General features: G+C 38.7%; 4 protein-coding genes across 11 annotated transcripts; 2 read left to right on the forward strand and 2 right to left on the reverse strand.

Moving 5' to 3' along the window:
• Positions 1 to 295: 295 nt before the first annotated feature.
• On the reverse strand, positions 296 to 12,687 carry hnrnph3.S (heterogeneous nuclear ribonucleoprotein H3 S homeolog). 4 transcript variants are annotated; one of them, XR_001932432.2, is made up of 13 exons: positions 12,531 to 12,687; positions 8,612 to 8,701; positions 7,101 to 7,256; positions 6,250 to 6,393; positions 5,677 to 5,815; positions 5,204 to 5,385; positions 4,478 to 4,564; positions 4,182 to 4,294; positions 3,910 to 4,045; positions 3,092 to 3,172; positions 2,179 to 2,268; positions 967 to 1,179; positions 296 to 572 (listed from the first exon to the last, which is right to left on the reverse strand). XR_001932432.2 is itself a non-coding variant. In XM_018227478.2 (12 exons), the coding sequence occupies exons 2-12, from the start codon at positions 8,688 to 8,690 to the stop codon at positions 1,100 to 1,102; spliced, it is 1,287 nt and encodes a 428-aa protein (XP_018082967.1). In that variant the 5' UTR covers positions 8,691 to 8,701; positions 12,531 to 12,687; the 3' UTR covers positions 296 to 1,099. The 4 variants fall into 4 exon arrangements, 3 of the variants coding, with proteins under 3 accessions (XP_018082967.1, XP_018082969.1, XP_041426931.1); XM_018227478.2 differs by having other exon boundaries at positions 296 to 1,179; XM_018227480.2 differs by lacking the exon at positions 8,612 to 8,701 and having other exon boundaries at positions 296 to 1,179; positions 12,531 to 12,675.
• A 4,785-nt stretch (positions 12,688 to 17,472) lies between these two features.
• On the reverse strand, positions 17,473 to 27,400 carry bloc1s2.S (biogenesis of lysosomal organelles complex-1, subunit 2 S homeolog). Of its 2 annotated transcripts, none has more exons than XM_018227486.2 (6): positions 27,261 to 27,400; positions 24,467 to 24,599; positions 22,971 to 23,087; positions 21,627 to 21,746; positions 19,831 to 19,935; positions 17,473 to 17,627 (listed from the first exon to the last, which is right to left on the reverse strand). In XM_018227486.2, exons 1-6 carry the CDS (start codon positions 27,306 to 27,308, stop codon positions 17,596 to 17,598), a joined length of 555 nt encoding a protein of 184 aa, XP_018082975.1. In that variant the 5' UTR covers positions 27,309 to 27,400; the 3' UTR covers positions 17,473 to 17,595. The 2 variants fall into 2 exon arrangements, with proteins under 2 accessions (XP_018082975.1, XP_018082977.1); XM_018227488.2 differs by lacking the exon at positions 27,261 to 27,400 and adding an exon at positions 27,021 to 27,172.
• On the forward strand, positions 27,364 to 47,042 carry slc25a16.S (solute carrier family 25 member 16 S homeolog). 4 transcript variants are annotated; one of them, XM_018227482.2, is made up of 10 exons: positions 27,364 to 27,502; positions 31,281 to 31,435; positions 33,258 to 33,350; positions 34,999 to 35,132; positions 38,043 to 38,106; positions 40,617 to 40,738; positions 41,212 to 41,278; positions 42,486 to 42,648; positions 44,018 to 44,086; positions 46,824 to 47,042. In XM_018227482.2, exons 2-10 carry the CDS (start codon positions 31,342 to 31,344, stop codon positions 46,978 to 46,980), a joined length of 963 nt encoding a protein of 320 aa, XP_018082971.1. In that variant the 5' UTR covers positions 27,364 to 27,502; positions 31,281 to 31,341; the 3' UTR covers positions 46,981 to 47,042. The 4 variants fall into 4 exon arrangements, with proteins under 4 accessions (XP_018082971.1, XP_018082972.1, XP_018082973.1 ...); XM_018227483.2 differs by having other exon boundaries at positions 31,286 to 31,435; XM_018227484.2 differs by having other exon boundaries at positions 27,423 to 27,561.
• An 8,758-nt stretch (positions 47,043 to 55,800) lies between these two features.
• On the forward strand, positions 55,801 to 64,763 carry dnajc12.S (DnaJ heat shock protein family (Hsp40) member C12 S homeolog). The gene is made up of 5 exons (XM_018227489.2): positions 55,801 to 55,930; positions 59,837 to 59,915; positions 60,782 to 60,921; positions 63,182 to 63,356; positions 63,898 to 64,763. The coding sequence occupies exons 1-5, from the start codon at positions 55,853 to 55,855 to the stop codon at positions 63,990 to 63,992; spliced, it is 567 nt and encodes a 188-aa protein (XP_018082978.1). The 5' UTR covers positions 55,801 to 55,852; the 3' UTR covers positions 63,993 to 64,763.
• Positions 64,764 to 71,175: the final 6,412 nt, after the last annotated feature.

Genomic DNA, 71,175 nt, shown 5'->3' on the forward strand with positions numbered 1-71,175 from the left:
AACTTTCTATGCAGGTCAATACTAACCTTTTCTACTGTTTTTCAGAACGCAAGTTTCCTTAGACTATATGTTATTATATTAGCATAACAAGTAAGAGGGAGGCAAATGGTCAATGGGGTGTATCATTTTTGGGACCAGGAACAGCAGAATCGGTCATTAAAAAAAAATAAAAATATAGAATACCTCAGGATTTTAATAAAAAAAATAATAAATCCCCTGTATTCTTTACCAATTGACCCAATCAATAACTGTAGAAAGTCTGCACGGCTAAGTACAAATAATTGTGTTCTCAACCAAAAGGAGATTTGGTTTTTATTGATTTACAAACTGTTAATTTGGCGTATTCATTTACAAACTGTAGGATTAAAATGGACACTTTTGGTAACAGCATTAAAGCATATTATTGCCAAATATGCTCTTTTTAACCCTTTGAGTGTCACCCCCGTGCCTTTGATCTTGCTGCCCATTGTTCTGCCAGCAAACACGTGACTCGGTATAGATCCAAGTGGAATTTCCAAAGTTGGCATTATGGTCCTTTTATGCCGGCAACGTGGATTCCACTGCATCTGGCACTAAAAGGGTTAAAAAGCTGTGTATTAAAAACTGGCTAAAAGGGAAATGTAGGAAATCAAACAAGCACAAGTATAAATAAATATTGTATCCACCATCCTGGTCTTTAGAAAGGCAGAGAATTTCTTGAATGAAAATTCAGGGGCCTATTTATAAAAGGGTAAAAGAAAGAAATCTCCACCAAAAGAACAGGGATAAACTATTTTCTAGTCTATTGTTTCTGGATAGATCTAAGAACTGCCTCTTCAGCCTTGGATAAATGTCACTAAGTGGTGTTTGAAAACACCCTGCAAAATGAAATCCATTAAAGGTCGGCCTATTCATAAGCAGTGACATTTTTGATCATAAAAAAAAAAAATTTATTCAAAGTCAACATTCAGTCAAACAAATTCCTACCGGCAACATCAACTGAACTTTTGCTCACTAAAATTTTAAGAACGTGTTCCTTCAGTCCGTACAAAGAACTAAACACAAAGAAAAACTAAAAATCTCCTTCTTCCGGGATTTCCTTTAGACAAGGCCATCCCTGCTAGTACATTCCGCGCCATCCAGCTCCCATGTTATCCTGTTGCCCATAGTAGCCCCCGCTGTTTCCAGTATTGCCCCTTCCTGCAAAGAAAAGTACATTTCATAATTGTTCAATAAAGAGATGAAAGCTACTAAAACTGAAGCAATTTTTTCACAGGCAGTTGCATACAACTTCTAGATGCTTCGGAATGGGACACACCAGACAAAGACAATCAGCATTACCCCTGCAAGTAACCTTGAACCCTCAGCAAATTGAAAGGGAATGAGAAAGGATAGCTGCATCAGTTTGATTTGTAAAGGAGATTTGTGTGCCCCATTAAACTGCATTTTGCCATGAGAATGCTACATTGGTGGATGGTTTCAAGTACGTGAAGATGCAACTTGCTCTGTTTGACTATTTTCAGAGAAAAAAAAAAAATCGAGTTTTTTTTTTTTTCACATGAATTCGAAATTCAACCTTTGATAAATGGGCCTGCTAATCTTGTATGACACGTTACAATTACTTTTTGGGGGGCCCAGACTGCACATTTTAATATCTAAATATACATTTTAAACTGTATTATGCAGCCATGACAGTAATATCTTAAAAGGGGTGGTTCTCCTTGAAGGTAACTTTTATTATGTTATAGAACAGTCAATTCTAATCAACTTTTCAATTGGTTTTCATTATTTGTTTTTTAGTTTTATAGTTATTTGTCTTTCTTCGGACTCTTTGCAGCTTTCAAAAGGGCGTCACGGACTCCCTTCTAAAAAACAAATGCTCTGTAAGGCTACACATGTATTGTTATTTTTTATTGCTGATCCTTCTATTCATATTCCAGTCTCTTATTCAAATCAATACATGGCTGCTAGGGTAATTTGGACCCTAGTTACCAGATTGCTTAAGATGCAAAAGAGCTACTGAATAAAAAACTAAACTCAAAAACCTTCAATAATAAAAAATGAAAACCAATTGCAAATTGTCTCAGAATATTACTCCCTACATCATACTAAAAGTTGTCTCAAAGGTGAACAACCCCTTTAAGTCATTTACAACTGACTGTCAAATGAACTACTGATTATCGGTCAAACAGCACTTACCATATCCTCCTAATCCATCAGGGTTTCCGTAACACCCACTGTAGTTTCCAGTCATGCCCATTCTGCTCACTGCTCCATAACCAGTGCTATCTAAAACAAGATGGATTTAAGAAATGTATTTCACATAGGAATAGTTTATATTATGTTGCTAATGTAGGTAGCTTTAATATGGCAAAGAATCAGAGCAGTGATTGGCAGAAAAATCTACCGTTATACTGTCAATATGTAGCAAAAAGCTTTAGAGGAACAGTAACATCAAAAAATGAAAGTGCTTTAAAGTGATAAAAATAATTCAATGCTGCCCTGTACTGGCAAAACTGCTGTCTTTGCGTCTGAAATACTACTTTTATTTATATAAATAAGCTGTGTAGCCATTGGAGCAGCTATTTAAAAGAGAAAAGGCTCAGGTTACACAGCAGATATAATAAATAGAGCATAATGGTGTTATCGGTTAACCAGTATTTATCCTATGCCATATTGCCTTTTTTCAATTTCTATTTTGCCATTGCTACTCAGCAGCTTGTTTATATGAACTATAGTAGTGTTTCTGAAGCAAACAGACCAGTTTTACCAGTGCAGGGCAACACTACATGATATTTTCATTACTTTAAATCAGTTATTTTTTGTTGTTACGGTTCCTTTAATTTATTGCTGGCTCTCATTAGGGACCATGGAAATTCACCATCTCTCCTTACCAACTATGCACTGTAATACTAAAATTTACAGGTGTTGTAGCCCTGGCCAAATGTTTTGGGCAAACAGACATCTATACTGCACAACAGTTGCTATGCGTAATTTCAATTAAAAAAAACCCATGCAACGATGATGGATACAAAGAGTGGACATAGCTTCATTAAAAAAAAAAAAAACTAGAATAGACAACAAATGACATTTTATTAAAGAACACTCATACCTAAACCATCTCTGCTATAACATCCCATTCCAGCACCACCGCCAGCAGTTGAATTCAAGAATAACTCAATGTACCGGTGTTCTAAGGTGGGAAAAAAATGTTTTTAAAATGTGTCAAAATATCAAACTGTTCAGTAGACAGAAGTAACAAAAGTTCTGAATTTCATTGCATAAACGATAGTTTATCACCTATATTCCATTTCAGCATTCAAAAAATGTATTGTGGTGAAATGTAAAAGGGCGCTACCTTTATTTTTCACATTTTCTTACAAATTTGCCTATTAGGCCTATAGCATACTGGGAATTTTGACCTCTGTGGTGTTTGAGGCAGGTCTAAGCAGCTGATCACAACGTCTTTATAACCTGCTACAGGTCTCCTTTTGTGTTATAATTTAACTAGAAGTAGCCAGGAGTCATCAAATCAAAAAGGTTTGATCGGCCAAACAGATCCGTAAAGGTAAACTAAACCCTAAAAATGAATTTTGATAAAAGTGTCAATTTATATACTGAACTTATTGCATCAGCCTTAAGTTTCAGCTTGTCAATAGCAGCAACTATCCAGGACTTCAAACTTGTCACGGGGGTCACCATCTTGGAAAGTGTCCAACACTCACATACTCAGTGGGCTCTGAGCAGCTAATGAGATACCACAGATCTGTGCAACCTGTACACCCCCTGTATCTATAAGTCTGCCTTAATTTAGAAGATAAAGTGGCTCTCAAAAGTAGGCAAGGCAGCATTCAGAAACATGAATTTCAAATCTCGAAATATTGGAACTACCTTTTTACACTATTCTGAGTGAACATGAAGGCTACTCACGCATATTATTTTTATCTTTAGACATGGCTGCTACTGCATCTTCGTGTGTTGCAAATTCCACATCAGCTTCTCCGGTTGCTCTGCCATCTGCTCCAGCATCAATGTGAACTCTGATAGGAGTCAGTGGTGAAAAGAACTGTAAAGGGAGAAGGGTTTTTTTTTTATTCAGGCAATATACAGTGTATAATGCTCATATCTACTTATTCAAAATAGAAACAGGGATTTTCCTTCTTTGTAACAATAGAACAGAGGAGACTCACAAAGACACTTACATTGGCTATATCACTTTCTGTAGCACGAAAAGGCAATCCTCTCATGTGTACAAAGTGTCCACTATGAAACCCTGCGCTTCCATCACCACCTCCACCATATGCTTGAGCCATACCTGGTTATCAGAAACACCCACTCAATACAGTTACAGCATAAATCAATTAAATCTATGACAATTCTCAACACTAAAACTAATCCTGAAATTGTATTAAGAATTTCCAGATGTCAACCGTAAATTTGCAACAGTAAACTTTATCAAGTAAATCAGAGCAAGGCAAAAACAGAAGAAAATAGCTACCTCTGCCTTCCCGTAACCGATCATCAAATCCATCTGTTCCAAATCCATAGTTGTTAAAACCACCATATTCCTCAAAACCACTGTATCCTGGGTATACAATAAAAGGGTACATTCAAGCTTAAAGGAGAAGGAACGCTACAGAAGCAGTTTATTGCCAATAGATTAGAGACAATAGTGCAAGCGATAAGACTTTCTGCAGAATGCTTTACCATACCCGAGTAAACAGCTCTAGAAGCTCTCTCTATTTTAGTATATCAGCTGCCATATTAGTTGGTGTGACATGACTTCCTGCCTGAGTCTCTACCTGCTCATTCATAGCTGTGGGCTCAGATTACAGCAGGGAGGGGGAGGAGGGTAAAGGGAGGAGGAGAGGAGCAAACTGAGCATGCTCATTCTGTATAGTTATAATTGATACCTCTGCCTCACCTCTCCTTTTCTTTCTATTTCTTTTTCTCATTTTATTATTGTCTAAAATGGCAAAAATAAAAACTTTAAAAAAAACGAGCATGCTCATTCCGTGCCCTGGAGGTTTATACTGAAAACAAGAAGTATAATACAGAAGTCCACGTGTACACAATAGAAGGAAAGAAATTCAGAGGACTCCGAGCAGCATTACTTTGAGAGTTTACTGGTGTATTTATCTAGACCTTTCTGATAAAGCTTACATTAAAGCTAGAATACAGAACTACAATTTCAACCTAAGATAACCATAGAAATTATACATACCACCACCATAACCGGCACCACCACGCATGCGATCATAAATATTTCCACGTCCCGCTCCATAGTAAGCTCCACGGCCTCCCATAGGTCTGTCATATGGCCCTGGGCGCTGTCCCATCATTCTTCGAGGGGGATCATAATTCGACCTTATTTCGCTTCGGCTACTTTTAAATATCTCAATGTATCTATACACGAGTTTGAAAAGGATAATTCAGTAATGGAGAACACACAAGAGAAATATTTTCAGTGAAGAAATAAATAATGCTTATTTTAAACCCATGAAAACTCCAAAACAATGTGTACAACTAAAAATTAAGCAAAAAGAAATGTTACCATAAATTAGCATTTAAATATTAAAAACCACATCATCTGTATTGACAGGAAAGTTTAAGAAGTAAAAATTTAAACCCCCTCCCACCAACACGGAGCCCAAAAACAGAAAAGAGGAATAACCTTCCCAGTCTGTCCATCCCCACCTGTGCCCTATTCTTTCCTTGTGTTTCCCCAGAGCATTTTCTGCTATCTCCTTTGAAGCAAACTGCACGAAGGCCTCCCCTGTGCTTCTCCCCTGGTAGTCCACCGTCAATGTTATCCCATTTGGCACGATTCTCAACCCTTTAACCCAAGGACAAATAACCCCATCAGGGGAACAGTGTTAAAGGCTGCAACAATCCCATCTCAACAATACTAACAGCTTTAAAATCTGTTACCCACTAGAAGACTAAATGTTCAATACCTTTTGATCCCACCACCCCGCAATAAGAGACATGAATACATTTTTTGTTTATATTAAGTTTAGCTTTATACCAAACCCCTAAAATATCTGGGCTAACAAACGGACAATATCTTTTTAAGTTTTGAGAGTTTCAACCTTGTCTCTGCCGCTCTAAGAAAAATATGATGCTAGGATTTAGCAAAGAAAGATCAAGGGAGTATTTAGTAAATTAGGTATTAATCTTGGCATACCACAACTTAAGTAACTGAACAAAATTGTTCATTTTTGCAAACTACGCACAAATAGTTTTTATACAAAAATTGCCTTGAAATACCTGAGAAAAACTGTACAATTTCTTCTTTACTGCAGCCAAAAGGAAGACCACGAAGCCGAACTGTTCCATCAGAGGCTGTGTCAACATCACCAGTACTGTTGTGTTTTAAAACCCATTCCATTTCTGTGTTGTTTGACTTGAATACTGAAAGACAGCATTTGATATTGCATTCAGATATGGTAGCTTCTTGCAAGCAGGTTGCTTTAACTTTTATTGAATGTCCCCATCAACCAAAACATTTTTTTACTGAAATATAATTCAACGCAACTTTCCAACACACATTTAAAATTCCCAATGGCTTCAGTTATGAGTTAATCTAATTGCAGTTGAAAGTAGTGCTTGTTTATGCTTAATCTCTAGGTCTGACTCTTTAAACAATTTGGGAGAAATTCGCAAATAAAAATGCGAATGTCGCAGTGTAATTATTCATTAGGCTTGCATTGCGAACCTTTAACACGTGCTTAGAGGTGGCGTAAACTTTTGGAGCAAACAAAGTTTTTCATTAAGAAGTTTTTTTTACATACATGCGCACTATAGCAAACTATAAAACTCGCACTCACTATCATACAGTTGCATGAGGGGCAAAGTGTTCACAAAGTCAAAATAGTTCACTTTTTTAATGACTTGCATTTGCGACCATTTATCAGTACTCTTTTTTTAAGTTCCAAGAACAGGGAAGCAAAAAATTTAAAAAAAACATCAAATTAAGTAGCGATAACATATTAAAATATTTTTAAAACCTGTAAATGTAATGAATATATATTGGAACTTTGCTCAGAAAATGTGTTTTTGGGTTGATGACCCCTTTCATTTCAACTCAGGTTAAGGACAAAAATTAGACCAAGAAATACCTTCTATGTATCTGTGTCCCATATATTTTCGGTCTTTCTCCAAAGCCTTCTTAAGTTCTTCCTCAGTGTCCAATATAATAAAAGCCTCACCACTGGGACGTCCTTCTTTGGAGGTAGTAAAATGAATCCCACTTACACCATCAATGATATTACACTCTGTTGTATTGTTAAAACAAAAAACATTAATATGTTTAATTGCAAAAGTCACCAATTAACACAAGTTATAAAGATATATAGCCTAAAATAAAAAATCTGCAGCAGATTTCATTATGCTTAAAGGGCCAGGAACACAAAAATGAACAGATTATAAAAGAATTTTCAAAAATGTAAGTTATTCTGCATAAAGTTTGTATATGTAAAACACAGTAAAAATGAAAAGGTTTTATATGCATTTACATGTGCTTTTAACCCAAACCCTACACACACAGCCCAGCCACTCTCCATAAGAGGAATACAGCAAGTAAGACGAGATGCAAAAAAAATAGAATCTGTGTGGGATTTAATCAACCTCGACCCTATTAGCAAAACTTGTACCTGGCCACATTTGGCACAAGGTGCAGATTGCCTGCATTTGAAAGGATTTTGTATTGTGCTAAATGTGAAGTATCAGGATGACTGGTAATATATTTTTGGCCCAAAAGCACCAGCAGGGAAGCAACAGGTGATAATTTAAGGGGTCTACTGAATGAGTAAAAACACTACAGGTCAAGTGTCCATCTCGCCACAGTTCTTAAAGAGGTTGTTCACCTTCAAACAACTAGTTGGTTTCAGATAGGTCACCATAAATAACGGCTTTTTCCAATTACTTTCTATTTTATGTGTGTCACCGTTTTTGTAATATTGAATTTTAAAGTGTAATTTTTCACCTTCTAAAGCAGCTCTGGGAGGGGTGGTCGCCGACCCTGTAAACTGTTCTAAATGGATACATTTAGTTGATACATTTTCTTATCTTTGACCCTGCTGAGCAGAATCTCTGGGTTTCATTACAGGCAGCTGTTAGAATTGATACAATAGTTGCCAATACTCCAGAGATGCTGCTGAGAAATATATCCGCTAAAAGTTGCAAAATTGTTACAGTTCAGAATCAGCACCTGAATTACTGAGTTACCAGACTGAAACAACAGACATTCAACTTAAAACTTAGATTTTGGAAATATAAAATAAATAATGGAAAGTAATTGAAAAAAAAAAACGTCTATTTCTGGGGAACAATCAGAAAACAACTGAACTGAAAAAAGTTTTTGGAAGGTGAACAACCCCTTTAATAAATATATAAGTCAGACATTGAATCTAATGTATCCTTTGTCCGCAACAATATCCATATTAAAGCATCCTTATGCAACTGAGCACTATTCTAGTGGCCAGACAGCAAGCTGCTAGTTGATGAAAAGAACTTATTTTGAGTTTAAACTGGCAGCCTCCAATTCATAGAGGCAAAGAGATTACTTACTGCATTCATTCAACACAGAATAGCTCATGTTCTAAAATGCTAAAAGATATAGGGTGCCCACCTGAAAAAAACTCAAGTACTTCCTCCTTTGTACATGACCAAGGTAAGCCTCGAACCCTTACAATGTATTCGTCTGACATGTCTTACAGCCCTATTAAAAATAATTCATAAATAAGACAAGTTTAGAACAACCTTGCAGGAAAAAAAAACCAAACAAAAAAACTTTAGTTATTTGGAAATTTGCAACAAATATACGGAGGAATTAATCATGCAAATTCATGTTTTTAAATCATGCAAAATTTAGAATAGAAATTAAAAAACAAACAACGGTTAAGGCCAGTGAGGAATTAGGTAGAAATATTTAATAAAGGGGTGGTTCACCTTCAGGTTATCTTTTAATATGTTATAGAATGACCAATTCTAAGCAACTTTTAAATGTCTTAATTATATATTTCTTTTATAGTTTTTGAATTATTTGCTTATTTCTGCCTTCTACTTTTCAGCTTTCAAATAGGGGTCACTGACCTCTAAAAACAAATGCTCTGTAAGGCTACAAATATATTGTTATTTCTACTTTGCATAACAACTTTCTATTCAGGCCTCTCCTATCCATATTTCAGCCTCGTATTCAAATCAGTGAGTGCATGGTTTCTAGTGTAATTTTGACCCCATCAACCAGATTGCTGGAACTGCACACTGAAGAGCTGCTGAATGAAAAGCTAAATAACAAAAACCACAAATAAAAAATTAAACCAATTGCAAATTGCCTTAGAATATCACTCTCTACATCATATTAAAAGTTAACTCAAAGGTGAACAACCCCTTTAAGACAAGCAAAGTTATTTCCAGCAAACAATTTACAAAGCAATACCAAAGGAAAAAAAGTCCAATTCTAAGCAATTTTCCATTGGTCTTAATTTTTTCGCTTTTATATATAAATTAAATCATTGGTCTTCTGACTCTTTCCAGCTTTCAAATAGGGGTTACCGATCCAATATAAAAACAAATGCTCTGTAAGGTATTGTTATTGCTACATTTTATTGGTCATCTTTTTATTTGGGCCTCTGCTATTCATTCCTCTTATACAAATCTATATGTGATTACTAGGATAATTTGGACCCTAGCAACTTGATTTCTGAAATTGCAAAATGAAGAGGAGCTAAATAAAAATCTAAACTCAAAAGCCATAAACAAAAAATGAAAGCCAGTTGTAAATTCGCCCCTCTCTACATCATACCAAGAGTTCATGTAGAGGTGAACAACCATTTAAGTTCAAGCTTTTTTTTTTTTTTTAAACCATTGTCCACCTTAAAGGAACAGTAACACCAAAAAATGAAAGCATTTTAAAGGAGAAGGAAAGCTACTGAGGTATTTTAATGGCAATAGATTTGCTACAATAGTGCAAGCTAGAATGCTATATTTATTCTGTAGAATGTTTTACTATACCCGAGTAAAGAGCTCTAGAAGCCGTTTGTTTAGGATAGCAGCTGCAGTATTAGCTTGGAGTGCCATCACTTCCTGCCTTAGTCTCTCCCTGTTCACTTAAAGCTCTGGGCTCAGGTTACAGCAAAGGAAGGAAGGGGGCAAATGAGGGAAGGAAAAGCAAACTGAGCATGCTCACGCCCAGGGCAAGGAGGTTTAAGCTAAAGGCAGGAAGTCCGATACAGAAGCCCATGAGTACACAATAGAAGGAAAGAAATGCTGTGTTTCTTTTGACAGGGGACTCAGAGCAGCATTACTTTGAGGGTTTACTGGTTTATTTAGGTGGACCTCTCTGATAACGCTTACTTAGTTTTAACCTTTCCTTCTCCTTCAAAGGAATGACAATATAATGTACTGTGGTGCTGCACAAGTAAAACTGGTGTGTGCTATAGAAAAAAAACAGTTTACATAAACAAGCTGTTGTGTAGCCATGGGGACAGCCAATCAAGCACAGGATACACCGTATATAGAAGTTCTTAAGAATCCCATTGTATACTGTTATCAGCCATGTATCCTGTGCCTTTTCTCCTTCTTCAGCTTTAAATGATTACCCCCCCCTAGCTACACACCTGCTTGTTTATATAAAGTGATGCAGAGTTTCTGAAGCAAACAGATTTACCAGTACAGTAGAGTTTCATGGCTTTAAAATACTGTACTTTAATTTTTGTGTTACGGCTGCTTTAAGAAATGTTACTGTAATCCTTATTAATAGAGCAGGGGGCACTGTGCCTAAACCTGGCCATAGACGCAAATGTGGAGAGTCGCGACATTTTTCGTCTGGCAGAGATCAGTCGTTTGGTCGATCGGACAGGTTAAAAGATTTGTTGGCTGTGGGTAATATCTCTGCGTGTATTGCCGATCGTGTGATTTTCAGAGGGAGACTGTCACTAGTTTTGGTCGGAAGGTAAAGGTGGCATACACGGGCAGATAAAGCTGTCAATATCTGTCGTTTAGACCAATTCAACAGCTTATCTGCCCATGTATGGGAGCTTCCCGATCGATATCTGGCCACGATATCGATCGGGAAGGTTTGATTTTTACCCGGCCGACCCATCTGAGCCCCTTCGTGCATCGTGATACGATCGTTCGACCATACGGTCGATCGTTCGGATTACCCCCGATATAGCCATAGCGTTAGCGGCATATTAGGGAAAGATCCGCTCGTTTGGCGATGTCGCCAAACAAGCGGATCTTTAAAGGGGTTGTTTACCTTCCAAACACTTTTTTCAATTCAGTCGTTTTTAGATTGTTCCCCAGAAATAAAGACTTTTTTCAATTACTTTCCATTATTTATTTTTTACGTTTTTTCCCAAAATCTAAGTTTAAAGTTGAATGTTCCGGTCTCTGGGGTTTCAGTTTGGCAGCTCAGTAATTCAGGCGCAGACTCTGAACTGTTTTTTGCAACATTTAGTTGATACATTTCTCAGCAGCATCTCTGGAGTATTAGCAACTATTGTATCAGTTCTAACAGCTGCCTGTAATGAAACCCAGAGATTCTGCTCAGCAGGGACAAAGATAAGAAATGTATCAACTAAATGTATCTCTTTATAACAGTTTACAGGGTCGGCGACCCCCCTTCCAAGAGCTGCTTCAGAAGGTGAAAAATGACACTTTACATTTAAATATTAAAAACCGTCACACATAGAAAATAGAAAGTCATTGGAAAAAGTTGTTATTTCTGGTGATCTATCTGATAACAACTAGTTGTTTTGAAGGTGAACAACCCCTTTAAATTTCGTACAATTGCTGTCAGGGGCAGAACATCGGCCAATCTGTTCTTTTACTACTTTATTTGATCTGATTGGTTAGTGACAGTTCGGGAGATGGGGAAGTCCGATCGTAGGTTGATTCGTACGATCAGATCTTTGCGTCTGTGGCCAGCTTTACTCAGAAGGGAACATGAAAAGCCTGGGTGCAACCAAAGTATTCCTCCCCTACTCACAATCCAACCAGAGGTGACGTCACTATTCCTTGGGAAAGGCCCCGAGTCAATCATTGGCTGTTTAGCGTAAGGCGCCAGGGTTGTATAAGAACAAAGGACCGTATATAAACGAAGTAGCGACTATCGCATAAGTGTAACGCTACAAAATGTTCCAGGCACATTATCTCGCCCGTACCGAGCATTCATAAGAGAGGAAAGTGTAACGCGCCCAGTTGTAGAGCGGAAGCTAAACAGAACAGCTGTAGAGTATCGCTCACGCACGCGCGGAGAGAACGCAGACAAAGAACGTCGCACAAGACTCCCCCTTTGAGTTTACATCAGCCAGGCGTAGTTGAGGAGCCTAGGTTACAGCAAAACATTTACGCTGCCTGAATTCAACCTCGGTTCCAACATTGCACTCATTGAACATAAAATGGCGGCTGAGGCCTAAACAAGCGCCTTCTAACGCTACACGCCTCAATGAGCGACTGTAAGGCGCGGTATCACATAACTCTCTCCACATCATCGCCCGGCACTAGCGGATCGAGAAGGCTATAGTATACATTAGTTCCCTTACCTGAAGCAAACAAAATAGGAAGCCGGTGTGAGGAGGCAATCGAATGTGTTCCTTTCACGCGTGACGGCTACGTGCGGGCGTACACTGGCGTAATCTTACAACCCCGAGAGCGGGAAAGGCAGACCGGAACTGACGAAATATGTTAAAAGCCTACACATCCGCCCTCAAGTGGGCGTAATCATTTTAACTAAAATTGTTCCGGTGGGAGATTATGTCATGGTCTAGCAGGGAGAGGTGATTAGAGTGTCTCTGATGTTAGAAAGTGATACCAGTAAATGAGAGTGTATATTTTATATATATATATATATATATATATATAGTGAATAAAGTACCCCCTTTTGTAAAATATAGGGATATTATAAGTTACCGAGGAGTTTCATGACCATACAAAAACACGAGGCCGAAGGTCATGGAACTCCGAGGTAACTTCTAATATCCTCATATTTTACAACTGGGGGTACTTTATTATAATACACAAATTTCAATGAGTCATGTGACAGAAATGACATCAGAACTCACCGTTTATAACTCATGACATCAGAACTCACCGTTTATAACTGATGACATCAGAACTCACAGTTTATAAGGATATAATTTACAGGATATTCATGGCTTTTGTGTATGTATATATATATATATATATATATATATATATACACATACACACACATATATATCTGCAAATCAGCAACACACGCAGAGATATTATTGGTAGCTGACAGGAATTTTCTAACCTGTCCGATTGTCTGAACGACTGATCGCCATGGCACGAAAAATGTTGGGACACTTCTAACACGGTCCGAAATCGTACAGAACAAAGATCTGCACGTCTCTGTCCAGAAAACTTGGATATCGGTCGGCTCGTTGATCGAGCTGCATGGAAAATTTTGATCGGGTGCCTTTGAAGGCACCCTTAATAATATGACTACTACAAGACTACTACTACTTTGAGCCCCGAGATTTTATAGTAGACTTAAGTATGGAGATCCATATTACGGAAAGATCGGTTATCCAGAAAAACCCAGGTCCCAAGCATTCTGATAATAGGTCCTGTACCTGTAGAGCAAAGGGGATAATAACCTTCATTAAAGGGATACTGTCATGGGAAAATACATTATTTTCAAAGTGAATCAGTTAATAGTGCTGCTCCAGCAGAATTCTGCACTGAAATCCATTTCTCAAAAGAGCAAACAGATTTTTTTATATTCAATTTTGAAATCTGACATGGGGCTAGACATTTTGTCAATTTCCCAGCTGCCCCAAGTCATGTGACGTGTGCTCTGATAAACTTCAATCACTCTTTACTGCTGTACTGCAAATTGGAGTGATATCAACCCCCTCCCTTTCCACGCCAGCAGCCAAACAAAAGAACAAACAGATTTTTTTATATTCAATTTTGAAATCTGACATGGGGCTAGACATTTTGTCAATTTCCCAGCTGCCCCAAGTCATGTGACGTGTGCTCTGATAAACTTCAATCACTCTTTACTGCTGTACTGCAAGTTGGAGTGATATCAACCCCCTCCCTTTCCACGCCAGCAGCCAAACAAAAGAACAATGGGAAGGTAATCAGATAGCAGCTCCCTAACACAAGATAACAGCTGCCTGGTAGATCTAAGAACAACACTCAATAGTAAAAACCCATGTCCCACTGAGACACATTCAGTTACATTGAGAAGGAAAAACAGCAGCCTGCCAGAAAGCATTTCTCTCCTAAAGTGCAGGCACAAGTCACATGACCAGGGGCAGCTGGGAAATTGACAAAATGTCTAGCCCCATGTCAGATTTCAAAATTGAATATAAAAAAATCTGTTTGCTCTTTTGAGAAATTGATTTCAGTGCAGAATTCTGCTGGAGCAGCACTATTAACTGATGCGTTTTGAAAAAAACATGTTTTCTGATGACAGGATCCCTTTAAAAGATTTCAGCTATATTATAGAAATTTGGGTATGGTGCCTAGCAGTGAAAATAATAGGCTCTCGGAAGGGACTTTGTATTTAGAATACAGAAGCATAGATTCTGTGTTGATGGAAATTTTAGATTTCAAAATAACGGAACTCCAAATATGGAACCATATGTGAAAACAAGAAAAAATATATATTTTGTAGCTTCTTTAGCTAATTTTTATACCCATGTGTTACAAATGTAAAAATAGAAAAAGTGCAAATAAAACGTGCTTACAACACCAGGGACTTAGTTCAATGTGCCCCCATTCATCAATATCAATCTATTAGAAAATGGCTCGAGAGGGGGTAATATAAATTAATTATAGTAAAACCACCTCTCAGTATTATATCAAATTTTTGATATTTTAATTCCACGTGTTGGTGGCTCCAAACCAACAAAAATATTCCAATCAAGGAATATATAACTCACAAACAATACAAGAAGTGGAATTAAAATTCTACATTTTATTACATACAAATATATAATTAATCAGTGACTGGCCAGTCGATCAATTAAAAACAATTAATCATGTTAAAACATGTTCCAGGATTGTACGTCTCTGTGTAGATCCTGACATCTTTGCTTCAACGTGAATGTGTCCTGACGTCATTATTTATTAATTTTTTATCTTTATAATTTTTCAATAATTTGCCTTTCTTTTCTGACTCTTTCCAGTTTTCAAATGGGAGCAGACCCCATCTTTAAAATGCTCTGTAAGGCTACAAATGTATTGCTATTTTAACTACTCCATTCTATTCACGCACTCTCCTATTCATATTCCAGTCTCTTCAAATCAATGTATGGTTGCTAGGGTAATTTGGACTCTAGCAACCCAATTGCTTAAATTGCAAACTGGGGAGCTGCCGAATAAAAAAACTAAACTCAAAAACCACAAATAATTAAAAATGAAAAAAAAATTGCAATTGCTCTCTAATTACACAACAAAATAAAAGTGTTTTAAAGTAATGAAAATTGCTCAGCACTGGTAAAATTGGTGTGTTTGCTTCAGAAACTCTATAGTTTATATAATGAAGCTGCTGTGTAGCATTGGGGGCAGCCATTCAAAGCTGAAAAGGAGAAAAGGCACAGGACAGAATTTAATTTTGAAATCTGATATGGGGCTAAACATACCGTATATACTCGAGTATAAGCCGAGTTTTTCAGCACCCAAAATGTGCTGGAAAAGTTTACCTCGGCTTATACTCGAGTCAGTCACCCAAACCGCATCAATTGCGCTGAAGAAATCCTCCTGTGTCCCACACAGCTGCCTCGTTCCTGCTGCCGACGCACTTGTTTGTTGCACAGTTACGTTAATATACTGCGCATTCCTATTGGCTATTAGTTTGTCCTTTTAGAAGGCCAGTTTGACATCCAGCTGTATCGGTGAATCAGAGTGACGTGGGAGGAGTCGTGGCCTGGCCGGAAAAGAGTGTGTGATTTGTTGTGAAGGCACTGGCTGAGGAGAACCGAGCGGGTCGGGAACCGGAAAATCCGATCGGGTCAGGAACCGGAAGTGGGGCCCGCGGGACCATGTAATAAATCAGCTGGACCGCGTTAAGGTACCCGAAGCATCATAAATTGTATGAAGGAATCAGTGTAGATTCCGATACCAAACCCCCCGATAAGGACAAACGAAATTCCTAGAAGCCAATCAGGTCTAACACAGATTGGTAAGATAGAAGCGTGAATATCCACAATCATTATAAAAGTGCTTCAAAACCAATTTCTATACATCCAAATGCACAAGCAAATAATGAGCGTGAGAGAGCTGAATTTCATACCTGGCGCATTACTAAGCCGTTTTTGCTGTTCTGTGATAAAAGAAAAAAAGCATAAACAAACGTGGTGAATCAAACGTGAAGTGCAGATCTCACATGCACACAACACATGTTGCCCGATGTGCACTGGCTGAGGAGAACCGGGCGGGTCGGGAACCGGAAAATCCGAGCGGGTCGGGAACCGGAAGTGGGGCCCGCAGGACCATGTAATAAATCAGCTGGACCGCGTTAAGGTACCCGAAGTGGTTGTTATTATTGTTCTGCCGAGGGAATGGCAGGTTCAGCTGTGATACTCAGGGACTGGATTGGGACAAAAACAGGACCAGCAGTGGGGCCCCTAGCAATGCAGGACTGAGGAGTACAGGGGTTTCTGTCTGAGGGAAAGGACCTGAATAAACCAGAGACTTTCCTAATCCCACAACTCCCAGCACCTCCACTTTCCCTGTCAGTCAGAGATTGAGAACTGAGGACCCCTGACAATGAGGAGATGGGAAAGGAATTGAATAAATATGTCATGTCCCCATCTGCTGTTACCTGCAACTCCCAGCACCCCCAGTTGTTGTTGTTACCTGCAACTCCCAGCACCCTCACCCTTTCCTGTCTGTCAGAACTGGATATAGGGTAACAGGTGCCCTTAGCAATGCAGGATGCCTGAGGATGGGTTAAATAGATTATTCTGGATTGACCAACCTGCAAATCTTTGGCTGTCAACTGTGGGTGCAGGGAGTTGCACTGCCAAACAGCTGTCGGTGGGACATACACCAGGCACAGTATATCATATTATTGCCGGTCTCTCTCTCTCACCCTAGGCTTATACTCGAGTCAATCAGGTTTCCCAGTTTTTGTAGGTAAAAGTAGTTACCTCGGCTTATACCCGGGTCGGCTTATACTCGAGTATATATTGTAAGTTTCCCAGCTGCCCCCACTCACGTGACTTGTGCTCTGATAAACTTCAGTCATTCTTTACTGCTGCACTGTAAGTTGGAGTGATATCACCCCTCCCTTTCTCCTCAACAGCCTAACAAAAAAACAATGGGAAGGTAACCAGATAACAGCTTCTTGGTACATATGAGAATAGCACTCAATAGTAAAAGTCCATGTCCCATGTGACACCAATTACATTGAGTTGGAGAAACAATGGTCTGCGTGAAAGCAGTTCCATCCTGAAGTGCTGGCTCTTTCTTAAGCTAAATATGAAATAAAAAAACAAACATTCCTTTTCAGATGTATTTTTTTAATTAACTTAACATAACATGCGCAGTGTAAAACTTTGCAGAATGGGCTGTGATTTGCATAACATAATACTGGAGTTTGCGGTTTCACCGTTAAAAACTGTTCTCTCATCGTTTTTCTAGTTTCTTGAATTTCGCCTCTGGAAGGAAGAAAAAAAGGTGAATAATATAATGAATTGTGGTCATACAGAACTTTGCTTTAGCCATTAAGAACCCACAATTGATGTATATTAAATGCTGTGATTTTAAGATACAAACCCCTTAGTAAAGAACCACTGGATATTTTCTGTTCTGTCTGTGTACAGTGGTCAGTGGTTGCATGTGCTGAGTTTATTGCTCATGTAAACTCAAAAATGTACAGGTGTCTGGATTAGACACAGACTGGTAAAGTTCTCTCCTAACAGGAGCACCAGCTGGGAAAAAACCCCATAGCCATTGATTTCACTGGGGGATGCCTAACACATACCTCCAAACATTTGAAAAGTGGAAAGAAGGACAAAAAGATCTGCCGCTCGTGACGAGTCAAATTTTTTTGACTATGCCTATTTTATGGCCACGTCCTCTAAATATCATGTCCATTTCACAAAATTCGGCAGGTTATAGGAAGTTTGAACACTTTTCTGGAGTTTTTGGGGGTGGATTGCCCTTTAATCTGAAAATCACAGTTCTCCCAAGAGACTTGCTTATCTTAAATAGTTACCATTGTATTGTTGGTTATCTTAAATTGTTAAAATTGTATCTAAGTGCAGGTGCTGAGTGTTCTTAGCTCTCTGTCAAAAAGTCTCTTATTTAAGTTTCAGAAACGTTGTATTTTTTTTCTGGTATCAGAAGTGCAGGAGATCAAAGTGAAATTGTGGATATTTCAGTAAGAAACGAGGACTGCGGGCTGAGCTGTCAAAATCGTGACTGTCTATCGCAAAACAGGACAGTTGGGAGGTATGCTAACATTTTGGGATTAGGTTTACATGCCCTTTAAATTAACTGTGTGCTACAAATTGAGTCATTTCTGTTCACAAAAAATGTATGTCCATCAAGTTCAACCATTCAAAAGTGTCTACAAGTTTATCAGTCAATCATCAAATTAACCTCCTTCATGTGAAAACTGTATAACCTTTACTGCTATAAAGCAATCCAGCTTTCTCATTTCTAAGTCTCTAAGAAAAGAACTCCATATGCTAAATACTCTCATAGCAAGGAATTTCAATTCCCCCCTCTCCCAAATATCAGTCCTCCCAGCATATACACATGCACCACAAGCAGATGATTTCAAGTCTCCAATCTTACCCATCTGATTGGTCCTCAACCTTCCCAAAAGGCGTCACATGCATTTCATAGTCAACGGGGCACATTTACTAAGGGTCGAAATAAATTCGAAGTGAATTTTCTAATTCAAAAACTTTGCATTTCAAAGTATTTTTTCTGTACTTCGACCATCGAATAGGCCAAATTCGACTCGAATTGAAAATACTTTGAATATTCGACCATTCGAAAATCTAAGTACTGTCTCGTTAAAAAACGTAGACTTCGACACATAGCCACCTTAAACCTGCCGAATTGCTATGTTAGCTTATGGGGACCTCCTAGAACCTATAGCGATTTCTACGATCGATCAAACGATTTAAATTAGGCCGAAGACGGACAAAAAAAATTCAAAAAGAAAACTTCGAAATTAGACCCTTGATAAATCTGCCCCTACATGTCAGCCATCTGAAACATAACTAATAAATTAACAATAAGGGGCAGATTTATCAAAGGTAAAATTTCGTTGTGTAAAAATACTTCGAAATTCGACCATCGAATTAAAATACTACCACTTTGAATTTTGAAGTCGAAGGATTTTTCACCGAATTTGGTAATCGAACGATCGAAGTAAAATCATTCAATCGAACGATTAAACCGTTCGCATCGAACAATTTTAGCGTACGATCGAACGATTTTACTTTGATGTGTAAAGACTTAGAAAACTACATTAGAAGGTCCCCATAGGCTAACATAGCACTTCAGCAGGTTTAATTTGGCGAACTATTGAAGTCGAAGTTTTTTTAAAGAGACAGTACTTTGATTATCGAATATTCAAACTATTTAACTTCAAATCTAATTAATTGACAGAAAAAAATGTAACCAGAAAACTGTAATGCAAAGTATCTTAGAAATAGAAAACTTCTGTGTCATTTTAGCCCAGAATAACACAATGGCAAGTTAGAAGTAGCAGACTGCTGCCATGAATGCAGGCAAAGAGTATTTCTAAGCCTCACAAATGATCTTCACAAATGAGTCTGTCCTCAGTCCTGATATTAAAAAATAATTTACTAAGATTACAATAAAAAACACGGGCTGCAGTACCTAATCTTTTTGAATAAGCATCCAGTTTGTAGGCTGCATTTTCCAAAGAGGCCACCTGCTCTTCAATCTGATTTATTTGTTCAAGATAGGGCTGTAGACTAGCATCTGTAGAACAAGAAACAAAACACAACAGTATGTTATTTTTCATTTTATGTTCATTCATGTTGCATTTTAAGTGCAACATGGAGCTGATAAGAATATACCCAGGGCCGTGCATTTTCATCTATCCATACATTGCCAATGATGTTTAAGTCATGGGCCATGCCAAAACTTTTAGCTTGTTTTTGTTCAAGGAGCTCATGGTTAATGGTGGCTTTTGATGTATGTTTTAAAATTATTGTCTTGTAGCAACCATTCCCCTTTTATTTTTTTCTTCTGCCCCAAACCCTTCCAAAAAATCTACAGGAATATACAAACACAAATATTGTTCTCTTTTAAAATAGTGCTAAATTCTTGAAAATGCAGATGTAAGGTCAGATGAGTATAGGTCTTTAGTTTAGGAATCTAGCGGCTTAAATTCTCACACCTTAAAGGGATACTGTCATGGGAAAAACATTTTTTCCAAAATGAATCAGTTAATAGTGCTGCTCCAGCAGAATTCTGCACTGAAATCCATTTATCAAAAGACCAAACAGATTTTTTTATATTCAATTTTGAAATCTGACATGGGGCTAGACATATTGTCAATTTCCCAGCTGCCCCAAGTCATGTGACTTGTGCTCTGATAAACTTCAATCACTCTTTACTGCAAGTTGGAGTGACATCACCCCCCTTCCAGCAGCCAAACAAAAGAACAATGGGAAGGTAACCAGATAGCAGCTCCCTAACACAAGATAACTGCTGCCTGGTAGATCTAAGAACAACACTCAATAGTAAAAACCCATGTCCCACTGAGACACATTCAGTTACATTGAGAAGGAAAAACAGCAGCCTGCCAGAAAGCAATTCTCTCCTAAAGTGCAGGCACAAGTCACATGACCAGGGGCAGCTGGGAAATTGACAAAATGTCTAGCCCCATGTCAGATTTCAAAATTGAATATAAAAAAATCTGTTTGCTCTTTTGAGAAATGGATTTCAGTGCATAATTCTGCTGGAGCAGCACTATTAACTGATGCATTTTGAAAAAAATTTTTTTCCCATGACAGTATCCCTTTAACCCTCACCTCTGAATATTTAAAAGGGAAGACCAGTGCATTATGTCAATACAATTTCATTAAAACCAAACCGTAGAGCAAGCACTCTTGCGACCAATGGATAGTGAATAAAATCAATATATATATTTAATGCGTATAAAAGTCAAGATCTGATGTGTTTTGTGATCACAGACACATATTTATAGGCTAGAGTCCCTAGACCATTTCATTAATGTGTTATTCCCAGATGACTACAGGAACAGCCGCACACAAATCTCACATGTAACTAATCCCGCATGTAACTAAAATGAAACTGGACTTAAAATGATATGGACAGAGGTCTCCAAACTGTGTTCAGAACCTCTGAAGCTACATAAGAGCGACTATTACAATATTTTATAGATCTGTAACCTTAATTGCTAAGGGTGGTGAGGTGAAATCACCACAAAAAGAAGTTTTACTGATGGTCTGAAAACCTTTACTTTAAACTAATGGAATCCCTGATATTTAATTTTGCAGTGGGTGCGCATAGGTCTTACAGACTGTTGAAATCAGACATGGCAGTGCTGCAAGTCAAAATGGCAAGTCTGTAAAGAATTTAACAATATAAAATGATACTTTAATGAAGCACATTAAAGAAAATGTTCATTCTGATTTACTCACACTTTTTATTCAAGTCCTTGAGATTCCGACTGATATTTCCAGCAATATCTTTCATTTCCATATACTTCAGACAGGTAAGTTTATTCATATTTTCCAGAAGTTTGTAGTCCTCACTGGTAGCTTGAATATGAATACAAGAAATGTTCATACTTTAAGTATTTTATGTCTGGGAATAATATGTCTTTCAGATTAGTGTTATACAGTCATAGTTACAATTACTGTAGCATGTCCAAGGCATTACAAGCCATTTCATTAAAATATCTGCAAATTTTGCACCACGTCTAGTAAGCAATTTATGAAATCCTTGTTTTCAGACAGGTAGCAAGAAGATGCAACAGGGTAATTGGTTGCTATGAGTTTACCTGTTGCAAGCTTTCATTATATTAACAAAGTCATTTGTAACATGGTGCTTACCTTTAACAAAAAGAGCCATGAAAATGCTAAACAAAGGCCTGGTTCAATCAAAAATATTTGATTAGAGAATACATTAAATCTAGATAGGTTAGAATTAAATATATAACACTTTACTAAACCTTTAATTTGTTAATGCAACCCCTAGTGACCCTACAAAGTCACAAGGCTGCATGGCAAATGCTTTTATACAGGCGAAAGTTCTCCAAGGTGACTTCTTAATTAACCCTTAATTACTGGTTTATATATGTAGTTTAAAAGGTGCATGAATACAGTTTTCCCCCCACTGACAATAAAAACATGTAAAGAAATTAGATATTAATATAAAATTCAAACTTAAGGACAGATTCACCAATATGTGAGATTAGAGCTCACCATAGAAAAACTCACCCACGTTCTATGGGATTTTTAAAAGTGCATTTATCGATGGAGTTCACCATTTGATAAATACGCTTCTAAAATCCCATACAATTGAATAGAAAGTGGATGAGTTTTTCTGTGGTAAACTCTAATCTTACATTTTGATAAATCTGCCTCTTAGTGTGATATGACTAGGTTTGGATCAGACTTTATCCTGTTGGATATATATCATTGATGCCAGAACACTATATTATGCTATGATGTATATTAGAGCCATATTCATGTTGTTCTATTGGCCAGCATAGTGCACGCACAAGCCATGGGTAGGTTACCCCAAATCGAATATAACAGCAATTTTAAACAGAAGCATCACTTACTAACTGGGGTTAAAGGAGAAGTTTGTCAAAAAAATTTAGTAACTTAGAAATGACTTTCCTTGTCCTTTAAAGAGGGTTTTCCCCTTTAATAATGTTATAGAATGGTTAATTCTAAAATGCTTAATTCATACTATCCCATCATACCAGATTTAATATGATCAACTTCATAAAATATACAAAGAAGAGATACACTCACCTGTTAGCTCCCCTGTCAGATAAAGTGCCATTTTACTGAACATATCCCTGCAGAGCTCATTGATATCAGCCTCTGGAGGTTCAACTGCTTCTTCTGCTGTTTCCACTATAGCATCATCTAATAAAATCAGCAAAATACAATTTACATTAAGTAGTGAGGTACATTCCTACCTGCTTATCATCTTGGGCAAACTACAAAATGTTGGAAGGCGCACACTCATATATAGATTTGAGGTGCTGATCCAGCAGGAGGCTGTCGAACCACGTCTCTAATAAATGTATACTCCAAAAATAAGAAAGTGTATTGCACACTCTATATCAAAATGGTTTAATTTGCCCTATGGGTTATCGACCATAGAAGGGTCATCAGGGGAACAGAAAATGAAAACAAAGCATGAAGACCGTTCTACGATCGAAACACCTAGGGCAAATGCTTTGATTTTGTAACCGTTTTTCTTTTTTGGCAAATAAAACCTTTTTGATATAGAGTGTGTGTGATACACTTTCTTATTTTTGGAGTATCATCTTGGGCAAATCATTGAACATCCCTATGCCTCAGGCACCAAGATCAGACTGTAAGATCTAGGGGAAGGGGTTTGAGTTTAGCATATTATTACAAAATCTAGACTAGTGAATAAACTTTTTAAAATCATTTGTATGATTTGTATTTAAATTAGTGATGTGCAGGTCGAGTTTTACCCGAACCCGCCCTCCCTCCATCAGCGCCCGAGCGAGCCCGACTTCTGAGTTCCTTTTATATACCCGCGCCAACCCGCCCCGCCGATGACATCATAAAGGGGACAGGGCGAGCAGGCGTGCGGCTATAAAAGTCGGAAACCGACAATGTAAGGTCGTGGGTGGGTAGACAGGAAGAAGAGCTTGACCTGGACCTGCCCGCCACCTGCAAATAGGGGTGCGAGGTTGGCCTGAACCCGAGCCACCCGCGGGTATCAGGCCAGCACGCACATCACTAATTTAAATGTATAATAATTTAGCTTCCTAAAAAATGAATATAAAGAATGATTACCCTATGTACCAAAGAGTACGGGCATGTGTTTTTGAGGGTGGGGGTATAACTTTTTTCTGCAATAGCGCTAACTGCTGTTTTCTTATAAAGAATGTGAATCAATTTAAAAAATTACAATAAAAATGAAACAGGTCTCCATTGGAGTGGGCTGGTGGTAAGGGTACAGCAACACCTACACCTTGAGGTGCCATACTTCACACCTTACCTTAGGAGCAGGCATAACTTTAATAACCTTGGCATACTTAAATTGTCAGGAAATTGTATTATGGATCACCAGTGTGTCATGCAAACATAAATAAGTGTTTAATTTAAAAAAAAGGTTGCATCACTGCTTTCATGATTTCCACCCGCTGTAGCAATACAACTGGAAGGTTATGTCACAAGCCTACCTCTTGAATTTTCTTTTAGGAATGTCAGGAAAGCAAAGCAGAAAAAAATAATAACATGTAATTATTTAGAAATGATCTGACCTTGAGATGTCACTGACTGAGATGCAGAAGGAGCCACAGGCTGTTCATTTAAAAGTGGTTTGTCTGTCCCTTCCTGTTCAGCCATAGCAGTGAAAGAACCTGTACCTTTTTTCAGTTCCTTTTCCACTGGAATCTGTAGCAGAGCAAATATGTTTAAATATATATTGCAAAATGTAGAATTTTTACATCTAAAACAATGTGATACTATGTTTTTTGGGGGAGAAAAATGTTTTAGTTTACTGGTAGTAAAGGTACTGCACCTTTTGCCCTTCCATAGAATAATGTGTTTATTGGCACTCCTGTGACTATTTCTTGTTCTTTTCTGGCAAAAAATGGAAGGCCCATGACTTTATGGCAGAGATTTTAGATATATACACTCAGGATCAGATCTGGTGTCCCCCAAAGGACAAAGCAAAATCAAATACCCATTATTTTAAATGTTCATTAAAATTTACCGAACTGCTGTTTAAAATACATGTAGCTAAACTGACAATGAGTAAAAAAATAATATTGTGGTGTTTAACTGAGGCAAAGTAAATAGTCTATTTGAACTTATAAATATAATAAAATATATAACATTATGACACTATCCCTTTTACCAGCATAAACCAACAGGAGAGGTAATATGGCTAAAGGAATTATTACATCTTTGCCCATTATAACCCAACTGATTCCTGCATTCTTGGACCACCTGTTGGTAATTTTAACGGAGGTAAAAAACAAATGTGTTGTGATGTTGCTCTGCTTAGAACGGATCACAGAAACAATAGAACAACATCATAATGTGTTTCTTTCCTCAAAGTGAAAATGACCAGAAGCAGGAGCTGTTAGAAATGTAGTTTAATAAGTAGTTTAAAAACTGATAATACCTTGAAAACTAGAAAAAAAATATAAATTGTAGAAGTGCTTAGATGAATGTTATGATAAATTTTACATTTAGGTGTTTTGAAAGTTTACATATTCTTTCAGTGACAAGGAGAGGGTTATAAATTGGGCACCAACCACTGTATTCAGTTACTAACTTTTCTTTTTACCCAGACTGGAGCTCCTGTTTGGAAATATTTGCAATATGGCAGCACAGCGCTAGGTAATAAGGATATCTCATCTGGTACAGAGCACCAGTCCATGGGAAATTAGTTAGTGACAGAATAGACTTGGGGTACCTAACATGTTGCCACCCCCAGACTGGCAGACTCAGACAAAAAACAAGCACCAGTCAGAATCTGAGTAAAGTATTCACATTCATACTAAGATAATTAATGTTTTATATATACAGTTGCCAGTGGTTTGTTTTTAAAATATGATGGAACACACTGCAGCCTGAAAATATAAACAACCTCACAATAAAGAAGATCATGCATGGGCTGAGTTGGCAGCTTATTGGCCCATGTATTGTGCCGTCTGATCAGACCTTGCAGCGTATTGTGGCTGGCCACTTTCAGCTGAAAATCTTTATTTATACAGATATGGGACATGTTATCCAGAATGCTCGGGACCTGGGGTTTTCCTGGATAATGGACCTTTCTGGAATTTGGATCTTCATGTCTTAAGTTTGCCCTGAAATCATGTAAACATTAAATGAACACAACAGGCTGGTTTTTCTTACAATAAGGATTAATTATATCTCAGTTTGGATCAAGTACAATGTACTATTTTATTAATACAGAGAAAAATAAATGAAATTCAATTTTTGATAATCTGGATAAAATGGAGTCTATGGGAGCTGGCCATTCTGTAATTCAGAGATTTTTGGATAGCGAGTTTCTGGATAATGGATAACCTGTATTGTGCTACCAGTGGTGGTATAACTAAAAGTTACTGAATCCTACCGCAGAATCATGTTTGGAAGCCCTCTGAACTTTCAGAAGAATATATATTAAACTGCTTATCTGTGAGTGATACAATGGGTCTCTTACAGCTACTAAATCTTACTTATCTGGTTCCTCTGTAGTTAGGGCTCTGAGAACTACTAGGCACACAGTAGTCCAGTTTTAGTACACACAGGGGAACAAACGCTGCATGAAATATAGAGACTTATTCACAGAGACAAATATGAAGTGACACATGTTAAAGGAGACATATAGGATAAATGAAAATACGCCTCATTTTGTTGGCAATTATAAGTAATATATGGTGTTGCTTTTACATGGTGCTAAAAATTAATATTATCTTTAAAAATAGCCCCTTTATTGGAGCTCCCTATAGATGTTCTCTGATCCTAGTTTGTGTTTCAAATGAGGGGTGGGCGTGTCCTAGCAATCCCTGCCAGAAGCACTGTAGGCGGGGACAGCCAATCACAGCCCTGCAGTCACACAAGCACAGACAGGCTTCAGTTCCCTATCAGGTCCTGCTAGCTGCTGATTGGTTCCTGTCCTACAGTGCAGTGAGCTGAGAGCCACCCCTCCACAATACCCGCAACACTCGCTGACTCCCCAAATTCGGTTGTGTTTTTTACAGTACCCCCTTTCTTCTTATTGCTGTTTAACTATAATAACATTCTTCCTCCGCCCCCATTCTCTACATGCATTAACTTTGGCCATTTAAGTCTACCTACTTGTTTCACTTCCCTCAGCCCTGCGCGCCTTCTTCACCTTTAGGACATCAATTCCTGAACACACTTATCCTTAAAATCCAGCCGCTACACACATCAAAGTGCCTCCCCGTCATACTCTGCGCAGCCGGACAGCCTTACTTCCGTGTTTATGTCTTTCCTAAACCCACGTGCCCCTCGTATACATCATGTGATAGGTCGCGTTTTGCTTACGTCACAAGTTTCACCTAGAATGACACTTACGCACTTGCAGCCACATTTACGTTCGGTAGAATAAGGTGGATTGATCATAGTGGATGGGATGAGCGTGCACAGGGCAGAGGCGTGTGAATCGCAAGCCTGAGGTTATTGTCGTCTCGGTACAGTTTGCCCTTCCAGAGAAAATGATGAAACGTGGAAAATGAACGTGGAAGTTGTGAAATAAAGGGGTTAAGGGGACGAACCACCCCGCTGGCTTTGGCCCAAAACAGAAGCACGGCATTCTGGTGAGTTCGTCACTTCCTGCCAATCGTTGGTTCCGGGGGAACCATGTGCCTCTGTGAAGGTACAGTACACCTCTAGAAGGCTTCTGGGACTTGTAGTGCAGCAGAAGCTCAAAGGGCAGATATTGGGTTTGGCTGACGAGAATTTTGCCCTGTTCTGAAGTGTACCAGTAGCGCAGTTTTGTGGGACAGTCTGCTACACCTTCCTAAATTTCCTCATTTTCTGCTCCATGAAGTCCAGAACGCTGTATTTGTTCATCACCACAGAACAGTTTTCAATAAGTCTTCAATAATTTCTCAGCAAGTCCAGTTGTTAGATATACCATGACCTGGATGAAGGAAACATCTTCATCTTCATAGTCATATCACCACAGAACAGATTTACCAGATCTAATTTTCAAAAGCAGCCAAAGTTCACTACAAAACCAGCCCAAGTCAGCTACAAAACCAGCCCAAAACTAGCCAGTCAGCTACAAAACCAGCCCAAAACTAGCCAAAGTCGGCTACAAAACCAGCCCAAAACTAGCCAAAGTCAGCTACAAAACCAGCCCAAAACTAGCCAAAGTCAGCTACAAAACCAGCCCAAAACTAGACAAAGTCGGCTACAAAACAAGCCCAAAACTAGCCCAAGTCAGCTACAAAACCAGCCCAAGTCAGCTACAAAACCAGCCCAAGTCAGCTACAAAAGCAGCCCGAAACTAGCCAAAGTCAGCTACAAAAGCAGCCCAAAACTAGCCAAAGTCAGCTACAAGACCAGCCCAAAACTAGCCAAAGTCAGCTACGAGACCAGCCCAAAACTAGCCAAAGTCAGCTACAAAACTAGCCAAAGTCAGCTACAAAACCAGCCCAAAACTAGCCAAGAGGCACTTCAAAAGAAGGCAAAAAATAGCACAAATTGTCACTGTTTCAGAAATTTTTCCATGATGCAAAATGGGACAGATTCGCCCATCACCCAAGTCAGCTACAAAACCAGCCCAAGTCAGCTACAAAAGCAGCCCGAAACTAGCCAAAGCCGGTTACAAAAGCAGCCCAAAACTAGCCAGTCAGCTACAAGACCAGCCCAAAACTAGCCAAAGTCAGCTACAAGACCAGCCCAAAACTAGCCAAAGTCAGCTACAAAACCAGCCCAAAACTAGCCAAGAGGCACTTCAAAAGTAGGCAAAAAATAGCACAAATTGTCACTGTTTCAGAAATTTTTCCATGATGCAAAATGGGACAGATTCGCCCATCACCAAGGGCGTAGCTACAGAGGGAGGCCCAGGAGGTATACAAGGCCCTAATACATATACAATTTCAGTAAATATTGGTGAAACAGGTCAACCTCTAGACAATTTTGGGGACCCAAAATGGAATGAAATTGAGGAAAGTCTCTGGAAAATGAGAGAATGGGACAGGAGACTGGGATACAGAGCCCAAAATCTGTCAGTTCCTGACTTCTACACAAGTCAGTCTCATTGCATGCTTGGTATTGTAGTCTTACATTAAACTTGGCAGTTGGCAAACTGTTAAACAAAAACTACATTACCCAACATACATTGGGAGACACAGGCTCGGCACATTAGAGTAAGACAAAACTTTGTCCGGTTTCCAAAGTACAAAAAATAGCCCGAATCCGTACCTTGGTTAGTTTGTACTTTCAAAACCCACCTAGGCTTTAAATTAGTAGCCCAATTTGTCTGGTAAACTGCCAACCTGTCAACCCTGCCACAGAATTATTCCATTTGAGCTACAGACAGGTTTCAATGATAGAGCATAAGGGCTGTACTATATTGATTTCTGGCTTGGAAACTCACCCCATTTGTTATGGCAATGTAACTACACAGATCACACTTGCATTATAAATGTATTAAGCTCCCCAGCCTGACATCTTCATTGTGTGTGACCTTTAATCTTTAATTCTGCAAGTAGCCTGGGACATGACTGTATGCCTATAGAACATGTGTATGTGTACAAATGCACTTTGGTGTAACTCATGCCCCCCTATCCCCTCCCTGCACCTGTCAATACATATGGACAGGGACAGAGGGGGAGAACTAAAAGAGGTGGGGTGGAGGAAAGGAGGTGGAGAGATGTTATTGGGCTATGGACACACAGGGGTATATTTATCAAAGAGTAAAGTTAGAGGTTACTACAAGGAGCATCAGAACAGTAACACCAAAAAATGAAAGTCTTTTAAAGTAATGAAAATATAGGGTACTGTTGCTGCTCTGTACTGGGCAAACTAGTGTGTTTGCTTTAGAAACTTATAATAGTTTATATAAACAAGCTGCTTTGTGGCCATAGGGGCAGCCATTCAAAGCTGAAAAAAGAGAAAAGCACAGGATACACAACATATAAGCTCTGTTGTACAAATGGGATTTTTCAGAATGTATCTGTTATCCATTGTGTTTCCTGTTCTTGAATGGCTGCCTCCATGGCTACATAGAAGCTTGTTTATATAAACTATAGTAACGTTTCAGAAGCAAACACACCAGTTTTACCAGTGCAGAGCAACAGTACATTATATTGTCATTCCTTTAAGACACTGTTTTTGGTGTTACTGTTCCTTTAACATTGTTCTTTTTTACCCCAGAAATCAACATCTCTGTGACAAATTGCAGTAAACTGCTAGGAGATTATTTTCCAACACTGGGCAAAGTTGTCAGTAAAATGTATAATGAAGCAATAGAATTCTTAATGAATCAGATGCAAGTTGAGTGTAGGACTGGCCAGATATGGGATGACTGACATAGTTGGTCAGCTTAAATATATTGCAATATATGGACAAACAATTCCTGTTTTGTTTAAAGGGTAAGGCATTTTTTAGGATCTTAAGCCACAAAATGTCCTTAATATATTGATAATGGGTTGAGTGCAGAGGACTCTTGTATTTGTCAAAGTTGTCAGTAACCCATAGCAACCAAGAAAGCAAAAAAAAAAAATTGGTTGGTTTCCTTTGGTTACTGTCTCAGTGCAAATCCACTTGTGATAAATGGCCCACGTTGGTTCCACTAATATAGTTGCTGATTAGGAGAATTCTGTGGGCTATGTATCTTACTTGTGGCTTAGTGGAGGTGGGTGTACAGTTGCATTGAATCAGTCTTAAGGTGGCCATAAACGCAGAGATATCGTAGGAAACTAATTTTCGTCCGATATTCATTGCGTGTATGGTGGGAAAAGAGCCGACCGATATCGGCAGAAGACTTGGATATTGGTTGGCTCGTCGATCGGGCTGGACGGAAAATTTTGATCGGGCTGGCCTTTGAAGGGACCCAAACATTGGCCATTGTTAGTACTGAATCGTCAGATGCAGGTAGAATTCTATTGTTTCTTCCCGTATATCTACCTGTATATCTGACGATTCAGCTCTACACGTGTGTATTGAAACGAACGATCTTTCTCGGAAAGATCTTTTCCAAGAAAGATCGTAATTGTTACGTCTATGGCCACCTTTAGGATAGTGCAGTAAGTTCACAAGGCATACATGAAAACAGCCATTATGCACCACAGGTTATTTCCCATTGGCATCAGTCGGAATGGACTGTAACTCAGTGAAAATTATCTGTATATACAGTACAAAGCTGGAAACTCCCCATAACCAGAGAGTCGTTCTAATTTATTCCTGGCATCTATTGTATTTCTTTATATGCACACTAACTTACTCTCTTATTAATTGTGCAGTTTAGTTTGTAAATGCTATTTAACTATACTTCAGTTAGGCTTCTCTTATGCTGCTTCTCTCCCCTTTTCGATAACCTCTTATATAAAGTCCAGTGTAATGCTTCTGTTTTTGCTCTGCCAGTGCAGGAATCCAGGCTGCTACATAATTACCATAAGGCAATCTGGTGTCCTTGAGTAAAACCATGACCTCAGAAGTGACCGTGAGTAACTCAGGAGCGAACCTACCTAAACCTGTCTATAAAGAATACTACTGGCTGCGGTCATTTGTAGCGGGAGGTAACCACTGTTTTTGTTTTTCTTGCTTTTTGTTTTCCTTAACTTCAAATATCTGTAAGCAGCACATACAGTTTAACACATTTCTTCAGAACTGTTCATGTATTTATTTATTTATTTATTTATTTATTGGCATGTTTACAAAAATATACAGATAAATGACTTAACTATTCATTGTCCATTATCACTGTCTGTTTACAAAACAATGTTCTTGGTTGAGGCTAAATAACCTTGTAGGCTCTATGGTTCTTTATCTTACAGTAGGGATGTGCACTCTCTGACCTAACAGTTGTTATTGTAATACGGCTTCCAGCATTCTCCATGATTGTCAGGGTTGGTTGGAAGTTGTACGTCAGCAGATAGACATACGAATGGGCTTCCCTGATATAAGAACTTATTATTATTATTGGGGTTAACTTTTAGTATGTTGTAGAGCTGGGATCCCCAACCTTTAGAACCTGTGAGCAATATTCAGAAGTAAAAGGAGTTGGGGAGCAACACTAGCATGAAAAATGTTCTTGGGTGCCAAATAAGGGCTGTGATCGGCCATTTAGTAGCCCCTATGTCTATTGTCAACCTACAATGAGGCTCTGTTTGGCAGTGAACCTGGTTTTTATGCAACCAAAACTTGCCTCCAAGGCTGGAATTCAAAAATAAGCACCTGCTTTGAGACCACTGGGAGCAACATCCAAGGGGTTGGACAACAACATGTTGCTCACAAGCTACTAGTTGGGGATCACTGCTGTAGAGTATACCTCCCAACATTTTGGAAATAAAAAGAGGGACAAAAAAGTTGGCGCGTGTACCACGCCTATTTTTGTGGCCACACCACCTAATTACCATGTTCATTTTACAAAATTTGGCAGGTTATGAAAGTTTGAACATATTTCTGTGTTTTTTTTCAGTTATTACAGTTTTGCTAATGAAGGTAAATTGCCCTTTGAGCTGTGAGTCTAACTTCTCCCAAGGGACCTGTTATCTTATATTGTTACAATTACTTATTTGCTTATCTCAAAATTATCTGAAGCTGTGGCTGTTCTGGGCTCTCTGCCAAAAGCCAAATAAATTAGAAACTTTGTTTCTTTTTCTGGCTGTTCAGTGCAGAGAAAAAGTGGACTTTCCAGTACAGGTCTGTACAAAAGACCTGTCCCTCTAAACACGGGACAGTTGGAAGTTATGCTGTAGAGAGCATTGTATTGTATTCTGAGACAATTTGCAATTGGTTTTCATTTTTTATTACTAGTGGTTTTTGAGTTATTTAGGTTTTAATTCAGCACTTCTTCAGTTTGCAATTTCTGCAATCTGGTTGCTAGGGTCCAAATTTCCATAGCAATCATGCATTGAGACTGGAATATGAATAGAAGAGGGCCTGATTTTAAAGACAAGTAATAAAAAGTAGCAATAACTATACATTTGTAGCCTTACAAAGCAGTTGTGATGGGGGTCAGTGACCCCAATTTGAAAGCTGGAAAGAATCGGCAGAAGAAGGCAAATAATTAAAAGAATAAAATGAAGGCCAATTGAAAAGTTACTTAGCCATTCTATAACATACTAAAAGTTAACTTAAAGGTGAACCACCCCTTTAAGTTGTTAATACACACTAGAAACTGTAATTAAACCATGCGCTTCATGCTTGGATTGGTGGATGTTTTACATATACTTTAAGGTGTTAGTATTCTATTCCTAGACATCTTGTAACCCATATCATATGCACATATGTCTTACTGAATATATTGATAAATAATATCCCCCATTTATAGATCTTTTCCAATTCCTCTTAGTTAAGTTCTTCCCCATGTATAATCAGACGTATTCCTTATTCCAGGGGTGGCCAGTTGTTGTGCCAAAACAACCATTGCACCTTTGGATAGGATCAAGATCTTACTTCAAGCTCAGAATGTTCATTACAGACACCTGGGTGAGTACTTATGGCTAGTATTGCCAGCTTTACATTTTTAAACCTGTCCAACTGATGAACCGGCCAATTTTAATCGTATATCGATATCTGTTGGGAGGTTGTGGCCATCTTTTATTTGATTTATATTTCGTTAGCCCACAGAATTCAAGGACAGGTATCAGCATTTTGTTGCAAAATGTTTTACAATCCCTGTATAGTATGTGAAACACGCCCAGCAAGTCTAGAGAAATATGACTTAAGGTGGCCATACACGGGCCGATAAAAGCTGCCGACAGACCGAGTCGGCTGCTTATAGGCTCGTGTATGGTGCCCCCTGACGGGCTTCCCCGATCGAGATCTGGCCGAAAGTCGGCCAGATCTCGATCGGATGGGACAAAAAATCCTGTCGGATTGCGGCCGCATCTGTTCTTTGATCTGACCGCCCGTTACAATTTGTTAGGATCCGATCGTTGGGCCCTAGGGCCCACGATCGGATCAGCCCAATATTGCCCACCTCAAGGTGGGTATATCGGGGAGAGATCCGCTCGTTTGGCAACATCCTCAAACGAGTGGATCTCACTATGTATGGCCACCTTTAGATGCAAACTATCGTGAAAATTAAAATTTTATATTAGTTTCAGCATACTGAAATAAGAAACTTTCTAAATACACTAAATTAAATATTCTGTACTGTTTTATCTTCACTATTCCTATCTCAGCATCTGTCTTCATTCAGGAGTTGAGTGTCAGATGAACGATCCAATATATGTTATGGTGGGGCTCCTTTCCTAGCAGATGTATTAGAGCTCACTCCATTAAGATCACCACAAATCCTGTCTCACTTCATGCATAATTTGTGCAAAAGGCAGTTATGTTTTTTTGTACTGGAATCCGTTATTTGAGTGAGCTCTAATACATCTGCTAGGAAATGGAGTCTCACCTATGAGATATATTGGATCATTCATCTGACGCCCAACTGCTGCAAGACGGAATGAAGAGAAACAGATGCTGAGAGAGGAATAGTGAATATAAACTTGACTGTTTCAGAAACAATGCAGAACTTTTAATTCTGTTCTGTTTCTTACTTCAGTATGAGAAAGCTTCTATTAAAATTTAATTTTTGCTATAGTTCCCCTTTCAAAAAGAGAATGTGAGGGCTAGAGTCCATCTCTTAAATTTTGAAGTGTGATGGTTCTAGTAGTCTCTAAAAACATATTTTACACTAGATATATTTTATTTTTTGCTTTCATTGGTGCTCCAGATTTGCAAATAGGAATGGAATTTGGATTTTACGGTCCAGCATTTTTGGCACTTCCTTAGCACTTGTGGCAATTGTTTAAACATGGAAGACCAATACTCTGGTAATATATTTTTTTGGCCAAGAATTATCTAGAGTGGATGATCCAGATGGATTATTGTAAACTTTGAGGTCTTCTGGGGCAACTCTGGTTTTCATGGCAGCTCACCTCACCTACTACTCTGTTCACAGTGATTTTAAAAAAACATAATATATAATAACATAATTTAAATTAATATCTTCCTTCTAACCTACTAAGGCTATTAAGGTAAAGTAGTCCTACTGTATATTTTGTGCTTATATGGAAACAACTATTACATTTCAATTCAATATTGTTTTACTACTGAAAAGAAAAATCTTGTTTTGGTACAGGGATATTGGCCACAGCAGTTGCAGTGAAAAAGAAGGAAGGGTTCCCTGGCTTGTACAAAGGAAATGGAGCCATGATGGTCCGAATATTTCCATATGGTGCTATACAGTTTATGGCATTTGACAAATACAAAAAGGTATTGTTGCATATATCTATATACCTTTGTATTTCCCCTTATAATAAAATAATTATTTGTCTGTACGCACAAGTTGACAATTATAGCCATTTGGAGATTTCAGTGAAACTGACTGACAGTCATACAGTCCACAGAATGTTTGGACTGAGATTCAAAATATGTATTTCATGAACACAAGTCATGGTCTATGGCAAGCCCTACAGTAACCCTTCTGGCACCTGCCAAAACATACATATTTTCTTTCATTATGCAAAAAATCCCATTTAAGCCAGCATTAAAAATATAATTAATTGGAGACTATCTACTAACCCTTTGGCATGCATTTAAACTTTCATGTTAGGGCTGTGGTAAACAATGTTTTGTGTTGCTACTTGGGGCAGTGGTAAAAACACCACTCACTAATTGCCCTGCATAGGTTTTCATTCACTTGAATTTGAATTATGTGAATGGAATTGATATTAAACCACATGTCATGACTACCGATAGGACTTCCCACTGAAGTGATCTTGGCCAGGTAGTGTAATTTTTATCTCTAGCCCAACCAGTCAAAATACTATGTGCCATAATATTTGACACAATTTTCCTTCACTTTTTCTAACATTCTCTTCCTCTTTGCTCTTCTCTTTTTTTGCTTAATCTATTCTAGTTTTATTTTCTCTCTCTTTTAAACAGGGTAAAGGTTTATTGTCAGTACTTTGTTCTGATCCTATTTTTTAATGTTTGAAGAGAAAAATGTTTGTGCTATAAACTTTAGTAAACTGTGAGTAATATTTACTCGGTAATAAACCGGTAATAAAACTCTTATCCCAGATCATTCAAGTTGTGTGGGCCACGCTATTTTGTACATTAAAGCTATGACATCAGTAAAATATCCATAACAAATAATGATCCGGCATGTGGAAAAACCAGGGCACTCAAGGAATTTATACTGTCCTGTAGGTGGTGTTTTGGCACAACAATAAGTGTGTTTTTCAAGTAGTTTAGTATGAACTTTTGCCTAATGCCCTTGTGAAGCTAATGTAATATTAGCCATGTTAATTATCCAACAGGTATTGAAGTTTGAAACACATACATCCATTAAGTTTGACCTTTTTACCAAGTACCTAGTTGTTAGCCAGTTACAGGAAACAAAATCCTCCCTTTGTCTGAGGAGACCAGACCTTGGATCTACTTTGTACTAAGTTACTAAGAGTAGTTTATGATGTAGGCATTTGTTCTAAGACATTTTCAGTTAACTTCAAATCTTGTTTTTGTAGCTTTTTAATTAATTAGCTTTATGCAGAGCAGCTGTCCAGTTTACAATTTTAGCAGCTATCTGGTTGCTCTGTCCGGATAAATTGGAGGAGGTTTATTCCAACATTAAGGTAACAGCATCTGGTTGTTATGGTCCAATTTACCCTAGCATCCAAGCAGTGGTTTGCATTTGAAGGACTAGAGATGACTAGCAGAGGGCCAGAAAAGAAAAAGAGAGAAATATTTTAAAAGTAACAATAAAAATAAAATGGTAGCCTTACAGCGCAATATTTTTTTTGGCTGCCAATGTCGGTAAAAGATAAAAAGAGAGAGTTGTTTAAAAAAGTTATTTTCCTCTCAAGAATAAAAAAATGAATATCCGTTGAAAAGAATAGGCCATTCTATAACAAATTCTATAACAAATTTAAAGTTAAGGGTAAATACCACTTTTATTTAATTTAACATCTTGTTTGCTTCACTTACCAGATCTAATACATCAAAAAAAAAAAAAATTGTCTCCATGCTGCCTCAATATCAAGCTGGACAGTCTGTACTTCTTGGACAGTCATTGTGTAGATCTTTGTGTGTTTGTCCAGCTTTTAGGTTAGCATACATGGGCAGATTTAAATTGCTTGTGTATGGGACCCCACTGATGGGCAGATATAAATCTGGTAGATTTGAAAATCTCATCAGACGAGGCCGGGTGCATCAGTGCCTTGATGCAGGCCTCGTTGGATCGGTCTATGTAGGCCCAAAACTTAGGTGGCGAAATTGGGCCCAAACATACCCTTTTGGCAACTCTGCCAGATGACTGTGACTCTATGGCCAGCTTGCGAAGTAAACCGAATCTTTAATCTTAAATATACTTAAATACAAAGCAATTGGATGTTTTTGTAGGTATTCTGTTTTCTATCATGTAACTGAATGTAGATTTACTAGGATAACCTTTTAAGTAGCTTAACGGTCTCTGTCAAAAGATGGACTTTGGTTTAGTAAACTTACTAGCCTGTGTTTGGGGTATACGACTGGAGAAAACAAGTCATTTCTTGATCTCACTTTATCGGCATTCAATTCTGGCTTCCCGGAGAATGACATTTGAAAAGAATTTGTGTATTTTTTTCCCCCTCATTCGCAGGTTTTTCACAAAAATAAAAACCTATAACCGTTTAATATCTGTACCTCAAATGTCTAAAACTGCCCTGTGTTCCTCACCCTAAGGGGTATATTTATCATAGAGTGAAGTTAGAGATCGCCACTAGGGATGGGCGAACTTTTTCGCCGCAGAAATGACGCCCATAGACTTTTATGGCGCTGCGTGTGAATTTTTTTTTTTTTTGACGCCCATAGACTTTATCAGTCCACTAGAGTGAAATTCCTCCACTCTCCATTCATTTCTATGGGATTTTGAAAGGAGTATTTATCAAAGGATGAACTTTCTCTTTCACCCATTAATAAATACACTTTTAAAAATCCCATAGAATGGAGAGTGGCAGAATTTCACTCTAGTGGACTGATAAAGTCTATGGGCGTCAAAAAAAAAAATTTTTCACAGTGGTGATCTCTAACTTCACTCTTTGATAAATATGCCCCTAAGAGAGGAGTGAGTGAAAAAAATGTGCATATCTCTCTTGTGGCTTGATTGTTTCATGTAATATTCTTTTTTTTTTTTTATTGTAGATAATAAGAAAAAAGATAAAAAATTCTGAACATATACCCAGATTAATGGCTGGATCCATGGCTGGTATAGTAGATCTTTTTACTTTACTATATAAAAAAAAACACCTTCATCACCAGTAACCCAGCGCAAAGCATGACAAATGCCCTCTATGATGCTTGCTTATCCTTGAAATCTCTTCAGTTCCTTGGATCTTTTTCATGCTTTCACATGAGCATGTGTTTAGTGATGTACCAAATGTCTAAAATATTTGGCTGAATGCTGTTGTTCACTTTAACATAGTTGAAGGATTGGGAAAATGTTATCTCTTCTGTGAACATCTGATTTTAAATTTGTAACCTAAATTTAAATGTCTTTTCACCTTTTGGGTTATGGCTGATGCCCTAAACTGGACCCCGGAGAGTTTGTCCAGTCTTGCATATGTATAATTTATAAGGGATATTGAAATCTACTTCAGCAATTCTCCATTATTGCTGCTTTAAAGGGCATGTAAAGGCAAAAAAACAAAATCCAATTTTTACTTTTTTTAATGAAAAAGAAACCTATCTCAAATATACTTTTTAAAAAAAGTAGACCGTTTTTATAAGAAACCTGACTGTATGCAGTGAAATTCTCCCTTCATTTGCTGCGGTGGATAGGAATTGTCAGATGTGCAGGGAAACAATCATACTTATGAACAGCAGGGGGAGCCCCCGCCTTACTTCCCAGCCATGCAGAACTCAAGCAGCTTTGTTTGTTTCCCTGCAGAGCAGTCAGCGACTGTGTAGAGTTGTGATGGGTGAATTTCTCCAGTTTCGCTTCACCAAAAAATTCACATATTGAATTGTTTCTTTAAGGAATGTCAATATAATGTAGTGTTGACCTGCACTGGTGAAAACGGGTGTGTTTGCTTCAGAAACGTTACTATAGTTTATATAAACAAACTATGTGTAGTCATAAGGGCAGCCATTCAAGCACAGGATACACAGTAGATAACAGATAAGTACTACTATAGTTTATATAAACAAGCTGCTGTGTAGCCATGGGGGAAGCCATTCAAGCACAGGATACACAGTAGATAACAGATAAGTTGTGAAGACTCCCATTGTATACTACAGAGTTTATCTGTTATCTGCTAAGTAACCTGTGCCTTTTCTTCTTTTTCAGCTTTGAATGGCTGCCCCTATGGCTACACAGCAACATGTTTATATAAACTATTTAACAATTTCTGATCACAGACACACACCAGTTTACCAGTGCAGGACAACAGTACATTCTATTTTCATTGCTTTAAAACACTTTCACTTTTTGCTGTTACTGTTCCTTTAAGTTTAAGAAAAGGGGATTTTTTTGTGTTGTGGAATCATCCTTTGGCTTCATCTAATCACAGGAAGATAAAATAAAAATCAGTTAGAAATGTGGTACCATAATCAGAAGCTATACACTGCTCTGCAAGCTTTCTTTTAACATGCAGGAGTTTGAGTCAGATAGGAATGCACCAAATCCAGGAATCGGTTCGGGATTCGGCCAGGATTCGGCCTTTTTCAGCAGGTTTCAGATTCAGCCAAACCAAATGCTAATTTGCATATGCAAATTAGGGGCAGGAGGGAAATCACGTAAACATTTTTCCCCTTCCCATCCCTAATTTGCATATGCAAATTAGGATTCGGTTTGGCATTCTGCCGAATCTTTCGCCAAGGATTTGGGCGAATCCAAAATAGTGGATTTGGTGCATCCCTAGAGTCAGATGAGACCCAACTCTAACATAACATGGGGCTTTGCCGGGGGGCTACTAACGGGAGACTTTCCATTAGATTAATTAGAATTATATAGGCTAAGCATACAACACATATTTCTATAAGACAGAAATAAAAAAGATCTTATTAGATGCATGGCCTGATTTCTATATTTATATTTATGGTCAATAAACCACCTGACTGATGGAAGAAAAGCAGCACAGAATACATTATCAGCAATTGTCTTATTTATTTATTTATTTTAAAGCTCCCAGTACACAAGGGTTATGATTGGTTGCTATTGTTAGCTACATGGTTGCAGTTTATTATCCACATTCATAAATTAGCCCCAATGATTATTGCTGATTAGTGTTTTGCAGGCTGGTAGTACCTGCATCCCAACCACCCCATTTCATAAGAATGCTAATACAGGTATAGGATCCCTTATCCGGAAACCCGATATCCAGAAAGCTCTGAATTACGGAATGGCTGTCTCCCATAGACTCCATTTTATCCAAATAATCCAATTTTTTTAAAAATGATTTCCTTTTTCTCTGTAATAATAACAGTAGCTTGTACTTGATCCCAACTAAGGTATAATTAATCTTTATTGGAAGCAAAACCAGCCTATTGGGTTTATTTAATGTTTAAATGAATTTCTAGTAGACTTAAGGCATGAAGACCCAAATTACGGAAAGATCCGTTATCCAGAAAACCCCAGGTCCCGAGCATTCGGGATAACGGGTCCCATACCTGTAATTGTGTAAAATGTCATTCTAAAGGCCACAACAAAATGTTTGAGTGCCTATATGTGTAAGCACATTTCTATTCTAATCTAGAAATCTCCTAATCAATTGACAGGTATAACTGCTGTTATTTTCACGTATCCTTTGGACATGATCAGAGCTCGGCTTGCATTTCAAGTTAAAGGAGAACACCGATACAATGGAATTATCCATGCCTTCAAAACAATATATTTAAAGGTATTGGTTTTAAAGTGGATCTACTCCAACCTCTGCCCCCCTTATATTTTCCTGTGTGTTTTAGTTTCCTTCTCCTGATTCAGCCACCTTCAAGTAACACCTTTGCTTATTGTGTTCCAAACCATTTTGCTTCACCTCTGGAAGTTCTTCACGTGTTTTCAGAATATTGTCTTCAACCAATAATATTTAATGCACTAAACCTTGCAGCTGTGGCTTCTAAATTGGCCATGGTGGAATGGTTTATACACTACATACAGTAATACAGGCCTGCCAGTTTTAATAACAATGAGGAGGGCTGAGTAAGGGAACATGGTAAATGAAGTATTCTAGGTATAGAATTCATTTTCTTTTAGATATTTGCCAGCATAGGTGGTTTCTAGTAATATGTAGCATTTTCAAGTAAAATTGATTAAGACAGTTTTTAGATCTCACTCTGAAACCATTCATCTTTTTAATTTTCTTTTTAAATAAAGGAAGGAGGTTTCCCTGGATACTACAGAGGACTTCTGCCCACCATTATAGGAATGGCCCCCTATGCAGGTATACAAATTTCATTGCAGAATGCAAGTGTGCCCACGTTTATCTTTAGAATGTAATAATATCCATTAATATCAAGGAAACCAGATAATTTCATAGCAGACTAAAGGGGTGGTTCACCTTCCAAACACTTTTTTCAGTTCAGTTGTTTTTAGATTGTTCCCCAGAAATAAAGACTTTTTTCAATTACGTTCTGTTATTTTTTTACTGTTTTTCCAAAATCTAAGTTTAAAGTTGAATGGCCCTGTCTCTGGTGTTTGAGTCTGGCAGCTCAGTAATTCAGGTGCAGACTCTAAACTGTTACAATTTTGCAACATTTAGGGGCACATTTACTTAACTCGAGTGAAGGAATTTCGAAGTATTTTTTTGGCTACTTCGACGATCGAATTGGCTACTTCTACCTTCGACTTTGACTTCGAATCGAACGATTCAAACTTAAAATCAGTAGACTATTCGACCATTCGATAGTCAAAGTACTGTCTCTTTAAAAAAAACTTTGACCCCCTACTTCGCCACCTAAAACCTACCGAACATCAATGTTAGCCTATGGGGAAGGTCCCCATAGGCTTTCTAGCCAATTTCTGATCGAAGGAAAATCGTTGGATCGATGGATTAAAATCCTTTGAATTGTTCGAATCGAAGGTCGAGGGTCGAATATCGAAGGTTAATTAACCCTCGATATTCGACCATTAGTAAATGTGCCCCTTAGCTGATACATTTCTCAGCAGCATCTCTGGAGTATTAGCAATTATTGTATCAATTCAAACAGCTGCCTGTAATGAAACCCAGAGATTCTGCTCAGCAGGGACAAGGATAAGCAATGTATCAACTAAATGTATCTCTTTAAAACAGTTTACAGGGTCGGCGACCCCCCCTCCTAGAGCTGCTTCAGAAAGTGAAAAATTACACTTTACACTTCAATATTTGAAAAACGGTGGCACCTAGAAAATAGAAAGTCATTGGAAAAAGTTATTTCTGGTGATCTATCTGAAACCAACTAGTTGTTGTGTATGTGTGAAGAATAAGCAGAACCTGCGATGCTTTTTTTTCTATTTAAAACAATGGGCCAGGACATATTTAAAAGATTCCATTGCCCTTTTTTTCACAAAAACTGATTACAAGTCTATTGGGAAATCTGGAGACTAGGAGAGAAGATTTTCTCATTAAATAGATTATGCCCGAGTATGTAATTTTCTGCTTTCTTTTGTAGGATTTTCTTTTTTCACCTTTGAGACTTTGAAGACAGCTGGGCTGAAACATGCTCCTGAACTGCTTGGGAAGCCATCGTCTGATAACCCAGATGTCATGATTCTGAAGACACATGCCAGTTTACTCTGTGGCGGCATTGCAGGTGCTATTGCACAGAGCATCTCGTAAGTGTTTTGTATCATCTGTGTAATTTCTGTCATTATCGGGTTTATACACCTTTAAATTAACTTTTAATATGATGCAGAAAGTGATATTCAGAGACCATTTACAATTAGTTGTTTTATTATTTGTGGTTTTTGCGTTATTTAGCTTTTTATTCAGTGGTTCTCCAGTTTGCAGTTTCAGCAATCTGGTTGCTAGGATCCAAATTACCCTAGCAACCATGCACTTATATGAATGAGACTAGAATGTGAATTAGAGCAGCCCTGAATAGAAAGACGAGTAACATGAAGTAGCAGTAACTGTACACTTGTAGCCTTTCAGAGTATTCATTTTAGATGAGGTCAGTGACCCCCATTTGAAAGCTGGAAAGAGTCAGAAGAAGGCAAATAATTCAAAAACTATTAAAAATAGTTGCTTAGAATTAGCCATTCTATAACATGTTGAAAGCTAACTTAAAGGTGAACCACCCCTTTAATGTCATTTTGGTACTGTATGTAATGATTAGCATATTATTCTCAGAAATTATGTTTTCCATTCACTGCAGGTACATATAAGTGACATTGTAACTAGTGGTAGCTGCAGCATCAGTTCCTGACATATATTTTATTTCAGTTTTTTTGCATTTTTAAATATGTAAAGGAAACCCCTGTATATGAATAGGGTATATTTTTCATCATGGAATTTAAAGATGTTCACGACAAGCTAAGGTAGGGTAAAAAGCCAGAGCTAAAGAAAAACTCATCTGTATTTTCAGTCCCTTGTCCCCCCCCATTCAGTCCCATCGTATCAAGTGATGCAAAGAGTGCAGATTTATATACCTTCTCAATAAAGCTCAAGTAAGAAACTTGTTCAAGAGAATGAATCATGCAAGAATGGCGGGGCCTATAATGCCCTGGGCCCACTGAATTTTTACTGGCCCTGATAGTGTGCATGAATGCAATCAGTACATTCCATTGGAAGTTTCACTTGGGCAGGGACTGATACGAATGATTTATAATGTATATATTCAAAACGGAGGACAAAGGACAATTTTATTGCGTCTACACGACATGTTTCGGGCATCACAGGCCCTTTTTTCACTTGAAAAAGGGCCTGTGATGCCCGAAACATGTCATGTTGATGGCAATAAAATTGCACACTGGCAGTTATCCTGCATATTGCCCTTTTGTCCACTGTTTTGAATATATACATTGGTCTTAATGGTGTAAGGACGGAGCACCTGTGGGACAGTTGGACTAGCTATACTGTGCTTCCACGTGTCTAAACTACAGAGTGAATGATTTATAATGTCTGTAAAGATTTGCAAAATACATCAACAGTATTTTAATAAAGAATAATATTAATTTACTTGTAAATCATTTGTGATCTCAGGTACCCTTTGGATGTGACTCGACGACGTATGCAGTTATCAGCGATATTACCAGATTCAGAAAAGTGCCGGTATGATTTGTATATTTTTGTGAATAGAAAAGTGGATGTTGGTGTGTATGCAGGCATAAAGCGCTATATAAATAAATGATGATGATGATGATGATAAATGTTTGGGTCTATGAAGAAGAACTTAAGTAATTCATAATATGCAGACAGTGCTTTTAAAAAGAAAATCTGGGTCTCTGCTCGTGCACACAGTGCTTTCACTTTATCGCAATCCTTCATAGGTAGGTGGCATCGTATATGGGTATGTGCTATATAATATTTCAATGAGAATTCAGTTTGAGACCTTCTGTATAACTATATTTGCTTGTGCTGCTTCTCATTAGCTGGATAAAATCCTTTATATTTGCACATAGTGGTAAAGCCAAGACCCAGATATTACCAGTAATTTCTAAATACGCACCATCCCCAGATAAGGAAAACTCCTCTATCCCCATCAAACAACACGTTCAATATGAAATAAGCAAGGGGACATTTAATGAGCAGTTATAGCTTTTGTTACTAACAGTCATAGATGGGTAATGTTATGCCATGTTCGGGAAAAAAAACTGGTCATTTAGGAGTGTTCACTCAGAGTACATGCATGATCTTTCATTTCATTTCATTTGACAGAGTAGCATGGCCGCTTCTGCTCTTATGAATAAATTAGGGATGCACCGAATCCAGGATTCGGATTCGGCCAATCCTTCTGCCCGGCCGAACCGAATCTGAATTTGCATATGCAAATAAGGGGCGGGGAGGGATATTGCATGACTTTTTGTCACAAAACAAGGAAGTAAAAAATGTTTTCCCCTTCCCACCCCTAATTAGCATATGCAAATTAGGGTTCGGATTCAGTTCAGTATTTGGTCGAATCTTTCGCAAGATAGTTGTGAAGGGAGGTCCAGGTGCACTGCCCTGAACCCTCAGCTTGGGGAGGGGACCACCGTATAAAGCAAAAAGGCAGAAGCAAAAAGGCAGGTACTACCAGAGACCAGTGTTCTAGGCAGGCTTGTCAAATCATTCAGTAGTTTATTTCCGTGCACAAGGGCACAGCCTTATGTGTTTTATATCAGTCAGATACTTAATCATAGGCCATCATCATCTTTTAGAGACATGCCTAATAACACATTATGCCTATGGAACTTAGGGTGTTTATTGCTTTGTAGATTCCCTGGAAATGAAGACATGATATAACCCTAGGAATCTATGCACGTTGCTCCCCACCTATGAGCCATCTGTATAACCTATAGCCATTCATTATTAGCCTAAACACACACACACTGCACATTTTAAGTGAGGGCCTAGAGCTCATATTTTATCATCGCTATTTTTCCAATGAAATCTGGAGCCAGTAAAACATCCTCTGTATGTTAGCCCTGTAATATCCAGTAAAAAGAAATAGCACTTCTGAGTTATTTTACTGGTAGAGGCAGCATCAAATGTACAGCAATGGCTACAAAAAGTCCGACCCACACATCACTATTTTAGTTGATACAATTAGTTGATACATTTCTCAGACAAAGATAACAAATTTATCAATTTAAGGGCAGGTGCACATGGCAGATTCGGGGAGATTTAGTCGCCTGGCGACTAATCGCCTCTTCTTCGGGGCGACAATCTCCCTGAACTGCCTTCCGCCTAAAATGAAAAATCGCCTGTAGCAATGCACTCGTGCCACTTCGATTTCCAAAGTCATCCGAAGTTTCCTTGTGAGGCAAGTTCGGACGACTTCAGAAATCGAAGCACCGCGAGTGCCATTGCGCTGGCATTTCTCATTATAGCTGGTGGAAGGCAGTTCAGGGAGATTGTCGCTCTGAAGAAGAGGCAATTAGTCGCCAGGCAACTAAATCTCCCCGAATCTGCCGTGTGCCCCTGCCCTAAAACCATTAGGCGAAACCCCCCCCCCCCCCCAGAGCTGCCTCAGAGCTGATCATTTACATTCTGGGGCAGATTTACAAAATTCGAGTGAAGAATTCGAATGTAAAAAACTTCGAATTTCGAAGTATTTTTTGGGTACTTCGACCATCAAATTGGTTAAATTCGTTCGAATTCGAACGATTCGAAGTAAAAATCGTTCGACTATTCGACCATTCGATAATCGAAGTACTGTCTCTTTAAAAAATACTTCGACCACCTACTTCGGTAGATAAAACCTACCGAAGTCAATGTTAGCCTATGGGGAAGGTCCCCATAGGCTTGCCTGTGATTTTTTGATCGAAGGATTTTCCTTCGATCGTTGTATTAAAATCCTTCGAATCGTTCGATTCGAAGGATTTAATCGTTCGATCGAACGAAAAATCGATCGATCGATCGCAGGATTTGCGCAAAATCGTTCGACTTCGATATTCGAAGTCGAACGATTTTAGTTCCCAGTCGAATATCGAGGGTTAATTAACCCTCGATATTCGACTATTGATGAATCGGCCCCTCTGTGTGTCTTCACCCTTACCACTATAAAAAAGTTGCAGTGACACAAGCTATATGGAAGCATAATAAAAATGAGCCAATCCCTCCTTCATTAAAAGGACTAAAATGGGTCCATGCATCCATTTTTTCTAAGTGTAGTCTGGTAGTGTAAAATTGTGGAGTGTGCTATTGTAAGACCTATTGGACTGGCCTTTTTTTAGTCCATACCTTTCATGTCTGTTGATTGAAATACTGCTCCAGACATAGATACAGGATACAACATACAGCTGCTAAAAACTATCTTTGTTATACAATATTGTTTTCATTTCAATATTGTCTTCATCTCCATTCTAAGGACCATGTTCCAGACCCTGAAGTATGTCTGCATGCAGCACGGAATAAGAAGAGGGCTGTACCGTGGCTTATCCCTGAATTACATCCGATGCATTCCTTCTCAGGCCGTGGCCTTTACAACCTATGAATTCATGAGACAGGCTTTGCACTTGAACTAGAATCGTATTGCTCACGTTCACAGCGTTAATAAACGGCAGACAACTACGTAACGTGTAATATATTCTGCCACTAGACCAGAGTGAATCTTTCCCGGCACCCATTTCAGCGTCCGCTCATTCGTGGCATTTGTCTGGCCGAGTCTGTTGAAATCAAAAATGACCTTTTTTTGTAAAACAGAAGTATTTGTTTGTAGAATACTTTTTAGGAGTGTGTGTGATTTTATATAAAGTTGATTTAGGGGTATTTAAAGTTTAACATAATTTAAATTGAAACATACCATTTGAATTTTAGATGTGTGATCTTTATAGTTTTCATTTTTTGCATTTAGTGTTTAATAACATTACCTGATCGGTCCCATAGTTGTTGGAGAATGTCTGTACTTCGTCTGCGCTGGTCCAGGACTGTGTAAGAGATGCTTGGAAAGAGGAAGAATATGGAGGTACTTGGAATTAATACCAAAAATACCATGTGAAAGCTTTGTACAGGTATGAGGGCCTTTCTATTATAACTGATATCCATATACTACGGATATCGGTTGTATTGGGAATTAGACAGGTTTGAAATTTTGGACAGTTCATGGAGAATTCGATTACACCAGTGAAGAGGATCTGCAACCCTTAAGCTGGCCATACTGTAGATGCAAAGATCCGATCGTACGAATCATCGTATGATCGGACTTTCCCATCTCCCGACTCGCAACTAACCATTCAGATCAAAGTCTTACCAGTCAGATTAGTAAAAGAACAGATCAGCAATGTTCTGCCCCTGACAGCAATTGTACGATATCTATGTCCAACCAAAGCTAGTGACAGTCTCCCACTGAAAATCGTACGATCGCCAATACACGCAGAGATATTATCGGCAGCCGACAGAAATTTTCTAACCTGTCCGATCGACCAAACGACCGATCTCCGCTGGACGAAAAATGTCGGGACTCTCCACACACGGTCCGAATATCGTAAGAATCCTCGATTCGTACGATCAGATCTTTGCGTCTATGGCCAGCTTAATTGTGCTCCTTGCATGAAACAATAAAAAGGGAGCTTACTGTATGTGATCCCTTGTATACTGTCTGTCCACTCGGCCTGTATATGGGAGCCGTTAGCACATAAAATCACTAGGGATGGTTAATAACTTGGCACCCCCCCTGTCATCCTTGTTTTGTGCTCCTTTAAGAGGACCAATAACATAGTTCTACTTAGCAGAAATACCAATTATTTATTTTTGAGTTCGCAGTGCATAATCACAGTCTTCCCTAAAGAACAATAGAAAGCCATGGCACAGAAAATGCTTTTACTCTTCCTCTGTTACTTTTATATTTGCAAAACATCTTCTTTACTGGAGTTTAGGTCATTGATTTAGTGCTGATATTTCTTTCTGCAAACGTTGGTGCGCTGTCCTCGCTGACTGCTTCAAGTGTGAATCCTTGGAAGCCGTGGATACGTTTACAGGAGCGATCCAAACCTGTGTGCTCCTCTGGTCATTTAGAGTGAACCACGTGGTGTGATTAAACCACTGCCATTTTCCAGTTATTTCAATATTTTAGAGCTTACTGATCAATAATATTACATTTCAGAGCCTAGTACCAATGAAATAGAACCAGGGAGATCAGGGGTTGTTTTTTTATTTTATTTTTTTCAAATGCCTGAATAGCAGGAATTGCAGTATGGAATGTATGACTTCTGTTAGAGCAGATCAGGTAGCTGTAGAGGAAATCGCACACCCACGACAGACGTCCAATATAGTGGTACCTGGTGCCCGGTGATAAAGGAATCGGCAAACCTCTCAAATGGATACGAAAAAGCACACCGGCACACAGGATTTGAAGCTGCAGGGCAAGCCCTTGCAATTGCATTAAAAAATTGCAAGGGCTTACCCTGCAGCTTCAAATCCTGTGTGCCGGTGTGCTTTTTCGTATTCTGTTAGAGCAGAGACACACGGTCAGATTCAGGGAGATTAGCGCCCCGGCGACAAATCTCCTCTTCTTCGGGGAGACTAACTGCCGAACTGCTTTCCCACCGGCTAAAATGTAAATAGCCGGCGCAATGGCACTCGGAACGATTTGTTTTCCGAAGTCGTCCGAAGTTGCCTCACAAGGAAACTTCGGTAACTTCGGAATATGAATCTCACCTAATGGTCAGGGCACACAGGCAGATTTGGGTAGATTAGTCACCTGGCAACAAATCTCTTCTTCGGGTCGACTTATCTCCCCGAACTGCGTCCCTGCCTTCCCGCTGATTAGAATGTATATCGCCGGTGAGAAGGCAGTCGGAGCGATTTGTTTTCCGAAGTCACCTGAAGTTTCCTCACAAGGAAACTTTGGGCGACTTCAGAAAACGAAGCGCTCTGAGTGCCATCCCAACAGAGATTTACATTCTAGCCGGCGGGAAGGCAGTTCGGGGAGATTAGTGGCCTCGAAGAATAGAAGATTTGTTGCCGGGCGAATAATCTCCCTGAATCTGACCATTTGTTTCTGCCCTAAAAGGTTTTCACTACTTTTGTGTTTTAGGGTCAGTCCACACAAGCAGATTCGGGGACATTAGTCGTCCCAGCGAAAAATAACCTCTTCTATGGGGCGAACTGCTTTCCCTCTGCCGGCTAAAATGAAAATCGCCTGCGGCAATGCACGCGAGCGCTTCGTTTTTCTAAGTTTCCTTCTGAGGCGACCGGAAAATGAAGCGCCGCATGTGCATTGCCGCAGGCTATTTTAATTTTAACCGGCAGGGGGAACGCAGTTTGGGGAAATTGTTGCCCCGAAGAAGAGGCGGTTTGTCGATGGGGCGACTAGTCTCATTGAATCTGCTCATGTGGACTAACCCTTAGGGCTTTTATTTCTTTTTAATCTTATAAATGAATCTGCTAAATCAGTGACTTTCACCCTATGGCTTTCCAGTTTATGCTAACTCTAAAGACAATGAACAAGCCCAGTGACTGATTTGGTTGGTTCCTGAGGTCGCTTTTATAGTATCGGGACAAAGGCTTCACATGTTTCTTTTATGTTCTTTTAATCTTATCTGCAGGTTAATAAGCTATTTTATGTGTGATAAAATGTGAACAAACTGCTTTTTTCCCCACTATGTATGTGCACAGCTTTCACCATCCTACAATCTGAAGGACGTTTAATTAAATGATTTGTAAAATGAGTTTTTGTGTCCCTCTCGTATGTTATTTTTCTAAAGAGCTCAGGATTCCAGGTTACACTTAAGATATTGGTATAAGAAATGTGTTGTAAGATCCCTGTTCAGTGCAAAACAGGGACACATTCATCAATGCTTCCATTTTATTTTTTATTTTTTTACTGCTTAGGAAAAATAGTTACTGAGCACTTACCAAGAGTTACAAATGATTTGGGTCACTAACCCAAGCCGTCAATAAACATTTTTCGGAGCTGCAGCTCTATTTTTATTTTTATTAGGGATGCACCGAATCCGGGATTCAGCCTTTTTCTGGATTTTTTTTTTTTCTGCTCGGCCGAACCAAATCCAAATTTGCATATGCAAATTAGGGTTGGGAGGGAAATCACACAAGTATTTTTTTTTTACAAAAAGTAAAAAATGTTTTCCCCTTCCCACCCCTAATTTGCATATGCAAATTTGGATTCGGTTTGGTATTTGGCCGAATCCTTTGTGAAGGATTTGGGGGTTCGGCTGAATCCAAAATAGTGGATTCGGTGCATCCCTAATTTTTATTGCTTTTCTAAACACAAATGTGATGGTTCAATACTGATAAATTGGCCCATTTAAATAAGCCAAATGACAACAGTGACAGTTACGCATTAATAAACTTTGCATGTGACCCTGCCCTAATAGAAAACCCCAAACCCCCTACCTACCAACATTATTCTCACACTGACACCTGCCTGAACCCTCTCTGGCTTAAAGGTAAGCATGGGGGGCGGCATTGCAAAAGCTGCCTGGATAGATTCCAATGGGGCCAATACTACTCAGACCTGCAACAGACTCTGCAAAAGATTTTCGATTTTCCCAATTCTTTTAATTGTGTCATGGTTAGTGATGAGCGAAAAAGACGCCCATAGACTCCAGTGGGTGAAAAAAATTTTTGCACGTCAAAACAAAATTGTCACCCACAGACTTCACAAATTCGGTTAGATTCGCCCATCACTATTCATTATTATTAAGCTTGATTTACATAGTACGGGTATGGGATCTGTTATCCGGAAACCCATTATCCATAAAGCTCCGAATTACGGAAAGGCCGTCTCCCATAGACTCCATTATAATAAATATAATCCAAATTTTTAAAAATTATTACTTTTTTCTATGTAGTAATAAAACAGTACCGTGTACTTGATCCAAACTAATATATAATAAATCCTTATTGGAAGCAAAACCAGCCTATTGGGTTTATTTAATGTTTATATGATTTTCTAGTAGACTTAAGGTATAGAGATCCAAATTATGGAAAGATCCGTTATCCGGAAAACCCCAGGTCCCGAGCATTCTGGATAACAGGTCCCATACCTGTACTGACATGTTCCACGTGGCATTATATTACATGTAGCTTTACTTGCTAGAGGACACGATTCTTTTTCACTGGTGATTAGTGAAAAGAGGCAATTTTTTGTTGTTGATGATGATGATGACCTCACAGATTCGCCACAAAGTTACTTTACAAGATGTAGAGATATAAGAATGTGCTGGAACACTGCAAACCCAACCAGCCAATGTCTCAAAGGCTTTATTACCAGACACATCACCGTCCAAGTTCTTCTATGTCAATATGTCTGGTATTACTGTGTCCACTGGTTGTTCAGTCACTTGGGTTTTGTTCATTTAAATCAGCTTCACAAAAATATCTTGACATCTTGAAGGGATCGTCAGCCTCCAACATTGGCTCTTTTTACTCTGCAATGCCCAGTGTATTAAAGGGGACCTGTCACCCAAAAAAATTATTCAAAATCCTATTTTATCACATTAGTCAAGCAAAATAAACTTTAATTACACTGTATAAATTATTTGAATCTTGTTTCCTTCAGTCTGGGAATTCAAAATGATAGCAATCAGGCAGCAGCCATTTTGTGGACACTGTTATTAAGACAAGCCTTGCATCATCTCAGAATCTTGTTTGTGCACCAGAATGGGGGACCATATGTCCATTTCTATGCACTGGCTACACATTTAAAAGGTAAAGAGAATGGGGGAATGTGTGGAGAGCAGAAACATCTAGGAAGTGCTGAATGGAAAGTGAAAGTAATTGCCTGCCCCGCCTCTATGCCCATGGCATAGAGGAGGGGCAGACAATATTTGATTGACAGCTGAGATTTTTAAACAAGCTTACAACGGCCATGAATGCTTTAATAAAAAATAGAAATTGGATTTCATGTTTAATTTGAAAAGGACTTTTATTATACAGATTTTTGTGTCTGGGTGACAGGTCCACTTTAACTGAACATAAAAGGAAATTGGGCAGTTTATGTACTACAGGTATGGGACTTGTTATCCAGAATCCTCGGTACCTGGGATAATGGATCTTTCCTTAATTTGTATCTTCATTAGTCATGGGCGAATTTATTTGCCAGGCGCGAATTTGCGGTGAATTTCTGAGATTCGCCGCCGACGAATAAATAAAACTGCAGCGAAAATTCGCCGGCGTAAAAAAAAATGGAAGCTGGCGCTGTATCGGAAATTTTTCGCCGAAGCGAAACGCCCCAAATTCGCCCATTACTAATCTTCATACTTTAAGTCGCCTTGAAAATAATTTAAACATTAAATAAACTCAATAGGTTGTTTTTGCTTCCAATAAGGATTAATTATATTTTAGTTGGGATCAAGTGCACGATACTGTTTTATTATTACAGAGAAAAAGGGAATAATTTTTTAAAAATTTGGATCATTTTGATAAAACGGAGTCTATGGGAGACAGCCATCCTGTAATTCTGAGCTTTCTGGATAACGGCTTTTCGATTACGGATCCCATACCTGTATTAGTCATGAAATTGCTATGTTTTTATATTTGAATATGTTGTGTTCCATAAATCAAGTGAAAGAAAACTGTAATTTAGCACAGCGATAGGCACTGCGGTTTCCAAACCAAAATTTGATAAAGAGGCCACATAACACAGAAACCCCTAATATACCCATAAAAAAAGTATGAATAAATGACATTTTCTCTGAAATCCAGCTGTTTAACAGTTCTACTCTTTCTGCATCATTTGAAATCCTGGCAGGGAAGGAGGGACTAAACACTACTCCACAGCTTACAGACAGCATGCAGGAACTACATAACCCACAATGCACTGCACTGGGATGTTCCTTTCCTTATTGAAATCACATGTGCAGGGAATTGTGGGGTTTGGAGGATACAGGCTCAGGAGAGATGGCTGTTGATACAAAGTAACAGTAGTCAGCCAGCTCAGCAAAGTAGTCAGACAGATAAGCAGTATGATTATAGTATGGCATAGCCAATTTGCAAATGAGCTTGATTTATTATTTGTTTTCTTTTTAATGTTTTTTATTTGTACCAAAAAGATACATACACAATTAAATAATAAATGCCAATACAGACATAGGGTTGCATGTGTAAATTGGAGAAGGCCTACACATATTTGTGTTTTTTTAAATTATTTGGCTATGTGTTCAGTAGCTCTCCAGTAGCTATATGGTTGCTAGGGTACAAATTGAAGTAGAGTTATTATTTTGCTGTTATTGGGAATGAAATGTAGAAGAGCTGATGAACAGGATAAGCTTGGGGTCTGCAAATATGACCTCTGTCACCTTGTCACTCACTGTATGTGAGTATATGTTTGTAGAGTATAACTTGCTGCCCCCCAGTTCCTGATCTCAATGTGGCACTGTATATAATGATTAGCAAATCGTTTCAAGAAATAATTGTGTTTTACAAAATTGGGGAATTCTGCAATCGTTCCACTCACAGCAAGTGTCTATAACACACAGTGTAAGCAGGGGTAGCCACAGCACTGCGTCTGGTTCCTCCAGTACAAGCCTTTGCATTTGGAAAAGCCCATTTACTCTTATGTATCTGATGAAATTCCGGCATAGTTTCACCATTCTGTGAATTTTTACATGGTTTTGCATTTATTTCAGGTCTCCAGAGACCCGCAGTAGAATTTCCACCTGTCTGACTACTTGGTGGTCAGACTGACCAGCAGGTGGCGCTGTTGTAACAAAATTCATTCATATTAACAGTACATGTATCCTTTAATATCTTGGCATAAAAAAGAAATAAATAATGAATGTACATTGCAAAAGTGCTTAGAATAGCACTCTCATCAATATTGCATTCACTTATTTTTAAGGTTTACTTATCCTTTAATTAAATGATTCACATTCTAAAAAATAATTTTTCTTTTTCCAGGGTTGGACGGTGCCGGCCTCGACCTGATCCCCGCCGATGCTTCCTTGTCGGGTGCCCCTGAGACGGCAGCCTTGGAGGCCTTGCACCCACAAGTCCCACTAGAATTGCCACCTTTATTTCCTCCTGACTAAAGGTAGCCATACACGGGCAGATTAAAGCTGCCGATGTCTGTCCTTTAGACTGATTAGGCATCTTATCTGCTTGTGTGTGGGGGCTCATGACTGGTCCTCCTGATCGAAATCAGACCAAAAATCAAACAGGCAAGTTTGATTTTTTTCTGCGATCCAAGACTGTATTGGCTACTTGATTTGCAGCATTGTAATCCGATCGTATGGTCCCAGGGCCGAACAGTCACATTAACCCAATATCGCCCATCCGTTAGTCATACCTCCCAACTGTCCCTTTTTCGGGGGGACAGTCCCTCTTTTGACAGCTCAACCCGCAGTCTCTCATTTGTACTGGAAAGTCCCTCTTTTCTATGCACTGAACAGCCAGAAAAAGAAACAAAGTTTCTCAGTTAATTGGCTTTTAGCAGAGAGCCCAGAACAGCTAACAGGTGCAAATAAGATACTTTGTAACAATTTTGAGACACAAAAACACAGTTTAGATAAGGAGAAATATTTTCAAACTTTCATAACCTGCCAAATTTTGTAAAACAAACATGGTAATTAGGGGGTGTGGCTACAGAAAGGGGTGTGGTCAGAAAAATTGCTGCGCTACGTGCGTAAAAAAAATTTTGTCCCTCTTTTTACTTCCGAAATGTTGGGAGGGATGCGTTAGTAGGCATATCGGGTGGAGATCCGCTCGTTTGGTGACCTTGCCAAATGAGCAGAACTAATGGTGTATGGCCACTTTAACTCCTGGTGGGGAGATGGAGCCTCAACTTATCAGGGGTGGGGCTGTGACAATGTGGGGCGGGGCTGTGACAATGTGGGGGGGCATGCTGTAGGGCTGTGGCATCAATCTCTAATTTGGAAAACCAGGCAGGCAGTTTTAACCCGGACATCCCTTCAAAAAAACAGGCTGTCCAAGTCAAAACAGGACAGGTGTCAGCCCTAAATCCAACCCTGCCTTTTTCTCTTTAATAATTAAACTGTTCTTTGTACTTGATTCCATCTAAGATAAAATTTATCTTTTTTGGAAACAAAACAAGCTAATTTGGGTTTATTTAGTGTTTAAATATTTTTTTTTAGTAGACACCTATGAGGATCCAAATTACAGAAAGAAAAATCCCAGGTCCCAAGCATTTAAGACAATAGATCCCATACCAAAATATAATTATTTAAACACAATATCCGATAAACATCTTAGTTCTAAAAATTGGCAGCTTGAGGATTACTGTTTACTGTATTTTTGCTACAGGTAAATAGCTTTGTTCATAGACTACAAATCCCAAACTGCCCTACTTCTTAATCAGCCGCTTCCTCCCCTCTTTGCCAATAGAATGCAACAAGTGAGCCGCTGCCCATTTGAACAGGCAGTTTTGTGTTGCTGGGTAGCAGTTATTTGTCAGTGTGAAACTGTCAGCCTTACAGGATGGATTCTATTCTGAACTGCAGCTGCAGCATGGAGCCAGATTATTATTCCCTGCTCGGCTGTGATGAGCTCTCCACGGTCTGTATTTAATGCCACTTTTCCTGAACATATTTCGCTAATTGTATAAGTGCTTTATTATCTGAGGTTACATTTCATGCATCTACATACAAATAGATGAATATGTTTTGTAGGTGCAGATGTAATTCATGTAGGCTATATCTGTATTCAGCAGGCTACCCATCCCACCTACTGATACATACGGCTCTGGACATAATAATGGAAACACCACAATTTAACAGATATATTATTTTTTTATTTTATTTTGTTGGAACAGTCCCAGATGTTTCATTTCAGTTGTATAAAAGTAAATTGTTGTATGTTTTGTGGACTTCATTAGAATTGAGTGAATGGATTCACTTTAACATCTTCCTAAAAGGTCTATATTTGTACAACCTGTCAAACAAGGGAGGAATGTGAAATGTTTGTACTAACAGAAGGCTTTCTACTGGAGAAATCATAACTAAATGAAGAATATATAACTACTGTGTAGAGCAGCTGCTCTCTTTCTTTCTGGGGAGGCTGTGTCTTCTGTATTCTCCGCCTAAGCTTTCCTATAGCTACTTAGGTGTCTTAACCAGACGTGAGAATATTGACTAGTTTTGTCCAGTTTGTGTGCTCTCAATTAGAATATGATTATATTGGCATGATGTGTGGCCAAGTGCTGGTTGAGTTGCAACGATCTTTGGCAACTGATTAATGCAAATTGATTTATAAATCAAACTGCACATCTCATATTTTTTTCCCCAAATATTATAATTAGACCAAAGTATAGCTGGTGTTTGTCTGCATTTATTCCTAAATTAAAATGCAGCATTACAGAGCCACACATTGCTTTTCATTACTTTAAATGGGAAATGTATGAAAATGGAAAAATGGTGTGGAACGGTGACAAAAGGAACGTGCTGGTCAAAAACCTATTCCTTAGTGTCTTTCCTTGTCATGGACTTCACTTTGCAGTTGGGTTTCCCTTCCCTTGCACTGTGTAAGGCTATGGACGCACAGGCTGTTGTTACCGGCTGTTGTAAGACTGCGTATTTTTACAGGCTGAAAGAAGCAGATCTGCTCTGTGCCGCTGCTCCGTTGATTTAAATCGGTGCGGTCACAACAGGCTGAGGTCAGGCCAAATACTGACCTCAGCTTCAGCTCCTCTATGTGTGACTGCTCACAGGCTGATTGGATTTAAATCAATGGAGCAGGGCACGGAGCAGATCGTCTGCAAAAATACACAGGCTGACAACAGTCGGTACCAACAGCCCGTGTGCCCATTGCCTAAGTGTTACTGTTCCACTTTGGATTCACATATCTCTGCCATTGATTAACTTTCCAAATCTGATAACACTCTTAAAGTCTTGATGTATTTATAGCAGATAGATCAGAAATTTCCTAGAAAAGCATGTGTCTAATTAATGTCCCTTATTTGTTGCCTCCATCATTTCATCCGCAGTTGTGCAAATAAACATCCCCGTGCAAGATAAGTCTCGAGAGTGATTATTCACATTTCCATTGAAAGTTAACTTGAATCTACAGGATTTAAACATATTTCACGATTTCATTTGGCTTCTGCAGCTGCAGTCCAATAACACGTAGGAAAACTAACTGTCTTTGGATAATGAGTCTCTGAATAATGTCGACAGAAGACTCATTAAGGATCGATTATAATTGCTAAGCGAAATATTAGTATAGAATTGCGTACACCCTGCACTAATATGCCTCCTTTGCAGAGTATGGCAGAAAGTGTAGGGCACCTTAGAGCAAGAGGGTCCTGTACATGTGCCGGTAACAGTTGATAATACCAGGGTACCCCTGTAGTGTTATACCAACAGACATTCCAACTTGCTGAACTGAAAACATATTTTATAGTCTAATATTTATAATATAGGTATTGGACTTGTTATCCAGAATGCTCAGGACCAGGGGTTTTCTGGATAAGGGTTCTCTTTGTAATTTAGATTTCCCCTTATGGTGTTAAAAGGCATAAATGGTTTGCAGACAGCTCACGTAATGACAACTTGGGAAACCGTCAGGCATATTAACACACCAATTTACCACCTGCGGCGCTCCTGCAGATGAGGTTACTGGGAATCACTGTTTGTTTCAATAATGTTAGTTTCCCCGCTCTGTTTGAGTTTGATGATCAAGACAGTGGGGCAAATTCAGTAACTGGAGAAAATTCACCAGCTACGGCTTCGCACCCATCGCTTTCACTCTGAAAAAGAAAAAACTATCGGTTTTTTGGGACTTTTTCCACTAAAAATTGAGAAAGATCTATGCATTCCAATGCACTTCGCCTGGTCTGAGCTGACAAAGGCAAGTCTGGCGGAACAGGTAACGTTCAGGAGTTACGTCCATTCGCAAGAGCGAAAATTTGCCTGGCGTTAGAGTGCGACGCAACTGTAGCGTCTATCTCCTTCGCTAGCGAAGAGACACCTGTGCCTGTTAGTAAATCAGCAAAGTCCCTGCGGGCTGTAATGCTATCGAATTGACGCCAGCGTTAGCCACTTAGTAAATCTGCCCCTTGGTATGTCTGGTGATCACAAATCTAATTTTCACCTACCAGAAATAAAAATATATGCTGAACATAATATTTGGGTACATTGTGATGTTAGGTTTAGCTGACAATATATTACTCATGATTTCACTTTGCTTCTAGATCAGGAACTTTTGACTCATATTTTCCATCAGCAGCAAGTACCTGCCAGCAGGTTTTCTGCTTTCTTCCCTTTGTGCATTGTATGCTCTCAGCCGCAGGAAATTAACTTCACATGATTCATAAAGTCTATATGGATTTGTGTCATCCGTGCTGTGCAAATATTTATTCTGAGCACAGGCTTCTTTTAACAGTGTTTGTGATTTGCAAATGATGTCTGTAAAGCCTTTTTGTGAATTATACGCAAGCCGCTGGCAAAATCTGGTAATAAGACATATGTAAAAACAACAAGAACAGCACTGGATATGTTCTGCCTAGTGTTAAGCCATTATAATATATCTTAAAAAAAATATGTATAAACCGATGATTAAGGGATTTCTGTCCCGAAATCCATCTACTACTGGAGTAAATTCTTCTTATTCATTTTATCCGGAGTGCCGATGTTTTTATCTTTAAAAAAAATATGTATTAAACAGTATATAAAGCTTCCAATGCTCTTTTTTTTAGTACATTGATCCATGGCTTTTACATGATTCCAGTTTTCTGTAATGCATTGTTTTGCCATTATTTAAAATACATCTCTTCCTTAATGCAAATGGTTTACAAAATGTTAGTGATGCCGGGAACAATAATTCTCAGTATTAAATTGGTGAGATATCGGCGGAAGGGATTAAAGGGGCACATTTACTATTGGTCGAATATCGAGGGTTAATTAACCCTCGATATTCGATCGTCCAAGTAAACGATCGAAGGAAAAATCGTTTGATCGAACAATTAAATCCTTCGAATCGAACGATTCGAAGGATTTCAATCCATCAATCAAACGATTTTCCTTCGATCAAAAAAAGCTAGGAAAGCCTATGTGGACCTTCCCCATAGGCTAACATTGGTGCTCGGTAGGTTTTAGGTGGCGAAGTAGGTGGTCAAAGTTTTTTTTTAAAGAGACAGTACTTCGACTATCGAATGGTCGAATAGTCGAACGATTTTGTAGTTCGAATCGTACGATTCAAAGTCGTAGTCGAAGGTCGAATTAGCCAAAAAAAACCTTCGAAATTCTAAGTATTTTTTATTCTATTCTAATCCTTCACTCGAGCTAAGTAAATGTGCCCCTTAGAGTAGCAGTAGAAAAATTCTGCTTTAGAAACTGTAGAAACTATAAACTAATATGTGTCACTGTTATGTACTCTTGACTATGTTTATGCCTAACCCATTAATGCTGATGGTTTTGAATGAGATCTAGAGATATAGAACTGTTTGTTTTTTTTTTTTACTTTTAGGTGGAACAGATTGTTGCAGAGTATAAAGTGAAAGCACTTGAATGCCACCCAGATAAACACCCTGGAGATAAAAAAGCAGGTACATTTTGGCTGTATTCGGGAATCACTGGGTCTGTGCTATAGAAATAGACCATTGAGCAACAATATTAGGCTGTCCATATATCAAATCAGCCAATACGTATTATTTTACAATAGTAATAAAACAATACCTTGTACTTAATCCAACCAAAGATATAATGAATCATTATTGGAAGCAAAACCAGCCTATTGAGATTATTTAATGCTTAGATGATTTGCCAGATCCCAAGCATTCTGGATAACAGGTCCCATACCTGTATAAGGTCAGAGACACATGGGCAGATTCGGGGAGATTTGTCGCCCGGCGACTCCTCCTCTCCTCTTCTTCGGGCGACTAATCTCCCCAAACTGCCTTCCCGCCAGCTACATTGAAAATCACCGGTGGGATGGGACTCAAAGCACTTCATTTTCCGAAGTTGCCTGAAGTTGCCTCACAAGGAAAAACAAAACGATCCGAGTGCCATCCCGCCGGCGGTTTTCATTCTAGCCGGCAGAAGGCAGTTCGGGGAGATTAGTTGCCCCGAAGAAGAGGAGATTTGTTGCCGGGCTACTAATCTCCCAGAATCTGCCCTTGTGTCTCTGCCCTTAACCCCAAGTGATCAATGAATAGTATTTTAGGGTTCCTGCATTAATGCATTGACCAGTAGCAACAATCTGATAGAAGTCAGAACAGTCTGATAGAAGTCATTAATAAAAAAGAAAGCAAACATTTGATTGGTTGGTAACTGGTGCCATTTAGCACCTATATTCATAAAGCAGCCTCCTGCAACAGTGCAAAGCATATGCAATGTGACCATAAAATGAAATAATTCTTTGCTTATAGCAATACTTCCTATGAACTAAATGGTTATGTCTTGATTTTCCTAGTGGAAGATTTCCAGAGACTTCAGCAGGCCAAAGAGACTCTAACAAATGAGGAAAGTCGCGCTCAGTATGATCACTGGCGAAGGAGCAAAATTCTGATTCCTTTCGCACAGTGGGAAGCGCTGCAAGATTCTGTTAAAACTGTACGTATTTCATTTTGGCCTACAAAATATCTGATCTATGTCTTTGCGTAATGTGATAAAAGATTTTACCTTGTTTAAATGTTTGCGGAGATACAATTTTTAAAGTGGAAAATATGGAAATATGAAGAATTCTTCAAGTGACCTAGTACTGAATTTTTAGGCTGCCTTGAAAAGCAACTGCCCATATATTTTAACCTACAATTGCTATATTTATGTTTCATTGCCTCTACAGATAAGAAGATTTACGTTATGTAGAATAATGTCCAATGGTTGGATTAGTGTAATATGCCCATCCACACATGTGGCTCCTTAACTAAGAAGGATTGGGGGATTTTATGGATAACAGATTGTGCAACTCTAGTCAGCAGCTAATAAAGCAAATAAAGTCTGTATAGGTTATATATAGGCAGTACAGTTTTGGGCCCCAGTCCCCATTATTAAGCTGAAAAGATAAATTGGTAAAGTTATAGTTGTTGGGGTTGTTTTCTTTGGAGTAGAAGCATTTGTGATGCATGATTACTCTTTACAAATACATTACAGGGCATTATTGATAGATAGTCACACCTTTAGACCTGAGGAACAAGTTTATCCAAAACATGCAAATGGCTTTTTATAAGAGGGCAGTGGAATGGCCATATACCCTTAGGTGCATATTTATGAATGGTCAAGTATAGAGTTTATGGGAGTTTATAAAAACTTCCATAAACTCTCATAAACTCAAAATTGGGGGGGGGGAAACAATAGAAATTTATTAAAAAATTAAGATTTTTTAAAATCGGGTGAATAGGATTGACCTGCAAACTCGAATCGACATCAAATTGAATTTGATTTGAGTTTTTTTAGCAAAAAATTTACATTTTCAATTCGACCCTCAATAAATCTTCCCCTTAATGTCTTTAAGAAGAAAGAGACCATTATATATCTATGTTAGATATATGCAGTATCACTTAGGAGCAGATTTATCAAGGGTGGAATTGAAAATTTGGATTTTTAAATTCGAGTTTCAAATGTACTGTCCATTTAAGAATTCAAATTCGACTCTTCTCCATTGAAAACCTGCTGAATTGGTGTTTTATCCTTCGGGGACCTCCTACAATCAATTTGGATTTTGAAAAACAAATTCGATTCGAATTTGATTTAAGTTTGAAGGTCGATCCTATTCACCTGCATTTAAAAAAATTCCAATTTTATTAATACATTTCGATTGGCCATTTTTGTTACCGAATTTCGAGTTTATGGGAGTTTTTATAAACTCCCATAAACTCTAAATTCGACCCTTGATAAATATGCCCCCTTAGGATTACTGTTTTTTTTTTTGATACAGACATTTGGTCTCTATTTGGGAAACTTTTGAGTGAAGATCTAATTGTGCAGTGTCTCATTTTGCAGTGACCTGTTGAGTTGACATTGGATCACTCAAAAACATTTCGTACACAAAGCATTTTGGTAACTCATTAATGACTTGTACTATAGTGACCCCTTAGCTGTGTGGATGTTTCTGGTCTCCTCTAGTACACAACACTCCCCCCTCCTGGTACACACATGGTTTGTGACGTTGCTACTTTTACACAAACAACATTCCTCCGTCAGTTTTATTTCCACATATGGGTCCCAGACGTACATTATTGTATGGCACAAAAATGCAATCAGATTTGAGGCAAATGTGAAGCTAATTTATAGAAGCGGCTTTATAGTACAGGTATAGGATACCTTATCCGGAAACCCGATATCCAGAAAGCTCCGGATTACGGAATGGCTGTCTCCCATAGACTCCATTTTATCCAAATAATCCAAATTTTTAAAAATGATTTCCTTTTTCTCTGTAATAATAAAACAGTACCTTGTACTTGATCCCAAATAAGATATAATTAATCCTTATTGGAAGCAAAACCAGCCTATTGGGTTTATTTAATGTTTAAATTAATTTCTAGTAGACTTAAGGCATGAAGACCCAAATTACGGAAAGATCCGTTATCCGGAAAACCCCAGGTCCCGAGCATTCTGGATAATAGGTCCCATACCTGTAACTAAAAGAGAAATTATTAATACGAGTTTGAAACCCCAGATTGTCTTTGCCTGCATGTTACCTGATGTTTGCAAGTAGCTTTGCCTGTATCTACAGACTGATCAGGAAAGACTACTACTGGTGTGAGTATGGGGGTGTAAGTGCACCATTCTGTACATAACAGGAATTAGAAGGACACCCATGAGAAGCCATATTTTCATAGCTGGTAATACATAACCTTCTTTATTTCTTCAGTCAATGCACTGGGCAGTGCAGAGTAAAAAAGAGCCAATGCTGGAGGCTCCCACTTCCGATCCTTCCAAGATGCCAGATAAGGTTTCTTCCTTGTGTGATGCCAAGAAAAATGAAAGTGATTTGCTGGAAAAAACTCAAGAGGATAATGAAGTGTTGTCACCTAAGAGTCCGGAAGGTAATAGTTCACCAGGGTTCAAAGGACAGAAAGAGAGAGAATAACAGATAGAGAAAGGGGAGGAGAAGCTGCAATATTTCATGACCCAGATGTGGTTTTGTTGGAGAAGTGTAATGGCAGCGCAAGGATAGTGGTGCCGGATGTGGGATGTAGTTCATGAACAGCTAAAGGGCTGATTTGATTAGAAAATACGTAGAAAGGGATTTCCACAACCTGCATAAAAGTCATGTTAAAGGGGAACTATGGCGAAAATGAAAATTTAATATAAGCTTCATCATACTGAAATAAGAAACTTTCTAAATACAATCAATTAAATATTCTGTATCGTTTCTGATATGATCAAGTTTATATTCACTATCCCTCTCTCAGCATCTGTTTCTCTTCATTCTATCTTCATGCAGCAGTTGGGCGTCAGATATTCATTGACAGTTAGATCCAATATATATTATAGGGGGGCTCCCATTCCTCGCAGATGTATTAGAGCATTATTAGAGCAAACGTAGGAAGTCATTTCTGTCTTCTGTCTTTTTGCTAATTTTAGGAAGTTCGGACACATCCTCCAACCTTCTTCGCTTCAGGTGGTCAGCAGAAGCCCCTTCCGACCTTCTTCGAAAATTCAGGAATTATGAGCTCTAAATATCTGTCTCCAAAGATAGATAATACTATCTGTTTTTCCTACTGGCCTCTCCATATTATTGTGAATAATATTCATCTTTTATTATCTGAATTATATGTTATGATAAACGTTGCTAGCAGAGTGTGTGAACCACTGATTAAAACAGGATGATGTTGGGAAATTGGTACCTTTTATTGGCTAAATTAGTAGACGCTTTCTCTTGTCCCAGAGAAGTAGTCCCAGAACCTTCACTACATTATCCTGTTATAATAAACTGTGGTGGCTGGAATTGCTTTTGAGGAAACTAACTAAGAAAAGGAGTTTCAGAAGGCTGTAGGGCACAGGTACATCCCCAAGTGCAGTGAATTTTTGAGAGCAATTGCCATGTTTTATTCCCACAATGCAGCACTTTCCCCCAGAATTCTTGATGCAAATGTGCTGGGCCAATCACAATTGCGTAAGATTCGCCAAAACGTACGCCAAGTATTTTCTAGGTTTCCCTGTGTTCACTGGCACCGATTCCAGTGTGCTCCCTATTCTTATGGTGCGACTGAACTGCAACGATTGACGCAGGGCTATGAGGGATAGCACCTGTTCCGGAGCTGGAGGCAGCTCTAGGGTTCCCCGTTATCAATAGGCACGGCTAGGCTCTTTTAGGAACCAAAGGCAGGAAGGACTGAACGGTGCCAAGCACAATAATACACAAGTGCAAGTAGTGCATTTTGATGCAAGAACCTTTAAAGGAGAAGTAAACCCCTTATTTAAAAAAAAACCTACCCTCTACCATACATAAACTCCCCTCCCTCCTCCCCCCCAGCCTACCTGCTACCCCCCGGAAAATGCCCCAAACTTTTTACTTACCCCTCGGTGCAGATTCACGGCATTGGAGTTCACGGCAGCCATCTTCTTCTCTTCGGTCTTCATTGGGAAGTAAGTTCCGTATTGGCACATGCGCAGTTGGAGCAGTTTTCGGGCTTTTGTCAACTGTGCATACTCCGAAAGTCATGAAGCTCCAGAAGAAGACCAAATGAAGACTGAAGAAGATGGCGCCCGTGAATTCCGATGCTGAGAATCTGCACTGAGGGGTAAGTAAAAAGTTAGAGTGCCCGGGGGGGGGGAAGCTAGGTTGGGGCGGAGGAGGGCATTTTTTATTAAGGGGTTTACTTCTCCTTTAATGAATGTGGTTTTATGTTTAACTGCCTGCGAGGAAAGTGCAGGGACTGCAACTGCACTTGTGGACCTACTTGTGCCCTTGTGTGTTATATCTTTTGTTATATTACCTACAGTATATATCATAAAAGGCTAAAACGCTATAAAATGTTATCTTTAATGTATGCAGTATAAATATAAGCAGAAAGTATCGAAGTAACCTAGAAAAAGAATGCTAATACTGACTTTGGGGTCCTGACAATAGGTTTATTTGATCAGCAGCAAGACCTTATTCCTAGTAATGAAATGTTCCCCTGTTAGGCTGGCACCCTCCATCCCGGTGCCCTTACCCATCCTCAGCTTAGTACTGATTACAGGGACCCTGTTGTAGTTGATGCTTCTCTGCACAGGTGTTTTACTCGGTTCATAGGGGCAAATTTACTAAAGGGCAAAGTCGGCTATTTCGTTCGACTGCGCATGCGTTTGCCCCGGGAAATTTGAATAAAGAAGAAGACGGAAGTGGATCGCTTTGTGGTGCTCACTGGAATAACCCTGGGCTGGTGCAGTTTTCTGCTGATAGGAGCACCAGCCAGGTGTTTCAGGTAAGTCAATACAACCATTTGGGGGTGCCTAACATTTGCCACCCCCAAGTGCACCAAGCCTTTCCTTCTACTTTAAAGTTTGAGAAACTCTGCTGTGGTTACTTAAATGTCATAAAAGGAAGTGCCTGACCCCTAAGTATTATACCAGTCGAGCTTCATATATACATATCTATTTTTTAGGGCTAGTTTGTCCTTATATTTTTTTATATAAGCAACATGTACTAAAATATTATTAATATATATTCTATTTATAAGTAAGCTTTATTGTTATTTATGTTCATACGTTCTTTATAATTCTGCCATAGATGAATCTGTACAGTAAGCTTTATACATCAGCAAATGAGTTGGAACTGCTATCCTGGTTGTGCTATTAATTATATATATATATATTATCTGTCAATGTAATATCTACATCATCATGGTTAATGTAAATTCCAGCTTTGAGTTACTGAGTAATGAGTCATTAATAACCTTTGAACTAATCCCCAGACCTCCAGGAACAAGACTATTCCCCTAGGTTACTAGCTTGTGCCCTCTGTGACTCATTTCATTTGGATAACGTAATAGGAGGCCAAAGTTGAAAAATAAGCTTGCACTTAAACTGGAGTGAACTACGGGCACAGTGGCTGTGGGAGAAATGAATTAAAGGATTAGATTCCTTTCAAATAGTTGTTGCCCATTTTCCTATTCTATATATGTCTGTATAGTCATGTTGTGTGAGCAGTATAGCATATAATGTAGAAATCCTGTATTACAAAGAGCAGGGGAATCAGTGCCTTGATGACATGATTGATCCCAGCGTGTGAGCAAATAATATGATACCAGAATACAGAAACAGATAGAATCAGTCTCTCGCTGCTATTGTCTCTTTTTATTAGCCTTTCTTATGTCTACATCCTACTGCTCGGTATTGTATTGCAGCAAATGCTTATTTGTATGTATCTTATTGTGCAATAAACATACTAAAACTAAATAGCGCTGTATCTTTATTTATTCCTTTTAGATCAATTCTATGGCAAATCTAAACATGGCCATTATATTACATACAGTCCTTCATCTGTGTTTCTTCCTTCCAAAGCAAGGCATACCTTTAAACATCCTTAAAGCAACAGTAATGAGGTTCCTCTTATTTTTCTTCATATACTCCAAATGCCACATGATACTGAATGTGATCTTGTCATGAAACAGCATGAGAGTTTGTAGGATATGATCTTTTCTACTGTAATGAAAAACATTATCAGATAGTTGGATGGTTTCTTGTTCTCATATATAACTTGTGTCCACTTAAAGGAGAAACAAACCCTAAAGTTTTACTAAACTTTTATCCCCCTACCCTACATAGACCCCCCCAGCCTAAGTGTTACCGCGGGCAAATGCCCCTTACCCTTTACTTAGCCTGTAAGTAAACCAGAGTTTGCGGCGCCATCTTCTTCTCTTCGGTAATCTTTGGGAAGTAAGTGCCATATTGGTGCATGCGCAGTTGGAGCAGTTTTCTGTTTCACAACAACTATGCATGCGCCAGAACTTACGGAAATCGACGAGGCACATGGAGAAGACCAGAAGATTACCGAATCGGCTGAAGATGGCTGCCGTGAACTTTTCTGGACAGAATCTGCATGGAGGGGTAAGTAAAGACTTAGGGGCATTTTCCCGGGGTAGCAGCTAGGCTGGGGGGGACAGGGGGTTCTATGTGGGGTAGGAGTTTTTTAACTTTAGGGTTTGCTTCTCCTTTAAAGGAAAACGATACCCCTCAAACAATATAGATATTGCATAAAACAGCTCATGTAAAACCCTGCTTCATGTAAATAAACCATTTTCATAATAATATACTTTTTTAGTAGTATGTGCCATTGGGTAATCATAAATAGAAAATTGGCATTTTAAAAAATAAGGGCCGCCCCCTGGGATCGTATGACACACAAACATAGCAAACAAACTATACATTTTAGGTCACATGAGCCAATTAACAGATAAAGTTCTGTCTTTTGCTTCCACACTTCTTCCTGTTACAGTTAGAGTTGTAGTATTTCTGGTCAGGTTGCTCAAGTATATATTTTGGGGGTATAGTTTTCCTTTGATCGATATTAAATGAAAAGTAACATTTGAACCACTTTAGGGGCTCTTATATTTTTCCAGTATATCGATATCAGTTTATATTCATACTTTTGGATTATTTTAAAACTTAAGGTAAAATCAAAATGACAGGATTTATTTAGGAATGGAAGTGCAAGGTGAAAAAACGCAAAAATATCTCCATGTATTTGTTACCTACAATGCAGTCGGCTAGAATTACAGCAAAAAAGCAGGTCAATTATCACTGCAACTTACATGAAACCAACCAATGCAGATGCTGATTAAGATTAGTGATATAGTGGCTCTGTGTTGTTTAGTGTAAGTTTGAATGGGGAATGTAAAATTGCTACGATTGCCATGGACACAAGAGACCTTTAAACTTCCTGTCCTTCTTCTTCTGAATATATCATATTAATATTATTAGATTAATATGTATTAGTAAAGTGCGGGTCAGGTTGCACCCGACCCGAACCCGCCCTCCCTCCACCCGAGCCTGACTTCCAGGTTCCTTTTATAGACCAGCGACAACCCGCCAATGACTTCACAAAAGGGGCGGGGCATAACTAGGGATTCTCTTATCCTGTAGCTTAGAGAGAAGTTGGTGGGTTTACTTCTGTAGACTATCCATGGGTCCTACCTTTATTATATTGTTTCTCTTCAAACATTCTTTGGCTTGTAAATTTCTCCAGAATATGTACAATGTCCAGCTTGACTTTGAAATTATGAGGGTTTCCATGCTTTTTCGAAGATTTGTTTTGCTGCAGAAAATATGTGATTTGACATTTTCCATAAGTGTTTGTTCCCTCCAGTAATTAGTTTAATTAACAGAGCCATATCTCAAGGAGAGCCCAGTAATATTGGTAAAGCATAAATCCTTTTCCAGAATCTGTCAGCCTTTCAGCATTTCCATCATAGGTATAGGAAGGACCCAGATTCAATTCTGGAAACAAAGAGGTGCAGAGGATGGGTACCACTTTGCTAATTTCCTAGAACTAAATACCATTGGTGAATGGCACTTTCTGTGAGCTTTCTTGTATAGAGACATCAGGGCCGGAACTAGGTGGTAGGCAGAGTAGGCACGTGCCTAGGGCGCAAAGCTGGGGGGGGCGCCAGGCACACACCTTCTCTGCCTACCCTCTAGTCCGGTCCCGTCTCGGCTATCGGCCGGCCTTTCCATCCTAAAGCATGCATGCTCATGCATCCTTCTCATCTTTTTTTCGTGCATGCGTCCTCCTATTTTTGCCTTTTTTCGTGCATGCGCGCCAGTTGCCTAGGGCGCCTGGCCGTCTCGGCCAGTCACTGAGAAAAATGTATGAACCTGCGCAAAGGAATCCTGAAAAATGTCTGTCCAAGTTTCATCATCAAAGCATTCACGTAGGTTCCCATAGCTGAACAAACCCCAGTTCCTGTACTGGGTTCAAATTGGTTATATGACCGTTTAGGAGCGGAATAGCCCTTCTCTGGCAACGAGAGAACCAATCAGGCTTTCATTTTTTAACTTGTAGGTAGGTTAATCATAACCTTCTGATTTGTACTTGGGCCGTAGTAGCATTCATGCTATTGAGGAGCTCGAACATTATGAGGCCCATTTATCAAAGGTCGAATTTCAAACTGATGTGATTTTTTTTTACTCTAATAAATTTGAATATACCCGAAATTTGATTGGGAGGTTATTTGAGAAGTCTAAAACTCTAACTAATTTTTGCAGACTCGAAAACTTGAATCGAATTTGATTTGATTTCGACTAAACTCTAGTTTTTTCTCTGAAAAAAACTCGAATGTCAGGAAGGCTATTAACATCTTCAAATGGGTCACTGGACCTCTCCCATTGACTTGTGCATGAACTCGGCAGGTTTTAGGTGGTGAATAGTCAAATTAAAATTATTCCCAGGTAAAGGTTTGATAAATTTTGAATTTCGAATTTGAATCGAGTTTGGATTATTCCAAATGTGATTTTGTGAGTTTTGACGAGAAAAACAATTCAAATTCGAATTTCCTATTCGACCCTTGATAAAATCTGCCCCTTTGAGTTAGATATGGCTTGGTCAAATGTTGGTAAAAACTTTCCTCCCATTCTCAATGTATCATCAAACAGAGTTGGGAGTCGCCAAACTTCCTTGTCTTCATAAATCACAATACAACGCTCTGGAGAACCATTGCGTTCAATCACGTGATCCTTTATTAAATAGCACTGTTCTATTTAGATATGGCTTGGTAGCCTCTAGTCCTCCTGATTCAATTGGAAATAATAATGTCACATGTGCAGTGTGCAAAGTGCACTGTCAAATGCAATCGCCATGTTTTTTTTACCCACAATGCAGCATTTACCCCACAACTCCAGTGTAATTGCAATCACAATAGATGCGACTAATGGTGGCCAGTTCTTAAAAATTCAAACAATGGTGCTTGCATTTTGACTCAAATAGGATGCAAGAGCTGTACAAATTTGGACTGGTTGGTGGCTAGTGCAAGTTTGAAGACAACTTAACTTAATTGATGATTTTTCTTTTGTAAAAACTGCGGGTAATTTAGTGCGACCATAACTGAGACTTGTAATTGTTAATGTCTAGGTCCAAACAGAGCAACACTGCTGATCAAAACCTTTTATAAGATTTGATTGACCAGTAAGGTTTGATACTGTGGCAGACAGACCAGGGCTTCCAGTTGTGCATGTGGTCATCAATTAACTAAAATGCATTAGGACCCTTGGGTCCAGTCATTTAAGTCTAAATAACAATTGGACTGGTGCTATCTCTCCAGCTGCTGTTGCTCCATACAGTTGTGTATGGTCGTCATCTTTTACAATTTATTGGCCTGGCTGGTTAAGCTTGATGCCAATGTAATAAGGAAAAATTATAACTGACATGAGAAAGCATTTTCCAATAAATGGGCAACTCTAAGGGGTATATTTATCAAAGAGTGAAGTTAATAGTGAAATTCCGCCACTCTCCATTCATTTCTATGGGATTTTTAAAGGCGTATTTATCAAAGGGTGAACTTTCACTTTCACCCATTGATAAATACGCCTTTCAAAATCCCATAGAAATGAATTGAGAGCTGCGGAATTTCACTCTAGTGGCGGAACTTCACTTTTTGATAAATTTACCCCTAAGGGGCAGATTTACATATGGTCGAATATCGAGGGTTAATTAACCCTCGATATTCGACTGCCGAATGTAAATCCTTCGACTTCGAATATCGAAGTCGAAGGATTTACCGCAAATAGTTTGATCGAACGGTCGAACAAAAAATCGTTCGATCGAACGATTAAATCCTTCGAATCGAACGATTCGAAGGATTTTAATCAATTGATCGAACAATTTTTCTTCGACCAAAAAAACTTAGAAAACCTATGGGGACCTTCCCCATAGGCTAACAT

This window comes from Xenopus laevis, chromosome 7S, assembly GCF_017654675.1.
Source record: "Xenopus laevis strain J_2021 chromosome 7S, Xenopus_laevis_v10.1, whole genome shotgun sequence".
NCBI classification, from domain to species: Eukaryota; Metazoa; Chordata; class Amphibia; order Anura; family Pipidae; genus Xenopus; species Xenopus laevis.

Excerpts from the sequence above, each read along its gene's own strand:
- hnrnph3.S (XM_018227478.2), bottom strand. The coding sequence starts at position 8,690 with ATGTCAGACGAATACATTGTAAGGGTTCGAGGCTTACCTTGGTCATGT. Across the intron at positions 4,295-4,477 it reads TCGGTTACGGGAAGGCAGAG|GTATGGCTCAAGCATATGGT; the intron begins GTAGCTATTTTC and ends TCTGATAACCAG. Across the intron at positions 4,046-4,181 it reads CAGAAAGTGATATAGCCAAT|TTCTTTTCACCACTGACTCC; the intron begins GTAAGTGTCTTT and ends CTCCCTTTACAG.
- bloc1s2.S (XM_018227486.2), bottom strand. The coding sequence starts at position 27,308 with ATGATCAATCCACCTTATTCTACCGAACGTAAATGTGGCTGCAAGTGC. Across the intron at positions 24,600-27,260 it reads GTAAATGTGGCTGCAAGTGC|ATTCCAGTGGAAAAGGAACT; the intron begins GTAAGTGTCATT and ends GCTCTGCTACAG. Across the intron at positions 21,747-22,970 it reads TCTGACAGGGGAGCTAACAG|CTACCAGTGAGGACTACAAA; the intron begins GTGAGTGTATCT and ends TTCATATTCAAG.
- slc25a16.S (XM_018227482.2), top strand. The coding sequence starts at position 31,342 with ATGACCTCAGAAGTGACCGTGAGTAACTCAGGAGCGAACCTACCTAAA. Across the intron at positions 40,739-41,211 it reads TCAAAACAATATATTTAAAG|GAAGGAGGTTTCCCTGGATA; the intron begins GTATTGGTTTTA and ends TTTTAAATAAAG. Across the intron at positions 41,279-42,485 it reads AGGAATGGCCCCCTATGCAG|GATTTTCTTTTTTCACCTTT; the intron begins GTATACAAATTT and ends TTTCTTTTGTAG.
- dnajc12.S (XM_018227489.2), top strand. The coding sequence starts at position 55,853 with ATGGATTCTATTCTGAACTGCAGCTGCAGCATGGAGCCAGATTATTAT. Across the intron at positions 59,916-60,781 it reads CCCTGGAGATAAAAAAGCAG|TGGAAGATTTCCAGAGACTT; the intron begins GTACATTTTGGC and ends TGATTTTCCTAG. Across the intron at positions 60,922-63,181 it reads TGCAAGATTCTGTTAAAACT|TCAATGCACTGGGCAGTGCA; the intron begins GTACGTATTTCA and ends TTATTTCTTCAG.